This window comes from Quercus robur, chromosome 10, assembly GCF_932294415.1.
Source record: "Quercus robur chromosome 10, dhQueRobu3.1, whole genome shotgun sequence".
NCBI lineage: Eukaryota > Viridiplantae > Streptophyta > Magnoliopsida > Fagales > Fagaceae > Quercus > Quercus robur.
The window spans coordinates 41,392,084-41,464,172 of record NC_065543.1 but is presented as its reverse complement, the minus strand read 5'-3'; the positions used below and the strand labels follow the sequence as shown (position 1 = coordinate 41,464,172).

The following is a 72,089-nucleotide window of genomic DNA, read 5'->3' as shown; positions in this document are numbered from 1 at the left end:
TACGTCATTGCCCACTCGAAAATAAGGAAAATATTTTTCTTGAGGATGTTTTAAGTCGTGCTAAACATAGCTTTGAAATTTGTGATTTTAAAGAAATATGATTTCAACTAATAAATTTTGTTATGGGTCAAAAGTTTGACAATAACATGGGACAATACAAGAGCCACCTTTTCTTTACTTTGTTATTAATTCTTTTCAACGTAAACTCAAATTTAAAGTACGTATTCTTTTCTAACGAAAATGATTAAACTTGAAAGTTGTTTATATGAAATCTCTCTCTCTCTCTCTCTCTCTTCAAGTAATAGCTATGTACTCAACTGATGCATTAAATATAGGAAATAAGATTAATTTTACATATAAACCCTGGATTCTTCATATTGAAAGAACCAGCCAATCCCCATCCCCCACTTGTTTTTTTTTTTTTTAAACCTTAATTTTATATAAGGTTTTACTAATATAGACCATTAAAAATTTTTTATGAAAAAATGAAAAAGTTACTGACTTTTTTGATAACTTTTTTATATATATATATATATATATATATATATATATATATATTTCTAAGTATTACATTGGCTCACAACCAAACTTACTTGATATGGTTGTTACCAAGCAAGGAAAAGAAAATTTTACATAAATAAAGCACTTTAAGTTCAACACGGTCCCTATATATTTTGCTGAACATTAAATGTGAATACAGTCAAGAGCTTAATAGCCGAGAAAGCTACAGAAACACCCACAACAGAGTTAGAAAATCAAGGCAGGGTGTGTATGTCAACAAGGCACGCTAGTTGCACGTGCCCTTGCTGTGACTAGGGATTGGGACCAGACGGAGTGACAGCAGGACCCCGTTGAATAGACTGAATCAAAAGGCTTTCTTTCTTCAACCTTCCTTCTTTTTTTATTTTTATTTTTTTTACATGTAACTAAGGGTCATCAAATAGCCCATGACCCATGGGCTGGCCCAGTAGCCCGCTAGCCCACCAGGCTAATGGGTAGCCCAGCCTGGTAATATTGAAGCCCGTGGGCAGCCCAATTGCCCAATGGGACAGGCTATGGGTTGGTTTCTTTACCCATGGGCGTTCGGTGGGCCGGCCCGTTAGCCCAACCCAATAGCCCGACCTGTTAGCCTGACTCATTGTCCAAAATTTATAACAAAATAATTTGGGGGTTGGGTGGTTGAGGGATTGAACTTTAGACATTATAAAAACTTTAAGACCACACACTTAACCACTAAATACTTGGAATGATTGTGATACAATATGCATAATAAATATATATTTTGGTATTAGTCTAGTAATTTTGATTTTTAAAACAAAGTTACTAAGATAACTGTTGCCCTACCTCTGTGCCTCTAGAAAGAAAGTCATTCTTTCCTTTGATAAATTCCAATTCTTTCCTTACAAGTTACAATTATAGAAGAAATTCCTTTAAAAAAAGAAAAAAAAAAAGCTTACCATTGGTTGGAAGAAATTCTTTCCTTAATGAGTTGATATTTGATTCTTCATATATTTCCTTTAAGAATTGATATTTTATTTTTCAAATATTTCCTTTAAGAGTTGATATTTAATTCAATGTACTTATTTATTCTTATCAATAAAAGTTAATTAATCTTATTTTAGTACCTTTTTAAGAGGTATGGCTTAGTATTTTTTTTAATAGAATATTTTTAGTAGATTTAATTGTTCAATTTGATAGTTTGTAATAATATATAATTATAATTTTTTTGGTTAAATTTTTATAACCCCATTGAAGACCTGTTAAAAATGCCCATGTGTAGCCCATTAAACCCACCTCACTAGCCCAGCCCGCTAAAGCCTAAATGGGCATTGCCCATGGGTAGGGCCATGGGCTAGGGTTTTTCCATCCAGCCCGACCCGACCCAGCCCATTGACTAGTCAACAGCCCGTTAAGCCCAGCCCATTAAACCCATGGGCCAAGTAAAAATGGGTCGGGCCGGCCCGGCCCATTGACGAGGCCTACATGTAACCAACATTTCACCAACGTATATAGCGAGTAGATGATGGACCTATCAAAAAGCCTTTGAAAATACAGATAAGGATCAACATGCAAGACTCATATTTTGTTCACGGTTTGCAAATTTTTTTTACCATTTAACAATAAGACGTATACTAAGATCCAAAACTAATTTAGTACATGAATTAATCCAAACTAGCAGAGATTTTGTGTGTGTAAAGATAAGACATAAAAATAAATGTTTCTTAATAAATTTCTACTCATCTTAAATCCCAAAATACATTTACGATTGATTTTATACATTTAGGAACAAAATCTGCTTAGAAGCTCTACCAAAAATCCGCTTATAAGCTCTAATTAGATGGATCAATGCGTCAAATTGATATGACATCAATCTTCAAAGTTGTACCAAATTTACAAGAATTAAGAAGAAAAAAAACTAAAAAATTATTATCATAATAAAAAAGAAGTATGTGCAAGAAATATGAAGTTTGTCATTCTCCTAATTATGAATGAGTTACTGCAAAGCCTATTAAGCCAATTAATTAAGGCTCCATTTGTTTCAGCATAAAATATATTTCTTGATAATTTTTTGGTTTGACCAAGATTTTACATTGTTGCCCGCTCAAAAACAAGGAAAATATTTGTCTTGAGGATGTTTTACGTCATGCCAAACAGCCTTGAAATTTGTGATTTTAAGAAAGCATTTCAACTGAAAAATTTTGTTGTGGGTAGTTTGACAATAACATGGGACAATACAAGCCACCTTTTCTTTGCTTTGTTATTATTAATTAATTCATTTCAACGTGAAGTATGTATTCTTTTCTAACGAAAATTATTAAACTTGCTAGTTATTTACATAAAATCTCTTTCTCTCTCTCTTTCTCTCTCTCTCTTTCTCCAAAGTAATGGTTATGTATTCAACTGATGCATAAAATATTGGAAATAGAATAATTTTATATATATGAACCGATTCTTCATATTTGAAGAACTAGGCAATCCCCATCCCCCACTTGTTCAAAAAAAAAAAAAAAAAAACCTTAATTATAAAATAAAATAATGAATCAATATTATTCAAAGTATTGTGAAGTTACATGGGGGTTCACAACCAAACTTACTTGATATGGTTGTTCCCCAAGCAATGAAAAGGAAAATTTACATAAATAAATTAATTAAGCGAAGGCCACATGAACTTTAAGTTCACCATGGTTATCTCCTATATATTTTGCTGAACATTAAATGTGAATATAGTCATGAACTCCAATCTTGGTCAAGAGTTTTGATGGCAGAGAAAGCCGCTAGTGGCAAATGCCCTCGTTCCGACCAGGGATGTTAGTGCATGGATCGGGACCAGAGGGAGTGACAGGAGCCCGTTGCAAAGACTGAAGCAAAAGGCTTTCTTTCTTCAACCATTGTTCTCCTTCCAATGGCCTCGTTGCACCAAGTTGTGGAGAAGCAAATAAAATGGTAACAATAAGCAGAACTGTCAAAAAAATTTTCCAGACGTGAGAGAAACCCATCTTTGTAAAAACAGCAACAACAACAACAACAACAACAACAACAACAACAACAAAATATTATGAAGGAAAGTGTGTCTATATTCTTTGTTTTGAGCTAATTAAGGTACTTTGGAAAGAGATAAGTTTTTTAAGATGGTTTCAGAAAGGTGGAGGAGAGCTACATATATATATAGTTTGTCTCTTTATGTTTTTCCTTTGGGTAAACATTGACTATAATGGCCACAACGGTTTACTATGGTTTCCTTTATTTGACTGAGCCATGGTTTGAAGGTTGAACTGAGTTGGAATGGATCAAATTCAGTAAATGCCCTCTTTCGTAGGTTTCCTTTCGTATTTCTACGTATACGTGTTGAAATTAAACCCCTCGCATACGATTAGCAAAAATAAGAAAAAGAAATTGACTGATAATTGAGTTCGGCTAAAGTATTTGCGAAGCCAAATAATATCCCACATTTACAGCAATTTGGCTATCAGAAAAGATAAAACTTAACTCTAATAAGAAATAGAAAATGTGAGACATAGCCATGATATTATGATAATATTTATGGAAAAATATAAAGAAAAATAAATAAATAAAGAAGGAGCAGAGAAAAAGAGAATAAGTCAAAACACAAGAAATTAGACTTACATCTAATGAAAATCTTTTGATGGCTACAACTTCATTATTAGCATTTTTTAAAATATTACAATAAACCCTTTAAATGGTATATAAATAATTCGCTAAATCATTGACTATCAATAAATAAACCAATGTTACAATATTTGGAATAGAAATCTTTTGTCTTGCTTTTTGTGTTCAACTTTTAATACAAATTTTTTATTCTATTTTTTTATGTACGACTTTATACTTTATCAATTACAATATGTTATATGTTTATTTTGTATTTCAATATTTGAACTACAAGTAGGATTACAATTTCTCTAAGTAATATTAGATACAAAGACTCTTGACTAGAGTTATATTACAGACTTTGATCTTGATTCCTGACTAGCTAGTATTTGAGCCTTGATACAATCATAAATGTATTTTGGGATTTAAGCTGAGTAGAAATGAATTAATTAAGTTTGGGATTTATTTTTTTGTCTTATCTTTTATATATAATATTGTTAATACTAAATATATGCTAGTTCCAATTTACATGTATTAACTTAATTTTTAATCTTGGCATATGTCTTACTTTTAAATAGTGAAATTGGTTATCATACATCTGACACCCCCAACATAAAAGCCGGATTCCAACGCTACAAGAATCAAAGATAAAATCACATCATGCATCCAACAACAAATGAAATGTTAAAGTATCTTCACATGGGAAGAACTAGGCAATCTCTATCCCCCACTTGTACGTTCAAAATTTTAAATAATAATAATAATAATAATACTAATAATTCAATAAACATTAATTGTATATAAAATCATGAATCAATATATTTCAAATTATTTAGAAGTTTACATTAGTTACATTGGTTGACAACCAAACTTACTTGATACGGTTGTTCCCCAAGCAATAAAAAGAAAAATTTACATAAATAACGCAAAGGCCACAAGAACTTTAGTCTTTAAATTTATCATGGTCTCCTATATATTTTGCTAAACATTAAATTTGAATACAGTCATGAGCTCTAATCTTGGTAAGTGCTTTAATAGCAGAGAAAGCCACAGCAACACCCACAACAGAGTTAAGAGTGTGCATGGAAACATGGCTTGCTAGTTGCTAGTGGCAAATGCCCTTGCTCCGACCAGGGATGTAAGTGCATGGATTGGGGCCTGAGGGAGTGACAGGACCCCGTTGAACAGACTGAAGCAAAAAGCTTTCTTTCTTCACCCATTGTTCTCCTTCCAATGGCCTGACCTCATTGCACCAACTTGAGAAGAAGCAAATAAAATGGTAACAAAAAGCAGCACTATCAAAACATTTTTCCGGATGTGAGAGAAACCCATCTTTAATTGTACAAACAAACAAAAAAATGAAGGAAATTGTGCTTATATTCTGCGTTTTGTTTTGTGAGTTTTAAGCTGAGTTACTTTGGAGAGAAATCAGTTTTTTAAGATGGTTTCAAAGAGTGGAAGAGAGCTAGTTATATAGTTTGAGTCTCAATGTTTTTTCTTTGTGTAAACGTTTTGATTGTTGCCTACAACGGTTTACTCCGATTCCCTTGCTTGACTGAGCCATGGTTTGAAGGTTGAACTGATTCGGAAAGGATTAAATTCAGTTAAACGTCTCCTTTCGTGGGTTTACTTCTAAATTTCTTAGGGTGGAATCCCCTGGCCCTGACATACGTTTAGCCAGAAAAGAAAAAGAAAATGACTATTTGTAGTTTTGAAATTTTGTGGCTAAACAATCATTATACGGGAAATCTAACATAATAATTAGAACTTTAATAGGCCTTGGAAATTGACTGATAACTGAGTTCGGCTATAGTAGTTGTAACGCTAAATAATATCCTACATTTACAACAAATCAGCTATTAGAAAAGAGTAATGCTATAGTCATAAACTATTTTATAATATTTTTACAAACTATTGATGTGACAATTTATTGTTAATTCTAATATGGGTTCATCACTAACATCACATTTATATTTATCAAAAATTATTTGAAAATTACTAAAACCACATTAACAATTTGTAAAAATGTTGTAAAATAATTTGTGTTTGTAGCATTACTTATTAGAAAATATATAACATAACTCTAATAATAAGAAAAAATGTGAGACATAACTATGATATTATGATAATATATATGGAAAAATATAAGGAAGAAGAAAAGAAAGACAAGGATAGAAAAAGAGAATGAGTCAAAACATAAGAAATTAGACCTACAATGGAAATCACAACGGGAATCTTTTGATATTAACAACAGCCTTAATATTAAGCTTTTTTAATAAAAAAAAAATTTAGAATAAACCCATTAAATGGTATATTTAGTGAGCTAAATCATTGATGGACAATAAACAAACCAATGTTATAATATTTGGAATAGAAATCCTTTGTCTCACTTTTTATGTTCTAGCTTATAAATACAAATTCTCAATTCCCATTTTTTATGTACCATTTTTATATATGCTCTACCACTCATGATGTGCCCTGTATCTGATTTGTATTCCAATATTTAAACTACAAGTAGATTGAGTAGAAATGTATTAATTAAGAAACATTTATATTTATGTCCTATCTTTTATATATATATATATATAGTTAATACTAAATATATGCTAGTTTGAATTCTCATGTATTAATACATATACCAATTGGTATATGTATTATACATACACCAATTGGTATATGTATTATTTTTAAATGGTGAAATAAGTTTTCCATACTTTGACCACCCCAAGATGAAATCTTGATTCACCCTACAAGAACCATAGATACAATCACATCATGCATCCAACAACAAATGAGATGAGATGAGAAAGTATGTCTTAAATCCGCTCCAAGGAATGAAGATCTCATGCTTTCGGGGTCCATAAATTTATGAGAGTTCTGCCTCAATCACAAGATTCACAACTTAAGGTAATGAAAAGGTTGTGAAAAAAAAGAAGTTATGTTTCAACATTACTCAAATTGCAAAACTTGTGATAGGATTATATAAGGGAAAAATATACTTTAGATGGAACGATGCTTCAGATTGATTCGACATCAAGCGTTAAAGCTCTACAAAAATTAAAAGAGTCAACAAAAGAAAAAATAATAATTATGTACTCTCTCTATCTCAAAAGTAACAATGTACGCAACGCATAAAATATTAATTGGAAAAATTAATTTTATAAATGAACCTGGATTCTTCATTAATTTGGGAAGAGCTAGGAATTCTCCATCCTCCACTTGTTCAAAAAAGATAAAAATAAAAAATAACCTTAATGATATAATAATAATAATAATAATGAATCAATATATTTTTAAGTATTTTGAAGCTTACATCAGCTACATTGGTTCACAACCAAACTTACTTGATACAGTTGTCCCCAAGCAAGAAAAAGAAAATTTTAGATAAAGTAAAGGCCACATGAACTTTAAGTTGATCAACATGGTCTCCTATATATTTTGCTGAACATTAATTAAATGTGAACACAGTCATGATCGTGCTCTAATCTTGGTCAGAAGCTTTAATGGCAGAGGAAGCCACAGCAACAGAGTTAGGAAATTATGTAGGTTGTGCATGGCTACATGGCACACTAGTCGCACGTGCCCTTGCTGTGACCAGGGATGTAAGTGCATGGATTTGGACCAACCCCGGCCCGTTGAACAGACTTACGTAAAAGACTTTCTTTCTTCAGCCATTGATCTCCTTCCAATGGTCTCATTGCACCAACTTCTGAAGAAGCAAATAAAATGGTACTACGATTCGCTTGCTTGACTGAGCCATGGTTTGAAGGTTCAAGGTTGAACTGAGTTGGAAAGGATCAAATTCAGTAAAACGTCTCCTTTTGTAGGTTTACTTCTAAATTTCAAAGGGTGGAATCCCCTGGCATACGATTAGCCAACAAAGAAAAAATGAAAATGACTAGCTCGCCATCCGTAGTTTTGAGGCCAATTTTGTAACTAAAACGATGAATATACAAGAAATCCGAACATGTAGAAATTTAGAATGAACCCATGAAATCATTGACTAACAATAAATAAACTAATGTTACAATATATACTTGAACTACGTATAGAACTAAAATTACTTTGCTTGTACGTTAAGTAGAATTAGATTCAATGACCTGGACTAGAGTTATATAACAAATTTTGGTCTTGATTGGGATTGAGCCTTGATACAATCATAATTCATAAATGTATTTTGGAATTTAGGCTGAGTAGAAATTTATTAACATTTATTTTTAAGTCCTATCTTTTATATGTATTTTGTTAATATTAAATATATATATATATATATATATATGCTAGTTTGAATTTTCACTATTTATTTAGTTTTTAATACTAGCATCTTTTTTTTTTTTTTTAATGGTGAAATTTGTTTTTCATTCTCTGAGGCCAAAAAGATGAAATCCTAATTCCAACCTTGCAAAAATTATAGATAGTATCTCCTAAACTCAATCCACAAAATGAAGGTCTCATGCCTATGGGGTCCATAAACTTGTGAGATGTCCACTTCAATCACAACTTAAATAATTAAAAAAGTTATGTTTCAATATTATTCATATATAGTCATTTTGCTAGAAAAATAGAAATAGGATTACATAAAGACAAAAATCTACTTGGAAGGAATGATGCTTCAAATTGATATGAAGCATCAAAGCTCTACAAAAGTTAAAAGAATCAAGAACAGAAAAGAAATTCTTGTTATTATAATATAAAAAAAAAGTAAAAAGTCCAAGAAATTTAACGCATGTTAATCTCTTAATTATGAATGAGTAACCTATATTAAGACTTCATTTGTTTCAGCATAAAATATTTTGTTTGAACATTTTTATAGAATATAAACTACTTAAAATATTTTTTAGTATTTAGTTGCGTTCTTAGAAATGCTTTAAAAATATTTTCTAGCTTTTGAGTTAATAAAAAAAAAACTACTAATTTTCTTATCAATCATACTACATGTAATAAGTTGTCAATAATACAACAAACCAACATCAAATTCCAAATAACGTTTAAAAAAATCAAACAAATATCACCTATTTCATATAAAATAATAAAATCCAACAAATATTTCACATTCACGCACATTGTCTATGCATTTCTACCCTATTTGAAATAAAATTCTACCAAATATTTCAAAGAACTGTAAAAGTAGAGAAAGGCAGATGGGTTGGCAGATCAATGGTCAAGGGCATCACCACCATGGTTGGAGACACTTGACCACATAGTGTGGGTGGCTCGACCACAATGCGATTGAGGTGGGTGCATGGGCAGGCGAAGGGTGAGGAATCTGAGACTGTATTGGAAAATGGTTTACGTCCAACCTTAAGGGTAAAACATTTTACGCTTTTCACAAGGGGATTTTCCTGATCAACCAAAAATATTTTCTAGTTTTACCAAGATATTACGTTGTTGCACACTCAAAAACGAGGAAAACATTTTCATGAAGATGTTATGTGATGATGCCGGAAATAATACCACCAGTGAGTCACACGTTCCTCGTACGATTTGCAAATGGCACCTGCACAACGAAAAGGAATAACCTAGCGGGGAGTACCGGTGTGGTACCGGCCAAACACCCTCCGAAGGTTAAGTTAGAATTATTCTCACTGCTCTAGAGTGCTAGAGAAGGTAAATTATGCGTACCTTGGTTTGTGAGGGTGCTTGGGTTTTTATAGTAGCGAGGGTTGCTCCCCTTTTCCTTGGAGTAGAAGTCTTTTCCTTATAGGAGTCTTCTTGGGCGTATTTTACGGGATTCTTTCCATATAGGAGTCCTTAGGTTTCATGAAATGTGGGGAGCAAGTTATATATTTATACACGTAAACGTGCAGAGCAAACATTCCATAGACTGACGCCGTCAGTTTATGTTATCCCGTCAGTCTATGTTTATCCCGTCAACTTCAGGATGTTCAGCTTTATGTGTTCTCTTGCTTCAAGTCCCCGTCAGCCTTGAAGTAAAGCTGACGGCCAAAACATCTCATCACCCTTGTCAAGTTTGTACCGTCAGCTTTGTCAAGTATGTACCGTCAGCTTTGTCAAGTCTGATTTTATCCTCATCACTTGCCCCCTACTCCATACCTCCGTCAGACTATGTACTGACGGGTTATGGAGTTTGTTTTCAAAAGAGGCAGGGATATTGTTTGCGTGGATCTGTGCATTTAATACCTTGGACAGGTGGCTCGTTCTTATTGGCTTTGCTTCTGACGAGACGTCGCTTCGTCTTCCGCGCCATTTTTTTCCATATATAAACAGCACTTTCCAGTCATTTTTCACTATTCCAACCTTGCTGATCTTGGAGAGAAAGACCGTCGTCTACCTTTCGTCAGCTTCACTTCCGTCAGTTTATTCGTTGCTGCCTTTAGAGCCATCCAGAAGGCCTCCGTACTGGTAAGTTTTCATCTCCTCTCTCCTTCCTTCTTTTTCTTTTTTATTTTTGCCTCATTAGTGAGGCCGTCAGCCTAGGTACTTAGTTTGAGCCCGTCATTTGTAGGTAGTCAGATGTCGAGTGACGCGTCTTGTGACGAGTCGTCAGTCCGCGAAGGAGCGGGCTACGACGAAACCTTTGGTTCTGGAAACGAGTCAGACTTCTCCCTCCCGTCAGAGAGAGAGTCGTCAGCCCAATCTCCTGATGGCGATGAGAGTTTTGCTGAGGGAGATGAGGATGAGGGAAGAGGGGATGAAAACGACGGGGATGGAATGGATGTTGACGGAGAGGATAGTGACGGGGATGAGAGATCCAGTTAAGGAACCTCGGAGGGTCCTGGAGATAACCGTCCCTTCATTCTTCCTGAGGATTGGGCCATCAACAAATTTTTGCCTGGGATGAGTGGTAAAGTTTTTAGGGAGTTGCGGGTTCGTTACCAAATCCCAGACCACATCCCCATCCGTCTCCCTAGAGAGGGTGAGAGGTGTTACTCCGGGAGGACAGCTGACGTCGGCATGTATGATGCCATGTTTGCTGCGGGCCTGAGGTTACCGTTGACGGCTCTACACCGTCAACTTGCTGACTTTCTTGGAATATCCGTCACCCAGGTTGCCCCAAATTCCTGGAGGACTTTTATAGGATCTGAAATCCTATGGGGCAGTCTTAGTGGAGGACACCGTCAGCTTTCATTAGGAGAATTCTTTTATTGTTATAGGCCTCACCACATCGCCTCGTCTAAGGGGACATATCACTTTAATGCCCGGGAGAAAGGGCTACGGCTAGTGTCAGATATGCCAGACTCAAATAGGAACTTGAAGAGTAGGTATTTTTATGTTGAAGGGACGGATTGGGTTTGCCGTCAGGAGGAGTGGGCGACGATGCCCCGCGGTTATTTTGACAACACCTGGGCCTTTGTCAGGGATTCAGGTTAATCCCGTCAACTATGAGGCTCGTGTGTTTTTTGAGGCGACGGTACTAACACTTCTTATTTCTTTCAGCTTATACCCGTCTGCACATAACTGACGAGCAGGAGGGCTTCATCCAACGGGTTCTAGAAATCCCTTTGGAAGATCGCAAGTGCAGGGATTTGATCACCCTTGACACCCTCCATTTATACTGTGGGGGTCCAGATCCGTCAGCGGAAGCTCATAGGTTGGAAGAGTTTGCGCGCCGACGTGAGTAGACTTTTATTTTCCCGTCAGTTTTATTTTTTCTGTCCCTTTCCCCAATTGTCTTCCTTGTGTTGTAGAGATGGAATCCGCGAAGCAAAGGATATGGGCCGCCGCAGCTCGTCAGAAGGAAGAGAGGAAGGCTAAGGAGGCAGGAGGGGAAGCCTCGTCAACCCCCAATGCCGTCGCCATAGTGGCGAAGAGGAAACCTGAAGGGAGTGACGGCCGTCCATCAAAAAAGACTGCCGTCACTCCTGCAGACGAACCATTGAAGGAAAAGTCTCCTCCGAAGTCTAGCCATGGCGTGGGAAAGGGGGTGATGATTTCCACTGGTCCCGTCAACGAGGGTCCGTGCCGTCTCCTAACCCACAAGGAATATGCCGTCGGGGAGGTTGAATCTCTGATAAAGCCGACGGACATGGAGCCCTGTGACCAAGTGGGGACGGAGGATTTAGGGGCGTCGGCCCTCTTTGATCCCTCCAGGGTAGGTTTCTCACATTTTTGGGTTGAACATGCCGTATCTTGTTTTGGTGTACTTTTTAACTGACGGATGCGTTCTTTTAGGCCTTGGTTCGTGTCAAGGCCCTTCGTGACCGTTGTGTGGCGAAGGAGGGGGTCGTCAGCCGAGTTCGTAGCCACAACAGGAACCTGTTGAATCAGCAGGCTCAGTACAAGGAAGTCGTCCGTCTCCTTAACCAGGAGCTGCAGGAGGTTAAGGAAAAACTGACGGCGGTCAGTGGCCAGAACGACAAGCTCCAAGGAGAAGTGACGGTTCTGGAGGAGAAGTTACAGACGGCGGGGACTGACGCGATTAGAGACTTCAAAGCGTCGCAGTCTTTTATCGACTCATGTGGTCAGTATTACGGCACTGGGTTCGATGATTGCCTTCGACAGGTCGCGTCAGCCTTCCCGGAGCTGGACTTGTCTGGGATTACAATGGATGATGGAGACGACGGCTCTCCTCAGCCTGGCCCTACTCCGGAGCATGACGGCAGTGTAGTCCTGGCACAGCCTGCCGCTAACCCTACAACTTCTGATTCTCCAGCCGTGATCGTGGATGTTGAAGATCATCAGGCTGACGGCAACCCTGCTGACGTTCCTGCTGCTTAATTGTAGCTATGTATAAAACTGTTGCTTTTTAATTTTTTTGGAAAACAGTTGTAATTTTTAAACAGTTGTAGTTTTAAACCATGTTTAAGTGCCTTTGTCGTTTTATGTACAGTTGCACATGTATTTTATTTCGGTAGCTTTTATCCCTTTAAAAATTCCCGTCTGCTTGGAATACGTCAGTTCTTTCAACTGTTGAAAACCCCGTCAGCTTTATGATCGTCGGTTTACAGCTCTTGGTTGGAATACGTCAGTTTTTTTTTTTTTTTTTTTTTAGTTTTAGCCTTTTCGGACCGTCATTTTCTCGGCCTTGGCTTTGATGTCTTGACACCTTTTTGATCCGTCAGTTTTTAGTCGATGTCTTTTGACGTCTTTGTCGGTCCGTCAGTTTTGAGGACCTTGTCCACATGATGGTTGCCCCATCTTATTGGACCGTCAGCCTTTTAGCTCTTAGCTTTTTCGGACCGTCAGCTTCTTGGCTTCGGCCTTGATGTCTTTTGACACCTTTTTAGTCCGTCAGTTTTAAGGCGATGTCTTTTGACATCTTTGTCGGTCCGTCAGTTTTGAGGACCTTGTCCATATGATGGTTGCACCATCTTATTGGACCGTCAGCCTTTTAGCTCTTAGCTTTTTCCGACCGTCAGCTTCTTGGCTTCGGCCTTGATGTCTTTTGACACCTTTTTAGTCCGTCAGTTTTAAGGCGATGTCTTTTGACATCTTTGTCGGTCCGTCAGTTTTGAGGACCTTGTCCACATGATGGTTGCGCCATCTTATTGGACCGTCAGCCTTTTAGCTTTTAGCTTTTTCGGACCGTCAGCTTCTTGGCTTCGGCCTTGATGTCTTTTGACACCTTTTTAGTCCGTCAGTTTTAAGGCGATGTCTTTTGACATCTTTGTCGGTCCGTCAGTTTTGAGGACCTTGTCCACATGATGGTTGCGCCATCTTATTGGACCGTCAGCCTTTTAGCTTTTAGCTTTTTCGGACCGTCAGCTTCTTGGCTTCGGCCTTGATGTCTTTTGACACCTTTTTAGTCCGTCAGTTTTAAGGCGATGTCTTTTGACATCTTTGTCGGTCCGTCAGTTTTGAGGACCTTGTCCACATGATGGTTGCGCCATCTTATTGGACCGTCAGCCTTTTAGCTTTTAGCTTTTTCGGACCGTCAGCTTCTTGGCCTTGGCCTTGATGTCTTTTGACACCTTTTTGGTCTGTCAGTTTTTAGGACCTTGTTTTATGGACTTAGTCGTCCTAGGATGTGAAATTAGTGGACCGTAGAAAGAATAAATACTCCAGCAATTTCTGAATAAACTCCTCTTGTACGGCATCGAGACCCTAGGCTCACACAGGCCCTGGGCCCTGTCCCATACAGGCCCTGGGCCCAATCCCACACAGGCCCTGGGCCGAGTCCCATACCAGCCTTGGGCAAAGGTCCAGCAGAAAGGTCCAGTTGTCCTGCGCCTTTCTTGGAGCTTCCTTCATGTGCGAACAAGCGTAGGGTATTGAATTCCGAGAGGTGATCAGACAAACGTTCCCGGTCAAATATACGAACTGTTCCCGGGAAATTGTGATATTCCCAGGGAGCTGAGTTGCCGAACATAGTCGGTCAAAATGGAGCCAAGTTCCAAGATCATAAATGCTGCACTGCCCTTTCACCTAAACATCCACTTCAATCAGATAATATTGGACCTCCAGTAGCACTAACGGTGGCTGTAATCATAATCTCCCCACTAACCTTAGCTATAAATAGAAGAAAGTTGGGAGAAAAAGGGGTTCAGAAAAATTGAGAGAAAACAGTCAAGGAGAGAGTATCAATTGAGTGTTACTTTGAGTCTCTCTGCCGAGAACGACCCACTGTAGGAAATCCTTAAGCCCACTACAAATAAATTGTGAGCCCAAGTGACCTAAGGCCCAGAAGTCTTGTGCTTGGTTCTTACACCTCTTATTGGCATGCATTTAAATAAAAGTAATTAAAACCGAATCCTGCCCTTCGGGCTAAAAAGTGTTTGTTGCAAAACAAAGAAAAAACTAAAGTAAATGATAAATCCGAGGAGTAAAACTAAAGTTTGCTGGAATAATAAAAAAAGATAGGTCGGTCTTCATGCTGTCGCTCCTATTGGTAATACTTCCGTAGGTGTTCGGCGTTCCATGGGTGTGGTAGCTTCTGTCCTTCGAATGTCTCTAGGTGGTAAGTACCTTTTCTCTGCCACGAAGTAACTCGGTAAGGTCCTTCCCAATTGGGGCCGAGTTTCCCTTGAGTAGGGTCCCTAGCGGCACCCATGACCTTTCTAAGAACAAGGTCTCCAACTTGGAAGTCTCTATGTCGGACTCGAGAGTTGTAGTGTTTGGCCATGCGGTCCTGGTACCTGGCGAGCCTTTGTTCTGCTGCTGCTCTGATCTCGTCCACTAGGTCGAGCTGTAGTCGCATAGCCTCGTCGTTTTTGTTCTCATCATGGTTGTGCACCCTGTAGCTTGTGAGTCCAACTTCGGCTGGGATAACTGCTTCGCCCCCGTACGTCAGGCGGAACGGTGTCTCTCCCGTGGGTGTTCTTGCCGTCGTCCTGTATGCCCATAGTATGCTTGGCAATTCTTCGGGCCATATACCCTTTGCCCCCTCGAGCCGAGTCTTGATAATCTTGAGCAAGGATCGGTTTGTAACTTCGACCTGTCCATTAGCTTGAGGGTGGGCGGGGGAGGAGTAGTGGTTCTTTATTCCTAACTGTGAGCAAAAATCCCGGAAGGGGTCGTTGTCGAATTGTCTCCCGTTGTCCGAGACAAAGACTCTAGGAATGCCAAACCTACATATGATACATCTCCAAACAAAGCTCCGCACGTTCTTTTCTGTAATTGTTGCCAAAGCTTCAGCTTCCACCCATTTTGTGAAATAGTCGATGCCTACTACCAGGAATTTTAGCTGTCGTACGGCTGTAGGGAATGGTCCCATAATATCTAATCCCCACTGTGCGAACGGCCATGGGGCTGTCATCGGGGTCAGCTCTTTGGTTGGTTGTCTAATAATATTGCTGAACCTTTGGCATTTATCGCAGGCCCTGACATAGGCTTCGGCGTCCTTCTGCATGGTGGGCCAATAATACCCTGCTCGCACAAGCTTGTGTACCAACGATCTAGACCCTGAGTGGTTTCCGCAGATTCCTTCATGTACCTCTCTCATGACATAGTCTGCCTCTTCCGTACCCAAGCATCTCAGATATGGTCGGGAGAAACCTCTTTTATACAGGACGTCTTTTATCAGGACGAACCTCGCCGCCTGGACTTTAAGTTTCCTTGCGGCTTCCTTCTCGTCTGGTAAGATCCCGTTTTTTAGGTACGAAACTAACGGCGCCGTCCAGCTACTGTCGGAGCATATTTCCTGCATGTTGCTGAGATCTATTAGCGGGGAAAGCTGTACGAAAGAGAGTACATTACCAGGGATGACAATTTGTTCAGCTGAAGCGGCCTTCGCGAGACGGTCGGCTCTCTCGTTTTCTTCTTTGGGAATCTGGATGACTTTTGCTTCGAGGTCACCCACCCTTGTCCTTACTTCATCAAGGTACCTTTTCATCTTTTCGCCCTTGCAATCGTAGTCTCCGTTTATTTGGTTAGTGATGACCTGTGAATCGCAATATATGACTACCCTCGCGGCTCCTGCTGCTTTGGCAAGGTCAAGCCCCGCTATCAGAGCCTCATACTCCGATTCATTGTTGGTGGCAGGGAAGTCGAGACGGATCATACATTCGATGGTGTCTCCTTCTGGCGATAGTAGCATAATGCCGGCCCCTGCGGCTTGCCTGTTGGACGATCCGTCCGTATATATGCTCCATTGAGGGGACTCTGTTGCCCCCTTGTCCTCTTCCTGAGTGAACTCAGCTATGAAGTCGGCGACGATCTGTCCCTTGATGGCGGTCCGCGGGCGATACTGAATGTCAAATTCGCTCAGCTCTATAGCCCATAGCGCCAATCGTCTTGCGGCCTCGGGGCTGCTCATTGCCCGTCGTAAGGGCTTGTCAGTCAGGACGTTTATAGTATGAGCTTGGAAGTATGGTTTGAGTTTACGGGCTGCCGTAACTAATGCGAAGGCAAGTTTCTCCATGGGCGGGTATCTTTCTTCGGCACCGTGAAGCGCTCGGCTTGCGTAGTACACGGGTTTTTGTACTTTCTCTTCTTCTCTGACCAAGGCCGCGCTAACGGCTGCGGGGGAAACGGCTAGATAGAGGAAAAGTTCTTCTCCTGGCTGCGACGGGCTTAGCAGTGGTGGGGAGGAGAGGTAAGCCTTCAGTTCTTCAAAGGCTTGCTGGCATTCGTCAGTCCATTCGAAGGATTTCTTTAATGTACGGAAGAAGGGCAAGCATTTGTCCGTCGCCCTTGACACGAACCTATTCAGCGCCGCTATCTTTCCATTGAGGCTTTGCACCTCCTTCACATTTCTTGGTGGTGCCATATCCATAATGGCCCGGATCTTGTCCGGGTTTGCCTCGATTCCCCTTTGAGATACCATGAAACCCAAGAATTTTCCTGCTGTCACTCCAAAGGCACATTTCCCCGGATTGAGCTTCATGTTGTAGGAGCGAAGTGTGTCGAATGTTTCTTTGAGATCTCCTAGATGATCTTCCTCCCTTCGGCTTTTGACTAGCATGTCGTCGACGTAGACCTGGACATTCCTCCCAATCTGTTGCGCGAACATTTTGTTCATGAGCCTTTGGTACGTTGCGCTTGCGTTCTTCAGGCCGAAGGGCATTACCTTGTAACAGAAGAGGCCTTGGCTAGTCACGAATGACGTTTTCTCCTGGTCGGCTTCGTGCATTCGGATTTGGTTGTACTCCGAGAAAGCGTCCATGAAGCTCAGCAACTGGTGTCGGGCTGTAGAGTCTACTTGGACATCAACCCTCGGGAGGGGGTAGCTATCCTTGGGGCAGGCCTTGTTAAGATCGGTGAAGTCCACACACATTCGCCATTTCCCACTCGCCTTTTTGACCATTACTACATTTGCCAACCAGTCGGGATAGTATACTTCCCTAATGAAGCTCGCTTCCTGTAGCTTTCTGACTTCCTCTGCTATGGCTCGGTCTCGCTCGGGGGCAAACACCCTTTTCTTCTGTCTGATAGGTGGAAAGGCGGGCGACACATTTAACCTGTGCACCATGACTGAAGGGTCTATTCCCGGCATATCTTCATGACCCCATGCGAATACGTCTTGATTGTGTCTGAGGAAGGTTATGAGCTCCTGACGTACCGTGGGGTTAGCGAGCGTTCCAACTTTGGTTGTCCGGCCAGGATCGGAACTGTCAAGGGATATCTCTTTTAACTTCTCAACCGGCTCCGTTACCGTCCGGTGCTCTTCTATGCTTAAAGCCTGAACCTGATCCTCCATTTCCATCATAGCTATGTAGCATTCGCGTGCGGCCATCTGACTCCCGCGCAGCTCCCTTACTCCGTAGTCAGTTGGGAACTTTATCATCAGGTGGTAGGTGGAGGTTACCGCCTTCCACGAGTTGAACGTGGGTCTCCCGAGGATAGCGTTGTAGGCCGACGAGCAATCAACTACCAAGAATGTCACGTCCCTGGCTATCTGTTGAGGGTAATCACCTACAAGTACGGATAATGTGACCGCGCCCAATGGGAATACTTGGCTCCCGCCGAAGCCAACAAGCGGGGCATTTGTTGGGATCAGTCGTTCCTTGTTGATCCTCATCTGCTGGAATGCTGTGTAGTACAAGATATCTGCTGAGCTGCCATTGTCGATCAGCACCCGGTGCATATTGTAATCTCCTACACGCAAGCTGACGACGAGTGCGTCGTCATGTGGATGGTGAAGGCGTCGCGCGTCTTCTTCCGAGAATCCGATTATGGGACCCTTTCTCCGTGCTATCTTCGGTACGACTCCCGTCAACTGAACATTTTGTACCATTCGAAGGTAGGTCTTGCGGGCCTTCTTGGATGACCCGGCGGCAGCCATTCCCCCTATAATCATCCTTATATCTCCGATCGGGGGTCTCGGACGCTTATTGTCCCGTCGGGGACGTTGGTCTTGTTCGGGGGGATCCGTTTTCTCCTTGCTAACGAATCTCTGCAGCTTTCCTTGTCTGATAAGGGCTTCAATCTGCTGCTTGAGGTCATAGCAGTCAGCTGTGTCGTGGCCGTGGTCGCGGTGGAATCAGCAATACTTATCCCGGGAGCGTTTGTTGGGGTCGCTTTTCAGTTTTCCCAGGAACGTCAGAGCCTCTTTATCTTTGATTTGCATAAGGACTTGATCTATCGGGGCTGTTAGCGGAGTGAAGCTTGTGAACCTTCCCCCTAGGGGCTTAGGGCGCCTTTCGTCCCTTCGGTCTCCTGTTCTTGCCTTCTTTCGGCCTTGGTCCTGCCGATTGTCTTCCTGCCTTTCTCTTTTCCTGGGCCTTTCTTCCCGAGCTAACAGTGCATCTTCAGCGTTCATATACTTTGTATAGGGAAAACAAAAACTTACCCTTCTTCAAGCCATTCGTGAATGCTGCAACAAGTATCTTATCGTCGGCTTCGTCGATCGAGAGTGCCTCTTTGTTGAAGCGGGAGATGTAGGCTCTTAAAGTTTCATCTTCTCGCTGCTTCATACTCATCAAGCAAGCCGTAGACTTCTTGTATCGATGGCCTCCAATGAAGTGTGCGGTAAACTAAGCGCTGAGCTCTTTGAAGGTGCTGATGGAGTTTGGCGTCAGTCGGCTGAACCAAATTCTCGCTGCGTCCTTCAGCGTTGTAGGGAAGGCCCTACACATGATGGCATCCGCAACTCCTTGAAGGTGCATTAGGGTCTTGAAGGTCTCCAGGTGGTCCAGTGGGTCCTTCACCCCGTCATAACTGTCTATCTGTGGCATGCAGAACTTACTTGGTAAAGGGTAGGTGTTGACGGTGGCGGTGAACGGCGAGTCAGTTCGGTTGACAAGGTCGTCAAGGTCGCTTGATACTCGTCCCTTGAGAGCATTCATCATAACCTCCATTTGTTCCTTCATGGCTTGCATCTCTTCGATAACAAGCGGCGGAGTGGTTTCTGCGAGGGAGGGGATGCTTGTGTTTTGTTGTTCTGGTTTGCTCGGGGCGTTGCTGGCCTGGGGGCCTTCCTGGTTTCTTCTGTCGGCGCTGGTTCCTTCTTGATCTGCTCCATGGTTGTTGGGAACCGCATTTTTTTGTCTCAGTTGCTCTTCTAGGTCGTGGTTTTGTTTGGTGAGGCGCTCCACGGCGGCGGCGAGTGTCCTCACCTGTCTTTCAAGCGCGGTCGTAGGGGCTTCTTCTTCTTGAACGTCGTTGGTGGTCGCCATTGAGCGAGTGAATACCATGTAACTCTTCTGTCCGGGAAGCGAAAATGTGCTAAAACGATTCCCACAGACGGCGCCAACTGATGATGCCGGAAATAATACCACCAGTGAGTCACACGTTCCTCGTACGATTTGCAAATGGCACCTGCACAATGAAAAGGAATAACCTAGCGGGGAGTACCGGTGTGGTACCGGCCAAACACCCTCCGAAGGTTAAGTTAGAATTATTCTCACTGCTCTAGAGTGCTAGAGAAGGTAAATTATGCGTACCTTGGTTTGTGAGGGTGCTTGGGTTTTTATAGTAGCGAGGGCTGCCCCCGTTTTCCTTGGAGTAGAAGTCTTTTCCTTATAGGAGTCTTCTTGGGCGTATTTTACGGGATTCTTTCCATATAGGAGTCCTTAGGTTTCATGAAACGTGGGGAGCAAGTTATATATTTATACACGTAAACGTGCAGAGCAAACATTCCATAGACTGACGCCGTCAGTTTATGTTATCCCGTCAGTCTATGTTTATCCCGTCAACTTCAGGATGTTCAGCTTTATGTGTTCTCTTGCTTCAAGTCCCCGTCAGCCTTGAAGTAAAGCTGACGGCCAAAACATCTCATCACCCTTGTCAAGTTTGTACCGTCAGCTTTGTCAAGTATATACCGTCAGTTTTGTCAAGTCTGATTTTATCCTCATCATTATGAGTCGTGCCAAATGTGGCCTTTAAATTAGTGATATGAAAGAAAACAAATCAACTAATAAAATTGTGTTGTGGGTCATAAGTTGACAATAACAGAGAAGCCAATACAATCCATCTTTTCAATGTGCTGTAACGAAAATTGTCAAACTTGGAAGTTGTTTACATAAATAAAATCTCTCTCTCGCTCTCTCTCTCTCTCTCAAGTAATAGGTGCATAAAATATTGGAAACAGCTTAATTAATTATATATGAGCCTGGATTTTTCATATGGGAAAAAGTAGGCAAATCCCAATCCCTCATTTGTTCAGAAAAGGAAGGAAAACAAAAACTTCATTATACATAAAAATAAATGAATCAATAGATTTCAAAATATTATGAGGTTTATATTATTTACGTGGCTTCACAACCAAACTTACTTGATATGGTTGTTCCCAAGCAAGAAAAAAAAATTACATAAATAAAGAAAAAGGCCACAAGAACTTTAAGTTCACCATGGTTATCTCCTATATATTTTGCTGAATATTAAATGTGAATATAGTCATGAACTCTAATCTTGTTCAAGAGTTTTGATGGCAGAGAAAGCCGCTAGTGGCAATTGCCCTTGTTCCGACCAGGGATGTAAGTGCATGGATTGGGACCTGAGCCAGTGACAGGACCCCGTTGAACAGACTGAAGCAAAAGGCTTTCTTTCTTCAACCATTGTGCTCCTTATAATGGCCTAATTGCACCAACTTGTGAAGAAGCAAATATAATGGTAACAAAAAGCAGAACTGTCAAAACATTTTTCCAGATGTGAGAGAACCCCATCTTTATACAAACAAATAAAAAAAATGAAGGAAATGGTGTTTATATTCTGTGTTTTGATTTGTGAGTTTTGAGCTAACTTTGAAAGGAAATCAGTTTATAAAGATGGCTTCAGAAAGGTGGAAGAGAGATAGTTACATAGTTCGATTCTCAAAGCTGTTTCTTTGGATAAACGTTTTGACTGGTGCCAACAACGGTTTACTACGATTCCCTTGCTTGACTGTGCCATGGTTTGAAGGTTGAATTAAGTTGGAAAAGATCAAATTTAGTTAAACTTCTCATTTTGTAGGTCTACTTCTAAATTTCTAAGGGTGGAATTGTCACACTCCAAACCTAAAAGGATCTAAAGCATGAGAAATACATCCCAAGGGTACATGTGGATTTTTCCTTTTTGGCAAATCAAATTATAAGAGATCTTTATTTTCCTTTCTTTTCCACAAGATAAGAATATATAACCATACTAAAATCTCCATATTACAAGTTAGAGTTTTATAACACATTTACGAATAATAACTAAAAATCATGCGCCTCCACAATATATATGAATATATTAGAAAACTATGATTAAATTACATAAAGTTAAAATCTTATCAGGAATAAGGACCTTAACATCGAGTCTAGGCCTACCACACCAAAGGCTAACAAACCTCAAGCGACCCATCTCCAATAGAATTAATTAAGGTCTCGTTGAACATAGTAAGATTGAGTCACCAACCATTTATAGCAAAAGTCTCTAAATTTAACATAGCACTCTAATCATCACCAAAGAAGTAACTTCATACTCAAGGTATAGCTAATAAATCTAAAAAGCTGTTAGAGGGTGGGATGAACTAATGCCCAGTAAGTAGCATAATTAATAGGGGTGGGGGAAATACAAGTTTCATTCAATAATGATAATATGCTATGACAAGAATGATTTAATAATGAAACAACAAGTTTCTCAAAGTGAATACCTTGAAACTATGTACTATAATCTGTGAGTAATAACAATATAATTTTCAAAGCCATAATATCTAACATAAGGTAAATTATCACAAATATACTACACTACCACATAAACCGATCAGGGGATCCACCCATTCAAAATTGGCATGATATTGTCCTCTCTGGTATACAGACTCTTGACCCTATAGATAGCAGCCTCACCCATACCCTCAAGGTTTTTTTCTCCTCCCATGGGCAGCAGAGAGAGCGCATCAAATAAGACCTCTCTTGCACGTGGTCTCTTGGCCCTATGGGCAGTAGCCTTACTCACACACAATCAAGGAACCTCTTTCCCCCATGAGCAGTAGGGAAGAACACGTCATCCAAAGTAAAAGGGCACTGACTTGGATTTGATTCCATTATCACAAAGATTACGGAAACCAAATTGGGTGATCACCGGAAAATCACACATGGCATGATGTTAAAACCACATAAGCTCACAAGTTACATTACTTTGAAACACATAGTTCATATCCAAGTAGTTTCAGAAAAACCTTAAATAATCTAACTTCTACAAAGTTTGTAAAGTTTTCAACTTCATTCTTGTCAAAAAATTTTCTATTAATTTCCCAAATAATATAAGAGAAAATAAGCATCTTTAAAATTTTTCAATATACAATAAAATCAATGATTTTCTTATCAAAGATTAAATAAAAGATGCTCATTTTTCCATATCAACAATTCATGCATTTTCCCAAATGCAATACCAAATATGATGCATTTTCATATAAATATATATATATATATATATATATATATATATATATATATATATATTACGACACAATAGTTTTTAGGAAAATATAGTTTCCATAAGTAGTTTCCAAAGGCATGTCTAACTCAACAACAACATTTATGTAACATGGTTATTTTTCAAAAATCCCACTAAAAAGCTACTTACCTCGCAACTTGCCAAAAGCTTAATTCTCCAAGTTTTAAAGGAGATTAGCTAGAACCTAAATAATATAAGGCAACCCTATCACAATAAGTATAGAACTTGAAATTGTATCTAGCTACAATTTAGGAATTGTCAAATAAGCACTTAATTAGGTAAGCCTAGTATTTAACCTCATTAATAATAATATATTCTACTTCCAAAGTTTCTCAACAAATTGATTCACAAGGCATAAACTCCAATTTATAAAGTTAACCCATTTAATATCATTTCCAACATTATGACTAGTTTCCATAAAATTTACACTAAATCATTAAGAGACCTATAAGAGAAAAATCAAAATATCCTCTAAGATAAGAAATTTAGAACTTCAACTAACTCCAAATAAACCTAATAGCAATGGAAAAATTTAATTTACCAACCATCATATGTTATAACTCAAAACCCCTAAATTTTCCATCATACATAAACCTTAGATAGTCATCATTAACATAAACTATGATCCCACTCATCAAATAATTCCACCAATACAAAACCCATAAATATAAATACATAAATATCACTTCCAATGCTCATAAATTACATGAGTATCATTATAAAAACTTAGATAAAAATAACCTCAAACAAAAGTGTAAAATCCACTAAAAAATATTATAAATTTTTACCTCAAAGAAAAGGATGTGAAGGGGTTTCTAGGTTGTCAAGGATTTTCCGGTGACATTGCCGGAAAAATGATGGTGGAAATGGTGGCATAGAGGAACCGGTGGGAGAGTATGAGAGTGATAGAGAGGAGTTTGTAGAAATGAAAAGAAAAGAAAAAGAAACAAATGAGAGACAAGAGATGGCCGGCCAAAGAGAGTAGAGATATTTGTGAGATAAGTGGTGGGGGTAAAATGGGGTAGGTGGGCACATGTGGTCCAAATAAAATTTGACCATTACCCCTTCTCTTCTTCTTCTTCTTCTTCTTTTTTTTTTTTTTTTTTGACTGGGACGTTACAGGAATTCCCTGGCATTCGATTAGCCAAAGAAGAAAGAATGAAAATGACTAGCATCCGTAGTCATTTTGGCTGCAACTCTGCAGTTAAACGATCAACAATTCAACATACAGGAAATCCAAACATGTAGAAATTTAGCATTGTTTATATAAAACATAATTCTAATTAACATATATAAAATGAGAGACATTGCTATAATATTATGATAATATATATGGAAGATATGACATAGCTATAATATTATGATAATAATTATGGAAGATATAAAGAAGATGAATAGAGAAAAAGAAAATGAGTCAAGTATGATTTGATACAATTAATGACCTAGACTAGAGTTATATAATAGACTTTATGATAATATATGTATGAGAAAATATCAAGAAGGCAAAGGGAGAAAAAGAGAATGAGTCCACCATGGGAATCTTAATTTTGAAGACTACAGTTTCACTATCAAGCATTTTTTAAAAATGAAATAAAATTAGAATAAACTCATTAAATGGTATTTACGGCTAAATCATTTACTAACAATAAACAAACCAATGTTGCAATACTTTAACCCCAAATAGGATTAGATACAATGACACCCTGAACTAGAGTCATATTACAAAGTTTGGTCTTGATTAGGATTAAGCTTTGATTAATCCCAAATGTATTTTTGGATTTAAGTTGAACTAGAGTTATATTACAGACTTTGGTCTTGATTAGGATTGTGCTTTGATTAATCCTAAATGTATTTTAGGATTTAGGTTGAGTAAAAATGTATTAATTAAGAAACATTTTATTTGTATGCCCTATATTATATATATATATATATATATTGGTAATACTAAATATATGCAATTTTGGATTTTCATGTTAATTTTATTTTGGATCTTAGTATATGTCTTACTTTTAGATGGTGAATTTTTATTTTTATTATTATTTTTATTATTTTTTTAATACTTTGATCCCTCCAAGATGAAATCCTGATTCCAACTAGGCAAAAATCATAGATAAAATCACTTCTTGCATCCAAAAACTGAAGAAATGAGAAATAAGCATCTTCTAAACCCACTCCACAGAATTAAGGTCCCATGCTTGTGGAGTCTACAAACTTGTGAGAGGTCCACTTCAATCAAAATTTAAGTTATCAAAAAATTTGTGTTTCAATTCATTATTCATAAATAACCAGTGCTAAAGAAATAAAGATAGTATTACATAAGGATAAAAATTTGCTGGGATGGAACAATGCATTAAATTGAGATGTGCAAGAATCAAGAAAAGAAAAACGAATTCTTGTCATCATAAAAAGAAGAGAGATGCTACGTTTACAACATTTTTATAACAAATCACGAGTGGTTAGTTGTTATTGGTTCAAATTTCAAACTAACGCTAAGATTACTTTTTTGCCCAACAATAACAACTAATAACAACTTGCCATTTATGATTTGTTGTAAAAATGTTATAGACATATCATTTCTCTAAAAAGAAAAAAAAAGTATGTGCAATAAATTTGAGGTTTGTTATTCTCTTAATAATGAATGATTTACCTATTAAAACTTCATTTGTTTCAGTGTAATTTTTTTTTTTTTTTTTATATATAACTTTTCTTTAGTTACATTCTTGGAAATTCTCTTTTAAAAAAAATTCTTACCCTTGACTTATATGAAAACAACTGATTTTCTTACCAATCATAGTACAACAAAAAGGTCATCAATACCACATCGAAACAAAATAAAACCCCAAAGAACCTTTAACAAAAAATCAAACATACATATCACTTATTTCATATATATAAAATCCAACAAATATTTCAAGTATTTCACATTCATACACATTATCCACTCATTTCTTGCCTATTTGAAATAAAATTCTACCAAATATTTCAAAAGAAAATCAAATATGAAGTTTGTCATTCTCCTAATTATGAATGAGTTACTGCAAAGCCTATTAAGCCAATTAAGGCTCCATTTGTTTCAGCATAAAATATATTGCTTGATAATTTTTTGGTTTGACCAAGATTTTACATTGTTGTCCGCTCAAAAGCAAGGAAAATATTTGTCTTGAGGATGTTTTACGTCTTGCCAAACAGCCTTGAAATTTGTGGTTTTAAAGAAAGCATTTCAACTGATAAATTTTGTTGTGGGTCAAAAGTTTGACAATAACATGGGACAATACAAGCCACCTTTTCTTTACATTGTTATTGTTTATTAATTCTTTTCAACGTAAAGAATGTACTCTTTTCTAACGAAAATTATTAAACTTGCAAGTTGTTTACATAAAATCTCTCTCTCTCTCTCTCTCTCTCTCTCTCCAAAGTAATAGTTATGTATTCAACTGATGTATAAAGTATTGGAAACAGAATAATTTTATATAAATGAACCCCGGATTCTTCATATTTGAAGAACTAGGCAATCCCCATCCCCCACTTGTTCAACCAAAAAAAAAAAAAAAAAAAAACCTTAATTATAAAATAAAATAATGAATCAATATTATTCAATGTATTGTGAAGTTTACATTAGTTACATGGGGGTTCATAACCAAACTTACTTGATATGGTTGTTCCCCAAGCAATAAAAAGGAAATTTTACATAAATAAATTAAGGAGCCACATGAACTTTAAGTTCACCATGGTTATCTCCTATATGTTTTTCTGAACATTAAATGTGAATATAGTCATGAACTCTAATCTTGGTCAAGAGTTTTGATGGCAGAGAAAGCCACTAGTGGCAAATGCCCTTGTTCCGACCAGGGATGTTAGTGCATGGATTGGGACCAGAGGGAGTGACAGGACCCCGTTGAAAAGACTGAAGCAAAAGGCTTTCTTTCTTCAACCATTGTTCTCCTTCCAATGGCCTTGTTGCACCAACTTGTGGAGAAGCAAATAAAATGGTAACAATAAGCAGAACTGTCAAAACAATTTTCCAGACGTGAGAGAAACCCATCTTTGTAAAAACAGCAACAACAACAAAAAAATATTATGAAGGAAAGTGTGTCTATATTCTTTGTTTTGAGCTAATTAAGGTACTTTGGAAAGAGATAAGTTTTTTAAGATGGTTTCAGAAAGGTGGAGAAGAGCTACTTATATATATAGTTTGTCTCTCTATGTTTTTCCTTTGGGTAAACATTGACTATAATGGCCACAACGGTTTACTATGGTTTCCTTTGTTTGACTGACCCGTGGTTTGAAGGTTGAACTGAGTTGGAATGGATCAAATTAATTCAGTAAATGCCTTCTTTCGTAGGTTTACTTTCATATTTTTATGTATACGTGTAACGTGTTGAAAGTAAACCCCTCGCATACGATTAGCAAAAATAAGAAAAAGAAATTGACAGTCTGTACTTTCGAAACCCATTTTGTGGCTAAACGATTAGTATACAGGAAATCCAACAAAATCAGAACATCAATAGGCCTTGGAAATTGACTGATAACTGAGTTCGGCTAAAGTATTTGTAAAGCCAAATAAGATCCTACATTTACAGCAATTTAGCTATTAGAAAAGATAAAACATAACTATGATATTGAAAATGTGAGAGATGGCTATGATATTATGATAATTTATATGAAAAAATATAAAGAAAAAAAATAAAGAAGGGGCAGAGAAAAAAGAATGAGTCAAAACACAAACTTATATCAAATGAAAATCTTTTGATGGCTACAGCTTCATTATTAAGCATTTAAAAAAAATATTACAATAAACCCATTAAATGGTATCTTAATAATAAGCTAAATCATTGACTATCATTAAAAAAAATCAAAGGTTACAATATTTTTAATAGAAATCCTTTATCTTATTTTTTGTGTTCCACTTTGAATATAAATTCTCTGTTTCAATATTTTGTGTACCACTCTATATTCCACTAATTGTAGTATGTTGTGTGATGTGAACCCCGTCAAGAATAACGAGACCCAACAACGAAAGGGAACTCAAGATCGTTCTATGGATAGATTCAAATGAGAGACCTTGACCCGTTGTTTATGACAAACAAGAACCTTGGTATAAGGAAGACGCCACAAACGGTGGTGGAAACTCCGTTTGATAAGTCGAGATGAACGCCACGGGAATTCCCGATAAGTTCGAGTAGTTCTTCAAAGAACCAAAGAGAATAAATCTCACAAGTTTTATCAATAAAAATATCTGAAAAACGTTTACAGACTTAAATGACTATTTAAGGGCTTCTTAAAACTTGACAGACAAGAAAATATATTCTAAAATAACTCCTAATTGATACCTAACCATATTAGGAATAAAATTTGACCTAAAAGCATTAAATGCACCTAAAAACAAGGAAATAAATCACCTAAACCTAAAATAACGTTTTTTTACATAAAAATACCAAAAATAATAAATTACAATAATTAAATAGTAAATTGTGTCCTACATCAGACCCCTCCTCTTGAAACAAACTCGTCCTTGAGTTCATCTTTGAAATCTGAAATCTTCCGCTCCAAATAAACAAATACTTCGAATGCTTTAATAACTTGATCCGGTTCTGAAACTTGAATCCTTCATAAAGTGTAGCATAAAATTTCTTCTCATCTACTTTCAATTTACTTGCAACATCAATCAACAAAGGGTTGATAATAAAATTAAAATTTTCTACTCCAAGAAAATCAACATATTGTATAGTCATCTTCAACAAATCAACTGAGACTTGAGGATTGTGAGTTGTGGACTCATCCTCATATTTGACCTCAATTGAATCTTCCACAATGTTCTCAATAATTACCATCTTTTTTTTTTTTTTTTTTTTTTTTTTTGGGAGCTTGGTGCACGAAACAAGATAGGATGATAGCAGGAAACAAAAGATAAAAGGGATAGAAAACTGATTTTAGAACCTGTGCTCTGATACCAAATGATGTGAACCCCGTCAAGAATAACGAGACCCAACAACGAAAGGGAACCCAAGATCGTTCTATGGATAGATTCAAATGGGAGACCTTGACCCGTTGTTTATGACAAACAAGAACCTTGATATAAGGAAGACGCCACAAACGGTGGTGGAAACTCCATTTGATAAGTCGAGATGAACGCTACGGGAATTCCCGATAAGTTCGAGTAGTTCTTCAAAGAACCAAAGAGAATAAACCTCACAAGTTTTATCAATAAAAATATCTGAAAAACGTTTACAGACTTAGATAACTATTTAAGGGCTCCTTAAAACTTGACAGACAAGAAAATATATTCTAAAATAACTCCTAATTAATACCTAACCATATTAGGAATAAAGTTTGACCTAAAAGTATTAAATGCACCTAAAAACAAGGAAATAAATCACCTAAACCTAAAATAACGTTTTTTTACATAAAAATACCAAAAATAATAAATTACAATAGTAAATAATAAATTCTCTGTTTCAATATTTTGTGTACCACTTTATATTCCACTAATTGTAGTATGTTGTGTATATAATTTGTATTCTTATATTTAAACTACAAGTAGGATTATAATCATTTTGCTTGTACTCTAAGTAGGATTAGTTATATTAGAGACTTTGATTTTGAATCTCGACTAGTATTGAGCCTTGATACAATCATAAATGTATTAATTAAGAAACATTTATTTTTACGTCCTATATTCTATATATAATATTGTTAATACTAAATATATGCTAGTTTGAATTTTCATGTATTAACTTAATTTTCAATCTTGGTATATGTCTTATTTGCAAATGGTGAAATTTGTTTTTTCATACTTGGATCCCGCAAGATGAAATCCTAATTTCAATCCTTCAAGAATCATATATAGGTAAAATCATATCATGCATCCAACAACAAATGAAATGAGAAATCATCTCCTAAATCCGCTTGCTTGTGGTGTCCACAATCGCTTCAATCACAACTTACGCTATCAAAAAGGTTGTGAAAAAAAGTTATATATGTTTCAATATTACTAAAAAATAATCAGTGTTGAAGAAATTGCGATAAGATTACATAAGGAAAAATTCTACTTGGATGGAACGATGCTTCAAATTGATACAACATAATGTGTCAAAGCTCTACAAAAGTTAGTAAAATCAAGAAAAGAAAATAACCATGTATGCAAACAAACTCTCTCTCTCTCTCTCCAAAGTAACAACCATGTGCGCAATGCATAAAATATTGGAAACAATTAATTTTATAAATGAACACGGATTCTTCACATGGAAAGAACTAGGCAATCAATCTCCATTCCCTACTTGTTCAAAATTCAAAAAAAGAAAAGAAAAAAAAAAGTAAAAGTAAATAAACGTTAATTATATTCATTAAATAATGATCAATATATTTCAGAGTATTTTGAAGTTTACATTAGTTACATTGGTTCACAACCAAACTTACTTGACATGGTTGTTCCCAATCAAGAAAAAGAAAATTTTACATAAATAAAGCAAAGGCCACAAGAACTTTAAGTTCATCATGGTCTCCTATATATTTTGCTAAACATTAATTGTGAAAAGAGTCATGAGCGCCTCTAATCTTGGTCAAGAACTTCAATAGCATAGAAAGCCACAGCAACACCCACAACAGAGTCAAGAGTGTGCATGGCAACATGGCTTGCTAGTGGCAAATGCCCTTGCTCCGACCAGGGATGTAAGTGCATGGATTGGGACCAGAGGCTGTAACAGGACCCCGTTGAACAGACTGAAGCAAAAGGCTTTCTTTCTTCAACCATTGTTCTCCTCCCAATGAGCTCATTGCACCAACTTGTGAATAAGCAAATAAAATGGTAACGAAAAGCAGCACTATCAAAACATTTTTCCAGATGTGAGAGAAGCCCATCTTTAATTGTACAAACAAACAAAAAAAAATGAAGGAAATTGTGCTTATATTCTGTGTTTTGTTTTGTGAGTTTTGAGCTAAGTTACTTTGGAGAGAAATCAGCTTTTTAAGATAGTTTCAAAGAGTGGAAGAGAGCTAGTTATGTAGTTTGAGTCTCAATGTTTTTTCTTTATGTAAACGTTTTGATTGTTGCCTACAACGGTTTACTACGATTCCGTTGCTTGACTGAGCCATGGTTTGAAGGTTGAACTGAGTTGGAAAGGATTAAATTCAGTTAAACGTCTCCTTTCGTGGGTTTACTTCTAAATGGAATCGCTCATACGATTAGCCAGAAAAAGGAAAAAAAGAAAAAGAACAAAGAAAATAACTGTTTGTAGTTTTGAAACTTTGTGGCTAAACAATCAGTATACAGGAAATCTAACATAATAATCAGATCTTTAATAGGCCTTGGAAATTGACTGATAACTGAGTTCGGCTAAAGTAGTTGTAACGCTAAATAATATCCTACATTTACAGCAATTCAGCTATGAGAAAATATACTATATAACTCTAATAGTAAGAAAAAAATGTGAGACAAACGTCCTCCTCTTGTAGGTTTACTTCTAAATTTCTGAGCGTGGAATCCCCTGGCATACGATTAGCCAGAACAGAAAAAAGAAAAAGAAAATGACTATTTGTAGTTTTGAAACTTTGTGGCTAAACAATCATTATACAGGAAATCTAACATAATAATCAAAACTTTAATAAGCCTTGGAAATTGACTGATAACTGAGTTCGGCTAAAGTAGTTGTAACGCTAAATAATATCCTACATTTACAGCAATTCAGCTATTAGAAAATATACAACATAACTCTAATAATAAGAAAAAAATGTGAGACATAGCTATGATATTATGATAATATATATGAAAAAATATAAGGAAGAAAATAAAGAAAGACAACGATAGAAAAAGAGAATGAGTCTATTAGGTTCTAAAGTTTAGGATTTTATGTATTTAGAACTCTAATTTGTATTGTTGGCAAACCATGATCAAAATAATGTGTTTAGAAGTGTTTAAAGCTAGCTCAAAGTTGTGCGTCAATGTAAAGTTGGAATCGAGTTAAAGCAGGAAAGGATTGTGCCTTTCAGCTTGGCTCGATCGATCGAAAGACAGGCTCGATCGATCGAAGCTCGTGCAGAATGCTTTTCTGCAGATTCGTCCAACTTAGCCCTAGTTGTTTTAAAACGTTTTTAGGGTTTCTTATTTGTCCTAAGTATAAAAGGCAAACCCTAGCCACGTTTTAGTGTTGCTCATATTTGCGGTTTGTGTAAATCTCTTGTGAGATATAGAGGAGTTTTCCTTTACACAAACTTAGGGTTTTCAAGGAGAAGATTTATATACGCCTTGATGATCAATTCAGTTGCTACCATTGAAGTTTAAAGAAAACACAAGCGGGTGTGCTTGTATCTGGTGGTGAATCCAAGAAAGAAGGAGTCCGTGGATTCGGAACTTGCACGTGGTCGTGTCAGTAAGTTCTACTGGTTGGTAGTAATAAGAAGTCGAGCGTGGGGGCTTGTAAGTCTTATTGTATGAACTTCGATTCTTTCAAGATAGTGGATTCAAATTTACCTTGAGGATAGCTAGGTCAAATTCTCCCCAGGTTTTTACCGGTTTGGTTTCTCGGGTGATCATATCTTGTGTTATTTATTTTCCGCTGCTTTGCATGATTTGATCTTTTATATTGTGATAACCTACACTTGTTTAATTGGACTAAGTAAAAACTTGGCTAATTACCTAGATTTAATCAATTGTTTAAGGGGTCTAAAAACTATCAAGTGGTATCAGAGCGGGTAGCTCTTTTGTTGTTGATCCTTTGATCACTGAGCTGATCCTTGACCCCTGTTGTCATGGAACACGGACACTCTCTAGTTATTCCTCCTTACTTTGATGGGAATAATTATGCTTACTGGAAAGTAAGGATGAAAGCATTCCTGAAATCCATTAATGAGAGGGTGTGGAATTCTGTTGAATACGGATGGGAGAAGCCCACTACTCCTGTTAGTGAGTGGGAAACTTCTCAAAAAGAAGCAGCTTCGTTTAATAGCAAGGCTATGAATGCGATCTTTAACACTGTTTCTATGGAGGAATTTAAGAGAATCTCTAATGTTGAGATCGCTCATACTGTTTGGAATATCCTCCAGACTGTGCATGAAGGCACAAAGGCTGTCAAAATAAATAAATTTCAGCAATTGACTTCTAAATTTGAAAGCATTAGGATGTCTGATGATGAATTTTTAGATGAATTCTATGCTAAATTGAATGATATTGTTAATTTTGCTTTTAACTTGGGTGAAATCTATGATCAACCTAAAATTGTTAGGAAGATTCTTCGATCTTTGACTGAAAACTTTAGACCCAAGGTGACTGCCATTACTAAAAGCAAGGTTGTGGACTCCATCCCTGTTGATGAACTTGTAGGATCTCTTCAATCCTATGAGTTGGATCTACCCAAAACTACCAAATTCAAATAAATGGCTCTTAAGTCAGTTGATGATGTTGAAAGTGGTGAATTTGATGATGAGCTCTCTGCTACAGAGATTCCCTACCTTGCCAAGAACTTTAGAAACTTTCTCAGGAATAGTAATAGAAAGGCAAGAGACACAAACACTGCTGAACCTAGAAATTTTAGGAGGCATGATCCCACTAAGGTTAACAACAATGATAAACCTAGAGAAAGAGTAGGTCAATCTTCAAATAATTCTTTGGGCTCTCAGTGTTTTGGATGTCAAGGGTATAAACACATGAAATCTGAATGTCCAACCTATTTGAAGTCTAAGGGTAAGGCTATGGTTGTAACCCTTAGTGATGGTGAAGTTTCTGATAATGAGTCTGATTGTGATGAGGATGGAAACTTCATTACTTTCACCGCTACTGCTGTAGTTGATGAGAGCATATCTATTGAAGAGAACCCTTCTGATGAGGAACTCTCTGAAGATGCAAATCTTCAAGAGGCCTATAATAAACTTTGCAAAGTTGCTGCAAAGGATGCTATGAATGTTAAACTTGGCCTGAAGAAAATTGAATCTCTTGAGCTTGAAAAGAAAATTTTGCTTGTTAAACTGTTTGATGCTAATGATCTTTTGAACAATGTGAAAATTGAAAATATGCTTTTGCTTGATAAAGTTAAATCTTTGGAACTTGATTTATCTGTTGCTAGATCTGCTAGTTCTAAACTTGATCAAATGCTGAGTGTTCAAAAGTCTTTTTCTGACAAAACTGGATTAGGTTATGTTGATAGCATCTCTGTATCCGCTCCCCATTCCACAAAGTTTGTTCCTTCATCTTCTTCTTCTGAACCTTCAGTGAGTGAGATAGTGAGTGAAACTGTCAAACCCCCTATGAGTGAGGTTGTTAAACCTTTAGAAGGTTTATCATCTAGGAAGATTAGGGTTGATCTGAAAGAGTCTAAGCCTAAGAAGCCTACCCTATCTAAGGACAAGATACATGATAAGCCTGCATGGGTTTGTCACTTTTGTGGAAAGTCTGGACACATTCGTCCAAATTGCTACAAGTTGCAAGCTGCTAAGAGAGCAAACAACCCAAAAGTACTTGTGCCTTAAGCACTTGATCCTATGGTACTTATTGGTGATTTGGTAAAGGCTTTAAACCTTTATTCCAATCTTGGAGTTGGTAATCATTCTCATGTGAATAAGAACTCCAATGCTCGTGGTGCATCTAAAAGATTTTGGATGCAAAAGACTCGACCTAACTGAGTCTTTCTGTCATGGTCTTTGTGCTTCATTGCTCTACCCTTTGTGACCATTGTTCTTTGGTTTTGTTTTGTTTTTTTGTTTTTTTGTTTTTTTTGTTTTTTTTGTTTTTTTTTTTTTTTTTTTTTTTTTTTTGTTTTTTCTAGGATTTGCATAGCATAACATTCATGCATTTCATTCTAGGTGTTTTTTATTTTATTATAAAAAAAAAATAAAAAATAAAAAAAGGGAAGAAAAAGGAAGCACATTTTGTTTTGTACTATTCTTCTTGGTTTATGTGAACAAGGTTGGTCAATTTATTTTCACATAACATGTCTTTTGTACCTTGTTTAGCTTTGATGAGCTTATTTATTGCACTTTACTAGTTGAAATTTTGTAGTGCATGTTGTGTGGGAAAGATGTTTATGGCTTTTGATTACTATGTCTTAATCTTGAAGTCACATGTTTTTAAATGTTTTACTTGAACTTTTAGAGAAAGACATAAATAATCATTTCACCACTGTTCACTAGCCAATCATGAACACCTTAGTGCATATCATAAGATTTTGTGCTCGAGAAAGTGTAGCACATGTATAAAAAGAACATAAGGTGAAGCCTCAGGTTAAATTGGTAAATTCTTAAAATCAAAATTGGTGTGTACTATTAGGCTTGATGCCAAACTCACATAACTTAAAATTGGAATGTATATTATGAGGCATAAATACAAGAAACTTATATGATTGCAAGCTTATGATCTAGGAGATGTGGGAGTTATATGATGTAACTCTTTAGGTGATAGTCTCTTTTAAATTCTTTGTGATGAATTTTGTAGACTTTGTGATTGATTGCTATTTACATATCACCTCACATGTATCTCAAGTTTTTGCTAGTTGCACACACTACACGAGTTACTCTTTGCTAAACATTGTACATGTTATTGTGTGTGTTTATGGTTTGACCAACCAAGTTTTGCAAATACTTTGAATTTTGTGCAAAATTAATTTGTTGCTTGAAAATTTGTGGAGAATGCAAGAAATTTTGTTTTTGGGAATTTGGGCTTAAAATCCTTGTTTTGAAAATCATATCATCCTATATTCATGCATTTTTGTTCTTGAATTTCAATGCTTTGAGTTAAATCAAATTGTTTTTCAAAAATTGTGTTTTTCCTCAAAAATATGGTGAGCCTCTGCCTAATTCGATCGATCTATTCTGTTTTTCGATCGATCGAAAATTTTTTAAATTTGCAAGAGAGAGTCTCTGTCTGTTTCGATTGATCAAGGCTGATTTTCGATCGATTGAAACTCGTGAATCAGGTTTTTAAAAAAAGTCAGATGGGACTTTTTCAAAGTCACTTTTTCAAATAGTTTTCAACTTTTCTCTCTCTCCGCGTTGGCTCTAGGCTCCACCATCAAATTTTTGTTGTTTTCCTTCAAGATTTTTGCAAGGTTTTTGTCCTTGGAGGCCGGTAAGTCCCTTTTGCCATTCCTTTTCAATTTTATTTCTTGATTTCATGCATTTTTCATGCATTATCATGGGTATTTTCGGCACTTTCAATTTATTGGGGTTTTTGATGATTCAAACCTGTTTTTGTGAAATTGGTCAATGGGTTTTTGTCCTAGGATGCTATAATTATGATTCTTATAGTTTAATTTGATCAATTTTGTGGTTTTTGAGAAATTGGAAATTCTAGGGTTTGAAATTATTCCGAATTGGGGATTTTTGTCTAATTGGGTTAAATTGATGAAATTGGCTTATCAAATTGGTGTAGTTGGTCATTATTTTTGTTATTCTATCATGTGTAATGATCAGTTCGTCAATATTTTTTAAATTGATCAAGTGGTTTTCCAAATTTTGGGATTTTTGTGTTAAAACCTTAATGTTCAAGCCAATTTTGTAAATTTGAACCTTTTGGACTTAATTCACTGCATTAGAACATACATCATGTCATTTAACTTGTTCATGCATCATATAGATTTTTTTTCTATATTCTGTTTTTGTGCTAACTTGCAGTCTGCCCTTGGTTTTGGTTTTGTGTTTTTGTTCTTGTGCTCTGTGTTTTGGTCCTTATCTTAGCACCATGCCTAGGAAAACTAGAGCCAATAGGACCCCTTCCACTTCTTCTGTGTCTCCTTCTAGGGTTGAGGAGTTTAGGAATGAGAAGTGTTGTGAGGCCTATGAGACTTTGAATCGTAAGCGTAAGATTTGGGTTGAGCGAGCTGTGGTCTTAGATGAGCTTGATCCGACCATTAGGGCCAATTTTGAGTCTAGAGGTTGGTTGCCTCTCTTAGAGATAGATCATCCACCCCCGACCGCCCTGATTAGAGAGTTCTTCTCGAACCTCTCTTGCCACATCTATGATTCCAACACCCTTGTTAGAAGTTGGATACGAGGTGTAGAGTTCACCATTATCCCTCGGGTAGTGGCTGAGGCTCTTGGGGTGCCGGTTGTTCGGGATGCTGACTATCCCTATGATGAGTCACCCTCATTAGATGTTGTCATGTCTTACATCACTAGGTCATCTATCCAGTGGGGTTCTGATCCTCGGATCACGTTCGCTGAGCTTACCGAGACGGCCTATCTCTTCTTTAGGATAGTGTGTCATTCCTTGTGGCCTATCTCTCACTTCCACACTATCCCTTTAGAGCGATGTGTGTTTTTGTATGCCTTTGTTTCTGGAGCATCTATCAGTTTTCCTCACTTGTTCCTTCGTTCTTTGAACGAGGTTCATAGGAGTTCTGCCGTAGGGTATGCACTGATTCATCCTATTTTCATTCATAGGATTTTGCTCTTCTTAGATCTAGATGGTTTTCCGTTTGGTGAGCCTGTTCATGTGATTGCTCCCATAGGTGCCACCTTTCTTCGTTAGAGGGCTGCTCAGTTAAAAGTTGCTCCTTCTCGTCCTAGAGGTGCGTCATCTTGTGGTGTTCCCCCTCCTCCCTCTTCTACAGGTACAGCTGTTGTTGAGACGTCAGGTGCTGCTGCTGATGCTGATGTTCCTCCACCGACTGCTTCGGATGATTCAGAGATTCGTCGCACGTTGGATCATGTCTTGACCGTTCAGGCGGCTTAAGGACAGATTTTGGTGGACGTACTTGATGAGATCCGTGCCTTGCGTGCGGAGTTGGCGCAGTTTAGACCATCTCCCTTTTGATGATGGATATCTTGTTTGCCCTTTGGCATTCCGTCACAAAAAGGGGGAGTACTTTGTAGAGTTTTTGCTTTTAGGGGGAGTTTATTTGTTTTTGGTTGGAGCTTGTGGAGTTTAGATTGTATCTAGGTGCTTCACTTTGTACTTAACATTTTTAGCTCTTATCTTGTTTTTGATGGGATATTTATGTTAGGGGGAGTTTTATGTTTTTGTTGGTACTTTATTTGTTTCTTGTTTCAAACTGCTTATTGATTTATATTTATGAGTTATTCATTGATATATGTCTTTATTTGTGTGTTGTTTGAAATCAAGAAATTATTTTGTTTACTTGTATTGTTTTCACACGTGCGGTTATGCATTTTGTTTAATGTTTCAGGAAATATACAGGTTGATTCAATTGAGCTGCTGTCTACACTTGCAACTGATGGATAGTAGTTAGGATTGAATTTGTTTTATGAGCATTATTTTGTAAAGGGCTTTTTATTTTGTAAACTTCGAGCTTCTAGTTGTGTTTTGTCACAAATTGTCAAAGGGGGAGTTTGTTAGGTTCTAAAGTTTAGGATTTTATGTATTTAGAACTCTAATTTGAATTGTTGGCAAACCATGATCAAAATAATGTGTTTAGAAGTGTTTAAAGCTAGCTCAAAGTTGTGCGTCAATGTAAAGTTGGAATCGAGTTAAAGCAGGAAAGGATTATGCCTTTCAACCTGGCTCGATCGATCGAAAGACAGGCTCGATCGATCGAAGCTCGGGCAGAATGCTTTTCTGCAGATTCGTCCAACTCAGCCCTAGTTGTTTTAAAACGTTTTTAGGGTTTCTTATTTGTCTTAAGTATAAAAGGCAAACCCTAGCCACGTTTTAGTGTTGTTCATATTTGCAGTTGTGTAAATCTCTTGTGAGATCTAGAGGAGCTTTCCTTTACACAAACTTAGGGTTTTCAAGGAGAAGATTTATCTACGCCTTGATGATCAATTCAGTTGCTGCCATTGAAGCTTAAAGAAAACACAAGCGGGTGTGCTTGTATCTGGTGGTGAATCCAAGAAAGAAGGAGTCTGTGGATTCGGAGCTTGCACGTGGTCGTGTCAGTAAGTTCTACTGGTTGGTAGCAATAAGAAGTCGAGCGTGGGGGCTTGTAAGTCTTATTGTATGAACTTCGATTCTTTCAAGATAGTGAATTCAAGTTTACCTTGAGGATAGTTAGGTCAAATCCTCCCCAGGTTTTTACCGGTTTGGTTTCCTAGGTGATCATATCTTGTGTTATTTATTTTCCGCTGCTTTGCATGATTTGATCTTTTATATTGTGATAACCTAGACTTGTTTAATTGGACTAAGTAACAACTTGGCTAATTACTTAGGTTTAATAAATTGTTTAAGGGGTCTAAAACCTATCAGAGTCAAAACATAATAAATTAGACCTACAATGGAAATCACAATGGAAATCTTTTGATAACGACTAGGGCTGTAAATAAACCAAACCGTTCATGAACAACTCGAGTTTGGCTATTTAAAAAGCTCGTTCATGTTCATTTGTTTATAAATAAACCAAACTTGAGTTTTAGTTTTAGGGTTGTTTGAGAAACAAGCCGAGCTCAAGTAAAAACAATTTGTTCGTGAACAAGCTCGTGAACAATAGGGCTTGATACAAAACAAGCCGAGTTTAGGCTCGTTTATAGCTTGATAAAAGGCTTGATATATATTTACTAAATAAACTCATTATTATGAAATTACACATATCTTAATAATAACATAGTTCACATGAAACCACTTACCACTACCCATTAATTTTTCTTCTTTCCTCTAATTTTTTTAACACTCCCTCTAAGTTGTACATGGAACACTTTTAGACTTAAGTGGCATATTTTTTTAATCCAAGTGGGCCTTGTGGGCACAAGTGCGGGGCCTTCCTCCTTGGAGGAAGAAGGGAGTAGGCCTTGGCCAAGTAGACTATGGCGGAGAAAAGATTTGGAGTCGTCACGTAGTTTTATGGTCTAGAAACCATGTATATAGTAGCATCCTTACGTGGAAAGACTGATCTTACTACCGAAGTATGGTTTCGGAGTTTAGGTACGGCTTGGGAAGATGTTAGGCACCCAAGACTGTCTGATCCATGGGTCGGTTTCCACTCATTGTGTCTTACATCTTAATCTCATTAAAGGCATATTCAATATTGTTATTCTAAACTCACATGCACACACACATATCATTCCAAAACCTTAACATACATCTATCATGGCAGCTCATATCAAACTTGGCATACATCTATCATGCATATCATATTATCTCATCCAAGGCAGCAAAACAAATCATGGCAGAATAAAGGGGTAGAAACATAGACATGGCAGCAAAGTATTAACATCAAATATAATCCAAACGTCTAAGCATAACATCCAAGCATCAAACAAACATATTCATCATAAAATGCATGTTCATGCGAATGCATAACTTACCTCACTTACCTTACTACATTTCAGCACCTATGCATCAATGGATGGCCATGTGAATGCATGTTCATGGCATTAAAGCAAGAAGTAAAAAGAAACCCTAATCTAGCATGTTAAAGGAAAATTAGTAATTAAACAGAGGAACAGAGACCTAAAAGGCATAAAAATGAACCAAATAGAGGCATATGATGTAAAAGAAACAAAGAAATAGAAAAAGAAGACTCGGATTAGGGTTTTTGGTATGCATGCGCATACATAGGCCTGCGTACGCAGGGTAGTTGTATGTGTACGCATACTACAAGTTTGCATGAGCATATAGAATCATGCGTACGCAAACACGCCTGATGAACCCTAACCCAGAAACTCATGAACACATAAAACAGAGTAGGACTTAAAATAATAAAACTAACAATCTAACATGCTCTAAAACATATAAACTACATGAAACTAAACTAAACAAACATATTAATACATAAACAAAGCAAGGAAACAAGATTAAAGTAGAAATGAAAGAAAAGATTTTAGAACTCAATACCTCCAAACAAAAGTTCCTAGGCTTGATTTTGACTATTCGTCTTAGTCAAATCTATTCACAATCAAACAAAGAAGTGGTTAGTAATCTTAAAACTCAAAGATCAAGGCCACAAAAGGCCCTAATCATAAAATATTGATTTGAGGATGTTTTATGAAAATCTCCCTCTTTGATTCACTATTTCTAGTGAATTTTATGTTTCCCCTTAAGATTTTCTATATATTTTTGAAATATACCATGTAAGGCTTTATATAGTTGAAAAATTGGGGTTTGGAATGGCTTCCAGACGATGTAAGATTCAGTCTAATCTCAGCTTTAATGCAAAGAACTTGTCTTTCATAGCTCTCTAGAACCCTAGTTGCAGGTCCGTGCCTGCGTACGCATGCATCAGTCCTGTGTACACATACGTGTGTATGCGTACGTTGATCGAGGGTTTCCTTGGCCTTTATTTTCCAAAAATAGATTTATTTGCTCATAAAAAGTTAAATTTTCCATTTTAACATTTCTCAAGTGAATTTAGAATCTAATTGTGGGAGTTTGATATGTAGTTTAGAATGGGGCTGTTCTTTTCTTTTCTTTTCTTTTCTTGAGGTACAAAGTTCTCTGTGGTTAGCTATGTGTTTTTGGATATTAAATTTGATTTCTTATTTATTCATATATGTTTTAGAATGTTAATTTATTTAAATTTGTGAAGATTATAGTTACACAGATGACAAATGTGGATGTAAAAATTGTATTTTGAACAATTTATCAAGTTATAGACAATGAATGATGAATGGATGGATTTAATAATGTAAAGTTGTAATTTGAACAATTTCTAATCACATGTGGAATTAGAAACATGATAAAATGAGTATATATATATATATTTTGTTTACTTGATTTTTGGAGATATAAGCATTTGATAATGAAAATATTTTGGATCCCAAGCTAAAAAGCTTGACTTGAGCTCGAGTTTGAGCTTGATATTAAGTTTGAGCTTGGCTTGAGCCAACCTCAAACTTTTTGGCATTCTCACGAACTCGAGTTCAAACATTGTTTCGAGCTCGAGCCAAGTTTGAGCATTTGATTTTTACTGACGAACCAAACTCAAACACGTACTACTTGGCAAAACTTGGCTCTTTTACAGCCCTAAACGATAGCCTTACTATTAAGCTTTTTTAATTAAAAAAATTAGAATAAACCCATTAAATGGTATATTTAGTAAGCTAAATCGTTGACGGATAATAAACAAACCAATGTTACAATATTTGGAATAAAAATCCTTTGTCCCACCTTTTATGTTTCACCTTATGAATACAAATTCCTAGTCCCCATTTTTTATGTACCATTTTTATATGTGCTCTACCGCTTATGGTGTGCCTTGTGTTTGATTTGTATTACAATATTTGAACTACAAGTAGGTTGAGTAGAAATGTATTAATTAAGAAACATTTATATTTATGTCCTATCTTTTATATATATTTTGTTAATACTAAATATATGCTAGTTTGAATTCTCATGTATTAATACATATACCAATTGGTATATGTGTTATTTTTAAATGGTGAAAAAAAGTTTTCCATACTTTAACCACCCCAAGATGAAATTTTAATTCACCCTACAAGAATCATAGATACAATCACATCATGCATATCCAACAACAAATGAGATGAGATGAGAAAGTATCTCCTAAATCTGCTCCAAAGAATGAAGATCTCGTGCTTGTGGAGCCCATAAACTTGTGAGAGTTCTGCTTCAATCACAACTTAAAGTATTGAAAAGTTTGTGAAAAAAAAGAGAAGAAGTTATGTTTCAATGTTACTCGTATTGCAAAATTTGTGATAGGATTACATAAGGGAAAAATCTACTTTAGATGGAACGATGCTTCAAATTGATACGACATCAAGCGTTAAAGCTCTACGAAAATTAAAAGAGTCAACAAAAGAAAAAATAATAATTATGTATTTTCTCTCTCTCTCTCTCTCAAAAGTAATAATGTACGCAATGCATAAAATATTAATTGGAAAAATTAATTTTATAAAAGAACCCGGATTCTTCATATGGGAAGAGCTAGTCAATCTCCATACCCCACTTGTTCAAAAAAAAAAAAAAAAAAAAAAAAAAAACCCTAATGATATATATATATATATATATATATAAAATAATGAATTAATATATTTTTAAATATTTTGAAACTTACATCAGCTACATTGGTTCACAACCAAACTTGATACGGTTGTTCCCGCAAGCAAGAAAAAGAAAATTTAATTTACATAAAGTAAAGGCCACATGAACTTTAAGTTCAACATGGTCTCCTATATATATATATTTTGCTGAACATTAAATGTGAATACAGTCATGAGCTTTGATCTTGGTCAAGAGCTTTTTAATGGCAGAGAAAGCCACAGCAACAGAGTTAGGAAATTAAGTAGGTTGTGCACGGCTACATATGGCACACTAGTCGCACGTGCCCTTGCTGCGACCAGGGATGTAAGTGCATGGATTTGGACCAACCCCGTTGAAAAGACTGACGCAGAAGACTTTCTTTCTTCAACCATTGCTCTCCTTCCAATGGTCTCATTGCACCAACTTCTGAAGAAGCAAATAAAATGGTACTACGATTCTCCTGCTTGACTGAGCCATGGTTTGAAGGTTGAACTGAGTTGGAAAGGATCAAATTCAATTAAACGTCTCCTTTTGTAAGTTTACTTCTGAATTTCTAAGGGTGGAATCCCCTGGCATACGATTAGCCAACAAATAAAAAATGAAAATGACTAGCCATCCGTAGTTTTGAGGCCAACTTTGTAGCTAAAGGATCAATATACATGAAATCCAAACATGTGGAAATTTAGCTATTGTTTATATAAAATAATATATAAGAGCACTAATAATAATGAAGTTAAATAGCTATATTGTTATTTTAGCTTCACCAAAATACAAAAATTGCTTTACATTAGTGAAGGCATAGTTAAAAATTTTAGCTTCAGAACTACAGTATGCAACTATTTTTGGCTGCATACTGTAGCTTGAAGCTAAAAAAGAAGTATTTTTTTTTTTATTCCCACTAGTATTAAAATAATATTTATTCTCTTTCTTTATTTAATTCTTTTTCTATTTCTTTTCTTTCTTTCGTTTATCATATGAGTCTTAGCCCTCTTTCTTCCTTCTCTATCTCTTCGCTATCTTTTCTCTCTTCTTTTCGTGTGATTGGTGATGCTATCGGTGGGTTTCGTGGATGTGGGTCAGTGGGTTAAGATCGACGATGGTGTAGTCAGTTTCGTGGTGGGTCGGTTTTGTGTGATTGGTGATGGCGTGGGTCGGTGGGTTTCGTGGATGTGGTGATTTCCGATGGTAAGTACAGTGGTGGCTGGTCTGGTTCGACAGTGGTCTGGGTTTGATGTGTGACAGTTGTCTGGGTTTGATGGTGGGGTGTTGGCTCAATAGTTTTATTCTGAAAATCAAGCTCAAATCTGTTGGGTTTTGAGGGTGGATCCAAGGCACCATAATCTGGAGGTTGTATTTGTTTTGGTTGGTTATGGTGGATGTTTTTATTATTATTTTAATGAGTTATTTGTATTATGATAGTTTTTAGACCCCTTAAAACACAATTGGATTAACCTAGGTAATTAGCCAAGTTGTTACTTAGTCCAAATTCCAAATCTAGGTTATCACAATCAAACAATCATATTATGCAAAGCAGCGAAAAAATAAATAACACAACGATATGATAACCCAGGAAAACCAAACCGGTAAAAAACCTGGGGATGATTTAACCTAACTATCCTCAAGGTAAAAAACAAATCCACTAGAAAGAATCGAAGTTCATATAATAAGACTTACAAGCCCCCACGCTCGACTTCTTATTGCTACCCACCAGTAGAACTTACTGACACGACCACGTGCAAACTCCGAATCCACGGACTCCTTCTTTCTTGGATTCACCACCAGATACAAGCACATCCGCTTGTGTTTTCTTTAAGCTTCAATGACAGCAACTAAATTGATCATCAAGGTGTAGATAAATCTTCTCATTGAAAACCCTAAGTTTGTGTAAAGGAAAGCTCCTCTAGATCTCACAAGAAATTTACACAAACCGCAATTATGAGCCACACTAAAACGTGGTTAGGGTTTGCCTTTTATACTTAGGACAAATAAGAAATCCTAAAAACGTTTTAAAACACTTAGGGCTGAGTTGGACGAATCTGCAGGAAAAACATTCTGCCCGAGCTTCGATTGATCGAGCCTGTCTTTCGATCGATCGAGCCAGGCCGAAAGGCATAATGCTTCCTGCTTTAACTCGATTCCAACTTTATATAAAATCACAACTTTGAGCTAGACTAAAAACACTTCTAAAACATTGTTTTGATCATGGTTTGCCAACAATACAAATTAGAGTTCTAAATACATAAAATCCTAAGACTTTAGAACCTAACATATTATTTTAATCAAATAGCTAAAAATATAGATCCATTGATGTTGAGTATGAAGAGGTAAAATAGATAAAGTGACTTTTGTAGGTGACAAATATCTAAATTTTTAGCTCCACTACTGTGGATGCTCTAAAATGCGAGACATAGCTATGACATTATAATAATATATATGGAAAATATAAAGAAGGCAAAGAGAGAAAAAGAGAATGAGTCAAAACACAATATATTAATGTGGTACATATGGCTTAAACTTCTTCTACTTTTTTTTTTTTTTTTTTTTTGGTTTTTTAATTAGAATGAACCCATGAAATCATTGACTAACAATAAATAAACAAATGTTACAATATACTTGAACTACATATAGAACTAGAATTACTTTGCTTGTACTTTAAGTAGAATTAGATTCAATGACCTGGACTAAAGTTATATAACAAACTTTGGTCTTGATTGCATGGGATTGAGCCTTGATACAATCATAATTCATAAATGTATTTTGGAATTTTGGTTGAATGGAAATGTATTAAGAAACATTTATTTTTATGTCCTATCTTTTATATGTTTTCTGTTAATATTAAATATATACTAGTTTGAATTTTCACTATTTATTTAGTTTTTAATATTAGCATCTTTTTTTCTTTTTTCTTTTTTAAATGGTGAAATTTGTTTTTCATTCTTTGAGCCCCACCAGAAAGATGAAATCCTAATTCCAACCTTGCAAAAATTATAGATAGTATCTCCAAAACCCACTCCACAAAATGAAGGTCTCATGCCTATGGTGTCCATAAACTTGTGAGATGTCTACTTCAATCAAAACTTAAGTAATTAAAAAAGTTGTGAAAAAAGTTGTGTTTCAACATTATTTATATATAGTCATTTTGCTGGAAAAAAAAAATAGAAATAGGATTACATAAAGACAAAAATCTTCTTGGAAGGAATGATGCTTCAAATTAAGCATCAAAGCTCTACAAAAGTTAAAAGAATCAAGAACAGAAAAGAAATTCTTGTTATCATAATAAAAAAGTAAAATGTCCAAGAAATTTAACGTATGTTAATCTCTTAATTTTGAATGAGTAACCTATATTAAGACTTTATTTGTTTCGGCGTAAAATATTTCATTTGAACATTTTTTGAGAATATAAACTACTTAAAATATCTTTTAGTATTTAGTTGCATTTTTGGAAATGATTTTAAAAATATTTTCTAGCTTTTGAGTTAATAAAAAAAGTACTAATTTTCTTATCAATCATACTACATCTAATAAGTTGTCAATAATACAACAAACCAAAATCAAATTCCAAATAACCTTAAAAAAAAAAATCAAACAAATATCACCTATTTCATATAAAATAATAAAATCCAGCAAATTAAATATTTCACATTCATACACATTGTCTATGCATTCCTAGCCTATTTGAAATAAAATTTTACCGAATATTTCAAAGAACTGTAATAGTAGAGAAAGGCAGATGGGTTGGTGGATCAGTGGCCTACGGCATCACCAAACACGAGGTGGGTGCATGGGCAGGTGAAGGGAGAGGAATCTGAGACTGTTTTGGAAAATGGTTTACGTCCGACCTTAAGGGTAAAACATTTTACCCTTTTCACAAAGGGATTTTCCCGATCAACCAAAAATATTTTCTAATTTTACCAAGATATCACTTTGTTGCACACTCAAAAACGAGGAAAACATCTTCATGAAGATGTTATGAGTCGTGCCAAATGTGGCCTTAAATTTTGTGATATGAAAGAAAGCAAATGAACTAATAAAATTTTGTTGTGGTTCATAAGTTTGACAATAACAGAGAAGACAATACAAGCCATTTTTTTAATGTGCTGTAATGAAAATTGTCAAACTTGGAAGTTGTTTACATAAATAAAATCTCTCTCTCTCTCTCTCTCTCTCTCTCTCTAAAGTAACAGGTGGATAAAATATTGGAAACAGCTTAATTATATATGAACCAGGATTTTTCATATGGGAAAAAGTAGGCAAATCCCCATCCCTCATTTGTTCAGAAAACGAAGGAAAACAAAAACTTCATTATACATAAAAATAAATGAGTCAATAGATTTCAAAATATTATGAGGTTTACATCATTTAAATGGCTTCACAACGAAACTTACTTGATATAGTTGTTCCCAAAAAAGAAAAAAAAAATTACATAAATAAAGCAAGAGGCCACAAGAACTTTAAGTTCACCATTATTATCTCCTATATATTTTGCTGCTGAATATTAAATGTGAATATATAGTCATGAACTCTAATCTTGTTCAAGATTTTTGATGGCAGAGAAAGCCGCTAGGGGCAATTGCCCTTGTTCCGACCAGGGATGTAAGTGCATGGATTGGGACCTGAGCCAGTGACAGGACCCCGTTGAACAGACTGAAGCAAAAAGCTTTCTTTCTTCAACCATTGTGCTCCTTCTAATGGCCTCATTGCACCAACTTGTGAAGAAGCAAATATAATGGTAACAAAAAGCAGCACTGTCAAAACATTTTTCCAGATGTGAGAGAAGCCCATCTTTATACAAATAAATTTAAAAAAAAAATGAAAGAAATGGTGTTTTTATTCTGTGTTTTGATTTGTGAGTTTTGAGCTAAGTAACTTTGAAAGGAAATCAGTTTATAAAGATGGCTTCAGAAAGGTGGAAGAGAGCTAGTTATATAGTTCGATTCTCAATGCTGTTTCTTTCGATAAACGTTTTGACTAGTGCCAACAACAGTTTACAACGATTCCCTTGCTTGACTGAGCAATGGTTTGAAGGTTGAACTGAGTTGGAAAGGATCAAATTAAACGTCTCCTTTTGTAGGTTTACTTCTAAATTTCTAAGGGTGGAATTCCCTGGCATTCGATTAGCCAAAGAAGAAAGAATGAAAATGAAATTGACTAGCTGAAGATGATAAAATATTGGGCATGATGGGCTTACCTTAATGGGCCTGACGGATTGGGTCTCTTGGGCCTGCGTAAGTATGGTCCCAGCTTTGAAGGCCCATCACTGCTGACGCAGCGAGGGCCCATGATCCGGAAATGGGAATCCTTGCTCACCACGTTTGGAAGAATTGGGAATAGAGTCCCACATTGAAAAGATGTGGAAACCAAAAAGGGAAAGTCAACCCCTTATCACTATAAAAAGGCGTAATAACCACAGAAACCGAGGTATGCTTTTATGAACCCTCTCTAACACACTAAGTAAAACAAAGGAATTCTAACTTGACCGTCGGAGAGCCTTCGGCCGGCACCACACCGGTGCTTCTCTGAAGGATTCTTTTGTTTGTTTCGTCGTGCAGGTTCGATTCGAGTCGCGAGTACGGTGTGACCCATTGGTGACGGTTTTCGACGTCATCAGTTGGCGCCGTCTGTGGGAAAGAACGACCGGGTACGGTAACATTTCCTAGATAAAGGAGTTACATGGTGCTCACGCGCTCGATGGCAACCACAAATGACGTCCAAGAAGAAGCTCCTACGACTGCCCTTGAGAGACAGGTCAAGACGCTCGCCGCAGCCGTGGAGCGCCTCACCAAACAAAACCACGACCTGACGGAACAGCTGAATCAAAAGAGTGCAGCCGTGAATAGCCAAGGAGAAGATCAAGAAGGGAACAGTGAGGAAAGGAGAAATAATGACGGACCACAGGAGAGTAACGCCCCGAGCAAACAAGTGCGACGGGACGCTAGCATCCCCTCAGTGACGGACACAGCTCCACAACCCATCATCGCGGAGATGCAGGCGATGAAGGAACAGATGGAAGTCCTGATGAACGCTCTCAAGGGGCGAGTGTCCAGCGATCTTGACGACCTTGTCAACCGGACTGACTCGCCATTTACGGCATCCGTCAACTCCTTCCCCCTGCCGAGTAAGTTCCGCATGCCGAGCATGGACAGTTATGACGGAGTCAAGGACCCCCTCGATCACCTAGAGACCTTCAAGACCCTGATGCACCTTCAGGGAGTGGCGGACGCAATTATGTGTAGGGCATTCCCTACAACCTTGAAGGGCGCGGCAACGATTTGGTTCAGCCAGCTGACACCAAACTCCATCGGCACCTTCAGGGAGCTGAGCGCTCAGTTCACTACGCACTTCATCGGAGGACATCGGTATAAGAAGTCCACGGCTTGTTTAATGAATATCAAGCAGAGAGAGGAGGAGACGTTACGGGCCTACATATCACGCTTCAATAAAGAAGCGCTCACGATCGACGAAGCCGACGACAAGATATTGGTGGCAGCATTCACGAACGGGCTGAAGGGGGGTAAGTTTTTGTTCTCCCTATACAAAAACGACCCAAAGACCATGTCAGAGGTGCTTTACAGGGCCACCAAGTACATGAACACTGAAGACGCATTGTTAGCCCGAGAAGACAGACCCAAGAAAAGGGACAGACAAGAGGACCCCCGACAGGACCAGGGGCGAAAGAGAGGACGGATGGGAGATCGAAGGGAGGAGAGACGCCCAAAACCAATGGGCGGAAGGTTCACAAGTTTCACTCCGTTGACCGCCTCGATAGACCAAGTCCTAATGCAGATTAAGGACGAAGGATCCTTGACGTTTCCGGGAAAGCTGAAGAGTGATCCCAACAAAAGGTCCAGAGACAAATACTGCCGCTTCCACCGTGACCATGGTCACGACACGGCCGACTGCTATGATTTGAAGCAACAAATCGAAACCCTTATCCGACAAGGGAAATTGAAGAAGTTCGTCAGTAAGGAGAGAACGGATCAACCCCCACAAGAACAACACCCCCGCCGAGAGAACGAGCGACCAAGGCCCCCATTGGGGGACATAAGGATGATAATTGGAGGAACAGGTGCGGCCGGATCGTCAAAAAAGGCTCGCAAAACATATCTTCGGATGGTACAGAATGTCCAATTAGCAGGCACAGTGCCAAAGATGGCAAGAAGGGAAGGCCCTATTATCGGGTTCTCGGAAGAGGATGCAAGGCGCCTACACCATCCACACGACGATGCCCTCGTCGTCACCTTGCGGGCAGGTGATTACAACATCCATCGAGTGTTGGTCGACAACGGTAGTTCGGCCGACATCTTGTATTATCCGGCGTTCCAACAAATGAGGATTGATAGGGAGCTGCTGATACCAACAAACGCCCCGCTCGTTGGTTTCGGAGGGAGTAGAATCTTCCCTTTGGGCGCAGTTACGTTATCGGTGACGGTAGGAGATTACCCACAACAAATCACCAAGGACGTAACATTCTTGGTGGTCGATTGCTCGTCAGCCTACAATGCTATTATTGGGCGACCCACGCTCAACTCGTGGAAGGCGGCAACATCAACTTACCACCTGATGATCAAGTTCCCAACAGAGTATGGGGTAGGAGAGCTACGCGGAAGTCAAATTGCCGCACGAGAATGCTACGTAGCTATGATGGAGGTGGAAGACCAGATCCAGGCTTTGAACATAGAAGAGCACCGAACGACGACAGAACCTACAGAGAAGCTAGAGGAGATAACTCTCGACGGTTCCAATCCAGACCGAACCACCAGGATCGGAACGCTTGCAAAACCCGCAATCCGTCAAGAGCTCGTGGCTTTCTTGAGAAGCAATAAGGATGTGTTCGCCTGGAGCCATGACGATATGCCAGGAATCGATTCCTCGGTCATGGTACATAAGTTGAACGTGTTGCCCTCGTTTCCACCCGTCCGACAAAAGAAGAGAGTATTCGCCCCGGAACGAGACCAAGCAATAGCGGAAGAGGTCCGCAAACTCCAAGATGCAAGCTTCATCAGGGAAGTCTACTACCCCGATTGGCTGGCGAATGTGGTAATGGTGAAGAAAACGAGTGGCAAATGGCGGATGTGCGTGGACTTCACCGATCTTAACAAAGCATGCCCCAAAGATAGCTATCCCCTTCCAAGGGTCGACATCCTAGTGGACTCGACGGCTCAACACCAATTGCTAAGCTTCATGGATGCTTTCTCGGGTTATAACCAGATCCGCATGCACGAGGACGACCAGGAGAAGACTTCGTTTGTAACCAGTCAAGGTCTCTTCTGTTACAAAGTAATGCCATTCGGTCTGAAGAATGCAGGGGCAACATACCAGAGACTAATGAACAAGATGTTCGCACAGCAAATCGGGAGGAACGTCCAAGTTTATGTTGACGACATGCTGGTGAAGAGCCGGAAGGAGGAAGACCATTTGGAAGATCTCAAGGAAACATTCGGCACACTCCGATCCTACAACATGAAGCTCAATCCAGGAAAGTGCGCGTTTGGTGTAACGGCAGGAAAATTCCTAGGATTCATGGTATCTCAAAGGGGGATTGAAGCTAACCCGGACAAAATCCGAGCCATAATGGAGATTGCCCCCCCGAGAAACGTGAAGGAAGTACAGAGCCTTAACGGCAAGGTAGCGGCATTGAATAGATTCGTGTCGAGAGCGACAGACAAATGTTTACCTTTCTTCCGAACATTGAAAAAGTCATTCGAGTGGACGGACGAGTGTCAACGAGCATTCGAGGAGTTAAAAACCTATCTATCTTCACCACCTCTACTGAGCCCCTCGCAACCAGGTGAAGAGCTCTTCCTCTATTTGGCCGTCTCCACTGTGGCCGTCAGCGCGGCCTTAATCAGAGAGGAGGACAGGGCACAGAAGCCCGTGTACTACGCCAGCCGGGCGCTCCGCGGTGCCGAGGAAAGATACCAACCTATGGAGAAACTCGCTTTTGCGTTGGTCACGGCGGCTCGCAAGCTCAAGCCCTACTTTCAAGCCCATACCGTGAACGTAATGACCGACAAGCCCTTGCGAAGGGCACTAAGTAATCCTGAGGCCGCAGGTCGACTGACGCTGTGGGCAATAGAATTGAGTGAGTTTGACATCAAATACCGTCCACGTGTGGCCATTAAAGGACAAGCTGTAGCCGACTTCATAGCAGAGTTTACGCATGACGCGGACAAGGGGGCAGAAGAACCCCCCCAGTGGAACATCTACACCGACGGATCATCCAATAAGCGAGTTGGAGGAGCCGACATAATATTGCTGTCACCTGAAGGAGACGAGATTGAATCTATGGTCCGTCTCGACTTCCCCATTACCAACAACGAAGCAGAATACGAAGCGGTAGCAGCAGGACTCGACCTAGTCAAAGCCGCCGGAGCTGAAAGTGTGGTCGTGCATTGCGACTCTCAAGTCGTGACCAATCAAGTAAACGGAGATTATGAATGCAAAGGGGAAAGGTTGAAGAGATATCTTGATCAAGTGAGGGCTAGAGTCGACGGGCTAAAAGCAATATTCGTCCAGATCCCCAGGGGAGACAATGAGCCCGCTGATCGGCTAGCCAAAGCCGCTTCAGCAGAACATATGATAACACCGGGTAATGTGCTTTCCTTTGTTCAAATCTTTCCGCTAATAGACCCCGACAACATGCAGGAGATACGCTCCGAAAGAAACTGGACTACGCAGATAACTTCATACCTAAAGGACGGGATATTGCCTGAAGAGAAGGAGGCAGCGAGAAAGTTAAAAGTCCGAGCGGCAAGGTTCGTCTTGATAAAAGACATTCTTTACAAGAGAGGTTTCTCCCATCCTTACCTAAGATGTCTCGGGGTTGAAGAGGCAGACTACGTGATGAGGGAAGTACACGAAGGAATATGCGGGAATCATTCTGGATCGCGGTCGTTGGTGCACAAACTGCTACGAGCTGGGTATTACTGGCCGACCATGCAAAAGGATGCTGAGTCCTACGTTAAAAGATGCGACAAATGCCAGAGGTTCAGCAATTTTATCGGACAGCCAGCTGTAGAGCTAACCCCCATAACGGCTCCATGGCCGTTCGCTCAGTGGGGACTGGACATCATGGGACCTTTCCCAACGGCGATAAGGCAGTTAAAGTTCTTGGTAGTGGGTATTGACTACTTCACGAAATGGGTAGAAGCAGAAGCCTTGGCCACCATTACAGAAAAGAACATTAGAAGTTTTGTCTGGCGGAACATAGTATGTAGGTTTGGTATTCCTAGAGTCCTTGTCTCAGATAACGGGAGGCAGTTCGATAACGGCCCCTTCCGTGATTTCTGCACACAGCTAGGAATAAAAAACCACTACTCATCACCCGCCCATCCTCAGGCTAACGGTCAGGTTGAGGTCACAAACCGATCCCTGCTAAAGATTATCAAGACTCGGCTCGAGGGGGCAAAGGGCATATGGCCAGAAGAATTGCCAAGCATACTGTGGGCGTATAGGACAACGGCGAGGACTCCGACAGGAGAGACACCGTTTCGACTGACATACGGGAGCGAGGCAGTCATCCCAGCAGAAGTTGGGCTCACAAGCTACAGGGTTCACAACCACGACGAGGGCAGGAATGACGAATCCACGAGGCTACAGCTGGACCTTATAGATGAGGTCAGGTCGGCTGCAGAGCAGAGGATCGCTAGATACCAGGATCGCATGTCCAGGCATTTCAACTCCCGGGTCCGACAAAGAAGCTTCCAAGTAGGAGACCTCGTACTCAGGAGGGTCATGGGTGCAACAAGAGACCCTACACAGGGAAAACTCGACCCCAACTGGGAAGGACCTTACAGAGTTGCGTCGTGGAAAAGGAAGGGAACATACCACCTGGAGACAGTAGACGGAGAAAAGCTGCCGCATCCGTGGAATGCTGAGCACTTGAGGAAATACTACCAGTGATAACGACACGACAACCAGTTTTTCCTTTAAGACTTTTTGGCATTATTAACTTTTCCATCAACTGTTTAACTATTTTTGCTACAATCTTGTCGTGCCTTTTTAAGCCCGGGGGGGCAGGCACTTTTCCTTTACACATTTCTATCAACTTTGATTTTCTACTTGAATGCCGTTACAATTGCCCACAAAGTAACTGAGTTCCACCAAATGTGCGGATGCGAAATAAAGTCCATAAGATGGACGGATCCTTCAAAAGGATGATCACTTGAGGTCCACAAGATGGACGGATACCGAATCAAATCCGCATGATGGACGGGTAAGCCTACGAGGATTATCACTTCCACAAAGTGGACGGATCACTAAGGTGATGAAACGTAAGTCCACAAAGTGGACGGATCACTAAGGTGATGAAACGTAAGTCCACGAAGTGGACGGATCACTAAGGTGATGAAACGTAAGTCCACGAAGTGGACGGATCACTAAGGTGATGAGCACTAAGGTGATGAAACGTAAGTCCACGAAGTGGACGGATCACTAAGGTGATGAAACGTAAGTCCACAAAGTGGACGGATCACTAAGGTGATGAAACGTAAGTCCACGAAGTGGACGGATCACTAAGGTGATGAAGTATAAGTCTACAAAGTGGACGGATCACTAAGGTGATGAAGTATAAGTCCACAAAGTGGACGGATCACTAAGGTGATGAAATAAGTCCACAAAGTGGACGGATCACTAAGGTGATGAAATAAGTCCACAAAGCGGACGGATCACTAAGGTGATGAAATAAGTCCACAAAGCGGACGGATCACTAAGGTGATGAAATAAGTCCACAAAGCGGACGGATCACTAAGGGGATGAAATATAAGTCCACAAAGTGGACGGATCATGAAATAAGTCCACAAAGCGGACGGATCACTAAGGGGATGAAATATAAGTCCACAAAGTGGACGGATCACTAAGGTGATGAAATATAAGTCCACAAAGCGGACGGATCACTAAGTGATGAAATAAGTCCACAAAGTGGACGGATCACTAAGGTAATGAAATATATGTCCACAAAGTGGACGGACCACTAAGGTGATGAAAAATGTCCACAAAGTGGACGGATCACTAAGTTGAACATAATTCCACACAGTGGACGGATCATTAAGGTGATTAAACATACACTATGGACGGATCACCAAGGTGATTACACACAAGTCCACAGTGGACGGATCACTAAGGTGAACATAATTCCACACAGTGGACGGACTATCCCACAGGGATAATAAAAGAGCATGTACGCAAGGTGGACGGACCACTAGCAACGTTAATTTTTATAAGTCCGTTCAAAAGTGTCATACAACACCACAGAATGAACGGATCCTCAATTGTAAGTGCTCAATAAAAAAAAAATAAGTCCTCAATACGGACGGACAAACAAAATATTCTCACACAAGCCCTTCCTCAGGAAAGAGGACGGATCTTTAAACAAAATACCAAGCAATTATAGAAAGGATATATGAATATTAAGCCAAAAGCCCAAAAGGTAAGTGTTTAATACAATTAAAGAAGACGGACAGTTCTGAAATGTAAATAAAATGAATAAAAAAGAGGGACGGATTGTTCACAAAATAAAGTACATAGGCATCAATCTTTCTTTTCTTCAGCAACTGGGACATCCTTCGACGGGGCGGACTCTCCGTCTCCTTGAGCAGCACCGTCGCCAAAAAGGTCCTCCGTGTTTTCGGAGGCGACGGGGAGGGCAGAAGTCTGGGCTTGGTCCTCAAGTTTGACCATTGTCAAGTCCAGCTCTGGATAAGCCTTCTTGACTTGACAGAGGGAATCATCGAAGCCTTGGAGGATGGAGTCCGACAGCTCGCTCAAACAGGACTCCGAGCATCGGTATTCCTCGGCGGCTGCCACTTTAGCCTGACGGAGATCTTCTTTGAGTTGTTTGATCTCAGCCTCTTTATTCTCTATGACCGTCAGCGAAGTGGCCGTCTTCTCCTCCAGCTCCTTCCTCGCCTGCTCAGAAAGCTCCAGCTTCTTCTCCATCTTGGACCTCCATCTCTGAAGTTGTCCGAGCTCTTCCTCCGTCTGCTGCGCCTTCGCGCGCACCCGGTCCAAGGTACTCTCACGGTTGAGACACCGGTCAAGTAGTCCCTTCATCATGACCAAGGACTGCAAACAGACAAGAGACCGTCACATAATGTAGGTAACAAGAAGAAAGAAAAATAAAAACTTATTTGACAAACATAACCAACCTGAGCGACGGAGAAGAGGCCCGTCTCCCCCATGGCCTCCGTCGAATGGTTTCCCAGGTCTTCATAGTCTTCTGCCGTGATGATGGACGACAGCTTCTCCAATGCATACTTGGAGTCATCACGGAGAAGGGAAGGAGGTCTTTCTTGCTTACCCTCTGGGGCCGTCATCAGTCCTTTACCCGTCCCCTTCTTAGCTGGGGTGACGGTCTTGACACCCTCTGCCATCAAACCAACCACGGGCTCAAGTGAGACTTTTGGTTGCTTAAACGGACGGTCAGATTTTGATGTTGGTTTCCTCTTAGGTGCTGAAGCCGACACCTTAGGAACCACCTCGCCGGATTCCCTCTTCTTGACGGCTTGGGATTTGATCAAAGCTCTCCTTTTTGCGTCATCCATCTCTGCAAATAATGACGGATGAAATTAAAACTACGTAAGGTCAGTTAGATGACAAAGTAAAGTTGACGGGTTTACGTTTATGAACTCGTTCGTCGTATCTAATTGCTTCTTGGGTGGGCTCAGGACCGTCACAGTACCAATGTATGGTCCTTGGGTTCACCAACTTAGCCCAAGTCCTTTCCTCCGGCGCAGTTTTCCTGCAAATCTTTTCAAGGAAACTAAACTCCTCAAGGCTGACTTGTGGGCGCCGTCTACCTGCAGAGAAAGGTGATCAAGATATAGACATAAAAATGGACGGATATGAATAGCAGTATAAAATTAAGACGGATGCATACGTGTCTGATTTATTACTGCCCAAGTTGTGTCGACGGGCATGTACTCCGTCTCCCCTGGATGGTTCATCCATCTGTCACCCTCCAGGAAGAAGTACCGACTCTTCCAGTCTCTATTTGAGTCTGGGGTCTCAAAAATCACCTTCAACAAGGAGCTCCGACTAGCAAAACTGTACATCCCCCTTGATCCGGAAATCTCGTCTGGACGGTAACAGTGAAGAAATTCACGGACCGTCAATTTCCTTTCCCCGTTCGACATTGCACCGTAAAGAATCTCCATGGCTATGAAGACCCTCCAGGCGTTAGGGGATATCTGGGTGACGGACAACCCCAGATACTGTAAGAGTTCCCTATGAAGTGTAGAAAGCGGGAATCGAAGTCCAGCCTTCAACGCCTGCTCGTACACTCCGACACCGTCTACCCCCTCATAGTAACACTTCTCCGACACGTAAGGTAGATGGATGGAAACATAGTCAGGGATTTGAAAGTTGGTTCTGAAGGTTCTGAAATGTTTCTCTCTGATGACGGATGTAAACCTATGCACCGTCCACTCTGGTAACATAATGAACTGCCTTAGTCCATCAGCACCTACAACAGACTCCAGTGCTCGATCCCCGTCATCGTCGGAACCATCTACTTCAACTATCTCCACATCCTCATCTGTTGAGGATGAAGAGGAGGCAGACGGACTCCTACTTTCGCCGGGGCTCTCTTGGTCTTTATGACCGGACGGGTATACATCCTCGTATTCCGTCCCATCACGAACCACCGACTGGTTACTTGACGCACTAGACATTTCCTACAATTGACAATAAAACCTAAGACTGACGGGTTTGAAAGTGTTGACGGGTATGGAAAGCCTAACAACAATGCATGGACGAAAATGTAACTTGACTATAGTAAATTAGAAGCACTTACCGAACTTAGCAGAGGATAGGTGACGGTTGGTGTAATCAGCAAATATTCGTCCTCGACGGATTTCTCTGACAAGGTTGACGGCTTCGCTCTGACAAATGTTTTCTGAGTGAAAATTGAAAAATGAAAGAGTGAGGCGCCTTATATATATAGGAAGTGCACGGAAGACGAAGCGACGCTTCGATCCTATACAACGACCATTCAGAGAGTGACACGTGGCATGCTTAATAAATGCTGACAACCTGTCAGTACGTACCAACAGATTTGTACCCGTCATGTAACCGTCAACTTGATGATTCTTCCTTTGACGAGTTGATCCATCTGGGACCGTCATCCTATTCTGCATGAATCCGTCATAGCCATACATAAGGACCGTCACCCCATTGATCCTTTGTCCTTAAAGATGACGGATCATTGGGGTGAAGGGGGCAACTGAAGATGATAAAATATTGGGCATGATGGGCTTACCTTAATGGGCCTGACGGATTGGGTCTCTTGGGCCTGCGTAAGTATGGTCCCAGCTTTGAAGGCCCATCACTGCTGACGCAGCGAGGGCCCATGATCCGGAAATGGGAATCCTTGCTCACCACGTTTGGAAGAATTGGGAATAGAGTCCCACATTGAAAAGATGTGGAAACCAAAAAGGGAAAGTCAACCCCTTATCACTATAAAAAGGCGTAATAACCACAGAAACCGAGGTATGCTTTTATGAACCCTCTCTAACACACTAAGTAAAACAAAGGAATTCTAACTTGACCGTCGGAGAGCCTTCGGCCGGCACCACACCGGTGCTTCTCTGAAGGATTCTTTTGTTTGTTTCGTCGTGCAGGTTCGATTCGAGTCGCGAGTACGGTGTGACCCATTGGTGACGGTTTTCGACGTCATCACTAGCCATCCGTAGTCATTTTGGCTACAACTTTGCAGTTAAACGATCAACAATTCAACTTGCAGGAAATTCAAACATGTAGAAATTTAGCTATTGTTTATATAAAACATAATTCTAATTAACATATATAAAATGCGAGACATTGCTATAATATTATTATGATAATATATATGGAAGATATGACATAGTTATAATATTATGATAATAAATATGGAAGATATAAAGAAGATGAATAGAGAAAAAGAAAATGAGTCAAGGTTTGACTACCTTAGGAGCCTATGTCCATATTCGAAATCTTTAGGTGTGGCTTATCTCTAATACTTTTTTAATTAGAATTTCCTTTTGTTTTAATGAGAGACTACCATATCACCTACTAACTAAATAAAAGGTGGAGATTAAAATCTACTACCTCTTGCCATTATATATTTAAAACAAAATAACATGTTCAGTTAAAAAAGTACTGAAGGTAGGCAAAACCCGAAATCTTTTGATGACTACAGCTTTACCATTAAATTAATATATATATATATATATATATATATATATATATATATATATTAGAATGAACCCATTGAATTATTGACTAACAATAAATAAACCAATATTACAATACTTGAAATACAGGTAGAACTAGAACTAATTACTTAGCTTGCACTCTAAGTTTGATGTGATACAATTAATGACCTAGACTAGAGTTATATAACAGACTTTATGAAAATATGTATGAGAAAATATCAAGAAGTCAAAGGGAGAAAAAGAGAATGAGTCAAAACACAAGAAATTAGGCCTTTATCCACCATGGGAATCTTAATTTTGAAGACTACAGTTTCATTATCAAGCATTTTTAAAAAATAAAATAAAATGAGAATAAACTCATTAAATGGTATTTACGGCTAAATCATTTACTAACAATAAACAAACCAATGTTGCCATACTTTAACCACAAATAGGATTAGATACAATGACACCCTGAACTAGAGTTATATTACAAACTTTGGTCTTGATTAGGATTAAGCTTTGAATAATCCTAAATGTATTTTTGGATTTAGGTTGAACTAGAGTTATATTACAGACTTTGGTCTTGATTAGGATTTTGCTTTGATTAATCCTAAATATATTTCAGGATTTAGGTTGAGTAGAAATGTATTAATGAAGAAACATTTTTTTTGTATGCCTTATATACATATATATTGGTAATACTAAATATATGCAATTTTGGATTTTCATGTTAATTTTATTTTGGATCTTAGTATATGTCTTACTTTTAGATGGTGATTTATAAAAAAAAAAAAAAAAAAAAATACTTTGACCCCTCCAAGATGAAATCCTGATTCCAACTAGGCAAAAATCATAGATAAAATCACTCCTTGCATCCAACAACTGAAGAAATGAGAAATAAGCATCTTCTAAACCCACACCACAGAATTAAGGTCCCATGCTTGTGGGGACTGCGAACTTGTGAGAGATCCACTTCAATCAAAATTTAAGTTATTGAAAAATTTGTGTTTCAATTCATTATTCATAAATAATCAGTGCTAAAGAAATAAAGATAGTATTACATAAGGATAAAAATTTGCTGGGATGGAACAATGCATTAAATTGAGATGTGCAAGAATCAAGAAAAGAAAAATGAATTCTTGTCATCATAAAAAGAAAAAAAAAATATTTGCAATAAATTTGAGGTTTGTATTCTCTTAATAATGAATGATTTACTTATTAAAACTTCCTTTGTTTTAACGTAATTTTTTTATGGGTTTGTCTTTATCTCCAGTACTTTTATAACCGGAGGTCTCTTTTTGTTTTAAATATACAATGACAAGTGATAGTGAGTTTTAATTTTCAGTTCTCCACCTATTATTTAGTTAGCGAGTGATGTGACAGTTTCTCATTAAAATAAAAAAAAAATTCTAATTAAAAAAGTTTTGAAAGTAAGTCAAACTCCTTTTTTTTATATATAACTTTTCTGGAAAAACTAACTGCTTATATTTTAGTCAATTTAGTTACATTCTTGGAAATTCTCTTTTAAAAAAAAAAATTCTTACCTTTGACTTATATGAAAAAAAAAAACTGATTTTCCTACCAATCACACTACAACAAAAAGGTCATCAATACCACAACAAACCAAAATAAAATCCCAAATAATCTTTAACAAAAAATCAAACATACATATCACTTATTTCATATAAAATCCAACAAATATCTCAAGTATTTCACATTCATACACATTATCCACTCATTTCTTGCCTATTTGAAATAAAATACTACCAAATATTTCAAAAGAAAATCAAATGCCTCACCGAAAAAGTAGAGATCGGCTAATGGGTTGCTGGGCAAAAATGGTGTGAGACGCTCGACCACAACGTAGTGTGGGTGGCTCGACCACAACACTGAGGTGGGTGGATAAGGGGTTAGCGAAGGGAGAGAGGTCCGAGCCTGTTTTGGAAAATGGTTTAAGTCCAACCTTGAGCGTAAAACATTTTCCACTTGTAAGAAGTGGATTTTCCCAGTTAACCAAAAATATTTTGGCTTTATCAAGATTTTACGTTGTTACACAATTTAAAATGAGATATACATTTTTGTGAAGCTTTGAAATTTGTGATTTGAAAGAAAAGCAAATCAACGGATAAAACTTTGCTGTGGGTCAAAAGTTTGACAATAATATAGGACAATACAATAGGACAATACAAGCCATCCTTTTAGCGTAAAAGTATGTATTCTTCTGTAACGAAAATTATTGACCTTGGAAATTGTTTACATAAAATAAAATCTCTCTCTCTCTCTCTCTCTCCAAAGTAGTAGCTAGTATAAATAAATGAATCAATATATTTCAAAATATTATGAAGTTTACATCATTTACATAGCTTCACAACCAAATTAACTTCCTTGATATGGTTGTTCCCAAGCAAGAAAGATAAAAAAGTTGCATAAAAAAGGCAAAAGGCCACAAGAACTTTAAGTTCACCATGGTTTCCTATATGAATATATAAATAGTCATGAACTCTAATCTTGGTCAAAAGTTTTGATGGTAGAGAGAGCCGCTAGTGGCAAATGCCCTTGCTCCGACCAGGGATGTAAGTGCATGGATTGGTACCAGAGCCAGTGACAGGACCCCTTTGAACAGACTGAAGCAAAAGGCTTTCTTTCTTCAACCATTGTTCTCCTTCTAATGGCCTCATTGCACCAACTTGTGAAGAAGCAAATAACATGGTAACAAAAAGTAGCACTGTCAAAACTTTTTTGCAGATGTGAGAGAAACCCATCTTTGTGTATAAATAAAACAAAAAAAATGAAGGAAATGTTTGTTTGTATTCTGTGTTTTGATTTGTGAGTTTTGGAGCTGAGTTACTTTGAAGTTTGAATGGAAATCAGTTTATAAAGATGGCTTTAGAAAGGTCGAAGAGAGCTAGTTTATATAGCTCTTGTTTCTCTATGTTAAACGTTGACTGGTCCCTACAATGTTAACAACAGTTTACGGTGGTTTCCTTGTTTGACTGTGATACGGTTTGAAAGGTTGAACTGAGCTGGAATGGATCAAACGGTGTAGCTTGATCGCCTAACATTCATAAAAATGTGGCGGAACGTGGAAGAGTTATGTTTATATTAGTGCATTTAGTTAGTCAAAAACAAAGAAAACTGTTAAAGAGAAAATTAGTATGTGAATGACAGCAGAGTATGATTGGTTGAATATTCAGACCAAGCCCCCCCAAATTATCTAAATTAAGCACCAACGTTTACTTTTTCGTTTATCTTATTGATAAACACGTTTACTTTTCCTCGTTAAGCAAGTAATGGTACAAGAGCTGAGAAAAAGCAGAAAAGAAGAAGTCAAATATTTATATTTGTGTTCCCTTTGACAAAGTATAGGAAAACCGACGGTCAAATCATTTTACAAAACATGCATATCAAATACACGTTGAAGCGTGCCCTTTCTTTTTTGATTGATCAACACGTTCTTCTTGACTTGTATATGTCGAGGCCTTGGGGAACATGTTCAAGACAGACTTTTTGCATATTTTTGTGTAGTGAACAAGGTCTTTAATCTTTTTATTTTTTTTTGTTAACTGGAAATATTATTAAACAACTAAGCTAAAATGGCTAAATTAGAGGCAGCAAGCCTACATACAGTTTCCCCAATAGTATCAGAATACACAAAAGCTGAAATTACATCAGATGGGGGATTATCCCAAAAAATAAAATGGTCTTGCATCACACAACTTAACTTAGCCATAGCATTAGCAACTCTATTCGCTTCCCTGAATGCGCGCTGCACTCTGTAGTGCTGAAACCTGCCCAGAAGTGACCTACAATCAGCCAACAAGGAGGAATAAAAAGCATTAGAGGGAGAGTAAGACTGCACCAGCTCAACAACCACCTAAGCATCTAATTCAATCACAAGATTCTGCACCCCAATCTGAACAGCCTGCAACAAACCGTCCCTTAAAGCCCAAAACTTTGCTGTAATGCTGGTTGTGAAGCCGATAGACCGAGCAAAGCCTCTCAACCATCTACCCTCACTATCTCTTATAACCCCCCCTCCTCCTGCCCTTCTCGGATTACCAAAGGAAGCCCCATCGGTATTTAATTTCCACCATCCTAAGGGACGTTTTTCCCACCTAATATTACAAACCACCTTATTCTTTTGACTCCTAATCTTACCCACACAGTAGTAATATTCCAAAGCTTGACTTTTACTAACACTATGTAAGCTTCCATTCACGATATTATTATTAAACACCATGCTATTTCTATGTTTCCACAAATTCCAAATTGCAAAAGAAAAAACATATGACCATGGCACAAAAGAATAATGTAACGTCTTACTTTGGCAATTAACTTTCAGCCAGTCAAGCAAATCCATTTCAGCAAAGGAACTAACCATTTCATGGGGAATCTTAAGTTTAAACCAGAAATCTTTTGCTACCACACACTCTTTCAACAAATGATTAATAGTTTCTGAAGAATTGTTACACAAAGGGCAGCAGCTCTCCCGTGTTATACCCCTCATAGCCAAAACAGATCTAACAGGCAAACTGTAATGCATACACAACCAAAGAAAATTAATAATTTTTGGCAATATGTCTATCTTCCATATCCACTGCCCTTAGAATTTAACTTCCTCTTGCTGAGATCCATTTAGCCAAGCATAGGCAGAATTTGTAGTGAACTCTCCATCCTTAGAATGCTTCCACATAATCACATCTTCTCCTCTTCCAACCAGCTGCCTTGGAATCGCTTTAATCCTATCTTTAATACTAACCGGCAACTCAAAGGATAAAGCTTCCCACTTCCACCCTTGCTCCGAATCAAGAAATAACTCTAACAACTTCATAGCAATCTCCCTTTGAGTCAAAGGGCCTTCAATCAATTCTCTCAATGAGCATCCCCTTATCCAACTATCCGACCAAAGATTAATTCTTTCTCCATTCCCAAGCCCCAAACAAATACCATCAGCAAAGGTCTAAAACCTAGCCTTTATAGCTCTCCAATTTGGAGAACATGGCAACTTATCCGGGTCTCTAGCTCTCCTTCTATCCGTTGAACAATACTTCTCTAGCTCTCCTATTCTTTTTCCTGATTCAGCCTCCAATTTAGCTTTGCTAATAATGCCAAGTTCTTAAATTTAGCAGCTTGAATTCCAGGGCCTCCCTTTTCCTTTGGCCTAATAATCTTACTCCACCCAACCAAATGAAGTCTTCTCTTTTCACTTGTTGAACCCCACAAGAAGTCCCTATTAATTTTATCCAATTTATCACAAAGGTGAGTAGGAAGGGCAGCGGCTTGCATTACATAATTCGGAATAGTAGACATGACAGATTTCACTAATACCGATCTACCTGCAAAGGAAAGAAATCTAGTCTTCCAACCAGCCAGCTTGCTCATAACTCTCTCAACTATAAAGTTCATTCTATTTCTTGGAACCCCTTTATGTTTGATTGGGAAGCCGAGATAATTCCCAATATTCTCCGTGGCTTGAATTCCCAACCTTGAGCAAACTCCACTCTTAATTTCAGCTTGCACATTAGGGGAAAAGTAAATTATTGACTTCTCCATACTCACCTTTTGACCCGACTCCTCATCTACTTTAGCAAAAAGAATTAAATCATCCGCAAAAAAGAGATGGGATATACCTATATTCTCTCTCGAGGCTTTCAAAGGCTTCCACACTCCCTCCATACATTTCTTCTTAATTAAGTGGCCTAAGTACTCCATGCACAGAATAAAAATATACGGCGATAATGGATCTCCTTGTCGAAAACCTCTTGAAGGATTAAAAGCCTCCAACTTCCCTCCATTAAACAAAATAGACACCTTGGTGGAAGTGACACAACTCATTATCACCCTAATAAGATTCTGAGGAAAATGGAAAGCATGAAGAACTTTGTGTATAAAACACCATTCCATTCTATCTTATACTTTCTCCAAATCAACATTTTTGGCCATATACCCCTCCTTGCCTTTTTTCTTATCCAAAGCATAGAAAAGCTCTTGAGCAACTAAAACATTATCTAATCCTTTCCTTCCCGGCACAATGGCTGTTTGGACAGGAGATACTAGCTTACTAAGATAAGGTTTGATCCTCTCCACTAGAATCTTAGAAACAATTTTATAAACCGAATTGCAAAGACTAATCGGTCTATAATTATTCAGAGACTCAGGGCTTTTACATTTCAGAATTAATGTCACCAGCGTATCATTGAGATGGTCCGGAACTATACCATCCTTGAAAATATTCTTCATCTCCTCACAAACTGAGTTCCCCACCTCATGCCAAAAATGCTGATAAAAGCCAGCATGGAGACCATCTAGCCCTGGGGCTTTAAAAGGCTTCAAAGCCCATAAACCACTCCTCACATCTTCATCAGACACTTCCCTTCCCATCCAATTCCTATCTGCTTCAGAGAGAAAACTACCTGAGAATTCAGAAATAGCGAAAGACCTGTAGGACATCTCCAAACCCGTAGAATAAAGCTTCATAAACCCATTTAAAATATGCTCCTTCACTGCCTCTTCCTCAACTATCCATTCGCCCATACCATCCTTCAAACACCTTATTTTATTCCTTTGCCTCCTCACCACCGTATTCATATGAAAATAAGAGGTGTTCTGGTCCCCAAAGGCAGCAACATTAATCCTAGACTAAAGACCCCAAAACTCCTCTTCTTGAAGCAAAATAGAGGAGTACTCTTCAATAAGTTGATTCTTAAGCCTCATAAGAGATTCAGAAGGATTGTCAGCCAACGCCTTTTGAGTACCATTCAACCTGGCTAGCACCCTCTTCTTCTTCGCAAAAAGATTACCAAAAACCTCATAATTCCATTTCTTGGCCTTCCTAGTAAAATCTGTAGTGGCCACTTTTAAATTAGCACCTTCAGGCCAAGCTTCTCTAACGATCCTATAGAAATCCGGATGAAGAAGCCACATAGTCTGAAAGCGGAAAGGCTGCTCCAAACCATTCGCATTAGGTTTCTATAATTCAATCAAAACAGGATGGTGATCAGAGAAGGTTCTAGGAAGATGAGTAACAACCGCCTCAGGGTACAAAATTCTCCAGATTGGATTGGCAAAGCATCTATCCAATCTTTCCAAAATCAAATCCGAAATCTGCCTTTTATTAGTCCAAGTGTATTTAGGGCCTGCAAACCCGAGATCCACAAAATTGCACGAATCCAGACATTCTTTAAACTCAAGGGCCCTGTTTAAATTAATTTGGTTCCCCCTAAATTTATCCTCCCCACCAACTATTTCATTGAAATCCCCAATCATCAACCAAGGAAGATTATGCAATTGCCCAACCTTTTCTATATTAGACCACAGGATTCTCCGCTCAGCTAAACGAGGACTAGCATATATTGCTGTAAATAACCAAGAAAGGTTTGAAGCACATACCTTAACCGTCGCATGTATTTCCTGTTCTGTTGCTGATAACAGATTAACTTCCGCATCTTCTCTTCTCCATAAAATCCATAATCCACCCGCATACCCAATAGTATCCGTGGTGATGAAGCCATCAAATGGAAGCGCATCAATGATCTTCTCAGCTCTGCTACCCTTCACTCTAGTCTCTGTTATAACTATTATCGACGGACGGTGGTTCACAGCCATTTCAAACACCCTCCTCTTAAAATCCAAATTCAACGCACCTCTGCAATTCCACAATAGAATGTTCATCTTCACAAATTGACCCATTGGAACCTCAACACGACTAGGATTCATAGCTGCAGCTTCCACCATACTCCATCCCAGCCTCCTCAACAAGTCCTTCGAGTGCTTCCACTCTGGTTTCCATATCATCATGTACTTCAATATTCCCATCACATCTTCCTTGCAACTTATCAACACATCGCACTTCTCCACAGGAATGAGAATCTGAATTAGTATCAGCATTGGGTGGTTCCCCATTAGTGCCATCACCATACTCCTCTGGTCCACTAACTTCCTTCCCTGAATCAACCATCCGGATTCGTCGAAGTGAGGCACCACCGATGGCTTCCTCTACTTGCTCAAGGCTTCAGACTCCTCCCAAGAAATTAAAGGCACGTCCGTTATGAAGTTCCACCAAGGATTGGCCGTTAGACCCCGTGCCGGATGATTCAACGGAATTTTCCCTGTTCTGCAGCTCTCCAGAGTGATTGGAAAGATATTCTTCCACAGCGGACCCCACTCCCCTTCGCACCACTCCAAGTCCTTCGTCGGAGACACCCTTATCTGAAGAATGACTTCATCTAGAATCTCCACTGTTGGTTTTTAGACCCCTTAAAACACAATTGGATTAACCTAGTTAATTAGCTAAGTTGTTACTTAGTCCAAATTCCAAGTCTAGGTTATCACAATCAAACAATCATATCATGCATAGCAGCGGAAAAATAAATAACACAACGATATGATAACCCAAGAAAACCAAACCGGTAAAAAACCTGGGGGGATTTAACCTAGCTATCCTCAAGGTAAAAAGCAAATCCACTAGAAAGAATCGAAGTTCGTACAATAAGACTTACAAGCCCCCACGCTCAACTTCTTATTGCTACCCACCAGTAGAACTTACTGACACGACCACGTGCAATCTTCGAATCCACGGACTCCTTCTTTCTTTGGCCTTTGCAAAGACAAACACCCCCATTTGTGACTTTGAGATCCCACTCAAAAGTTTAGCAACACAAATTCTCTTGTTTATGACTCCAAGACCACCCTTGAAGATTTAGATCATCAACACTTTTGATGACAAGAGAAGGCAGCAACTTCTACAATACCAGATCTTGAGATTCAACAAAGAATAACACCGGTAGAAGACAAAAGAGAGCTTTTGGGTACAAAACCCTAGATCTACAAAAGAGGCACAAGATGCACTCTAATCTCTCTAAAAAAAAACTCTCAAAACCCCACCTAGGGTTAGCTTATAATATCCTTTAAATACTGGAAAAAACGGCTCGCGATTTGGGCTTCAAACGAATAAGTTTCGGCCTTTTTACGTTTTGCTGATTTTGCTGATATGCAATTTTCGATCAATCGAAAATCCCTAGCATCAATCGAGTATCAATCGAACCAACCAGCTTGTAACTCATTTGTTTTTATCTCGAACTTGAGTTTTTTGTCTTGGGCTTCAATGTAGACCATTCTAAACTAATGAGACTTAGTTTTTGTCATGTTTTGTCATGGTTTGCCAACATTACAAACTCAAAACCTAACATCCACTAGCCTACTCCGGTGCCAAATCGCCCAGCCACTCCTTTTCGGACTGCAACTCGAACTGCTTCGACCCACACAGAGCCCCTCCATTCTCTCTTTTCTGCAGATTTTTGGAAGAACCAGCTCTCTGTGAAGACGCAGAAGAAGATGGGTACTGTCTCTTCAAAGACTTATATAGGGCCCTTCCCTCCATTAATTTTATTGGTTCTTGTACCTGAGCCTGAGAAACCCATCTAAAGCTTCCCATCAGTCCGTGTCACCCCATCTCCTTGTTTCGGACTTGACGCACTGAACCTAATCTCCAGATTTCCCAAACCTTCATTCGGCGCTATCCCTTGGACAGAATCGTTCCTCACAGCACGTGTGTGATCAGACTGAGTGGACAACACTCTTTCTTTAATGGGTCTGGCTGAACTACCCTCTAAGTTTTCACCTCTTTGGACGTTCATGCCCTTTGGACTGACATCATGCTTTAAATCACTCCCAAAGGGAGATTTGGACCGTCCATTTCTAACCAAACTCCTTTTCCTTGTAACCAACATCCACGGACCAAAGTTAGGATCTGATTTTTCCTCCTCACTAACTTGGTTCGGGCTTTTTTCTACTACACTATCATCTGGCTTATCTTTTTCCCGTAACTGATTCAGACTCTTCTCAGCTGCACGCCCATTTTTTTCTTTTTCCTTAACCTGATAACAGCAGTTCTCCTGCTTGTGCCCAAGCCTCCCACAGCAAAAGTAGAGAGAAGAAATACCTTCATATTTTACTTGTTGCACCAACCTACCTATCTTGATGGAATTAATTAAGGGCTTATCCAGGTCTATTTGTATACAGAGCCTTGCATAGCTTCCATGTGATCCAATGGCCGTGTATGAATCAATACGAAGCATTGGGCCAATAGCACTACCTATCTTTATAACTGATAATATTCTGAGGTGGGTTAAACTGCTTAGCTCCACTGCTTTCTTTGAATTTTTAACACTGCGTCCCAACTCATCTTCTTCCTCACTTGATCTTGGTGGTTCATTGCAGTACTCAGCTTCCATTCTCTTTTGTCAGGTAGATACTCCTTCCTTTCTTTGCATAATAAAATAACTACAGGTCTTTAATCTTTATCCACCTTGTAAGACGATTCAAAGAGGAAGATATTGATAGATGAAAACACTTACAGCCATCCAATAATCTTGTTAAAATATTTTTGTAAAATTGTATAAAAAAATAAAGATCAATTATGGTCCATTTTGGATTGAGGGGAGAGAGAGAATGAAAGGAGTAGTGTAGAGTTGACTAAAAATTATATGATTAAAAAAAGAAGAAGATATTCATAGATGAAAACACAGCCATTCAAAAATCCTGTTGAAATATTTTTATAAAATTAGATGTATAAAAAAATAAAGATCAATTATGATTTGTTCAAATTGGGGGGAGGGAGAGTGGAGAGGAGTAGAGTAGAATTGGTCAAAAATTAGGATAATTTTCGCCAACTTTACCCTACTCCCTTTCCCTCCCTCCTAATGCAAACAGACCATTAATATCTTGAATTAATGAGAACGAACAATCATTATAGAAGTAAAATGGATGTTATATGCTCAAATCTTATTAGATTTATTAAGGAACACAAATGACTAAGCATCGGTTCATATTCGGTATTGATAAATTATAAGGGGTTTTTCCCCCTGTGGGTGGGTGTCTTAAACTCTTCAAATGGCTGACTAAAAATATGGATCACATGTCGCCAAGTATGTTTATTGTATTGCACATGAAAGGATGGGGAACTTCCTGTAATCTTTTACTAATGAGAGTAAATTAGTCTATCGTTTTACCTTAAAAAATACAAATAGACGGTGACAAATAGACTTTGACATAAAATATTCTAACACATATTATGTTCTAACAAATATATACGTAATGGGTCCAAACACAAATAGACTTTGACGTGAAATTTTCTAACACATATTATATTCTAACAAATTCAAGTCCTTGCAAGGCATTAGACCTGGCCTCTTGTGGCATTGATAAAAACACCTGCCAGTATGGTTATTCATATGGAGACCAATCATTTGCTAATGGTGATCTTGGTGTTAAAACCTTAACCATTGGCTCAACTACTAGCCATCAACAATACCAAAGATTGTGTTTGGGTGTGGGCACAATAATGATGGTACATTTGGTGAGGCAAGATCAGGCATAATTGGCCTAGGAGGTGGCCCTCTTTCTCTGGTCTCTCAACTAAACAAGTCTATCGGTGGAAAATTTTCTTATTGTTTAGTTCTCACAAAGAATTCAAATGTTACAAGCAAGATTAATTTTGGTAGCAATGGCTTGGTTTCAACTATCCATCTCTTTATATTAGGTAGCAATGGCTTGGTTTCTGTTACAAGCTCAAAGAGCATGCTGTGACAAAGCGATACATCACAGTTCATATTTTTAACTACTACTTTGTGCCCGTTTGTTTCCACATTTTGAGCCCAAAAAGCGCTTTTTGAAAAAAGTCAGGTCTAAAATTGCGTTTGGTTAAGCCAAAACGCAACTTTTTGATAAAAGTTGCGTTTTGGGCATAGGCCAAAAACGCGGACAGAACGTGGAAATTTTATGGACCTCTGAGGGTCCATAAATGAAAACGCGCACTGCGTGTTTTGATGGTTACCGTTGCTAATGATGAAATTACAAAAATGCCCATGAACAAACACAGAACAAACACTACAAATCATAACAATAAACAATCTTTCTCTCAAACATCTCTAAACTCAAGCATAATCAGATTACCAAAATACAAACTCAAAAACACAGTTTTAAAATTAATCAAATCATAACAATAAAAGCAAAGCAAAAAAAAAAAAAAAAAAAAAAAAGACAAAGGACAGAAGCCAGCTGACCCATCTGGACTGGGTTGGGGACGAAGATGAGCAACAGCACGAAGATGAGAGCTCCCTGGAATGTTCTTGAATTAGGGAGAAAAGGAAAATTTTCTTATCACAGAGAGAGTTTTGGAATCAAGTAAAAAAAAAAGAGAGAGAGAGGGAGCTGGAGAAAGAAGGAGCTCCTGGAACGTTCTGATGAATGAGGGAGAATAAGGGAGAAAAGGAGAGTAAAAAGAGGGGTAGAGATAGTGGAGAACGTGTGGAGGAGAAAAAAAAAATAAAAAAAAATAAAAAGAAATAAAACTAAAACGTATGGTTGAAAGTGAAATGGAAAAATAAAAAATAATATAAAAAATAAAAAATCCTAATTGAGAAATGCTACTGTAATATTTTCACAATAAATTTTAAGTAACAGATTGTTATTAGTTAATATTGGTTAGTAAAAAAATAATTTCAGTTGTGGGTTCAAATTAGAACTAGTAACAACTTTCCACATAAATTTTGTTGTGAAAATATTGCGAAAAATGTTGTGAACGTAACACTTCTCATAATAAATTTTACACAGTAATTTGTTATTGGTTCTCATTTGAACTTACTAATGACATTATTATTTTTCTTATCTACCATTAACAACTTGTCATATAGACTTTATTGTGAAATTTTTGTAAAAATGTTGTGTCCATAATTTGCATTAAGAGAGATAATTAAAAC

At 38.3% G+C, this 72,089-nt stretch overlaps 1 protein-coding gene and 1 long non-coding RNA gene across 3 annotated transcripts; both read right to left on the bottom strand.

Annotated features, from left to right (window-relative positions):
• Positions 1-21,057: 21,057 nt before the first annotated feature.
• On the bottom strand, positions 21,058-24,269 carry LOC126702037 (uncharacterized). 2 transcript variants are annotated; one of them, XR_007647636.1, is made up of 2 exons: positions 24,093-24,269; positions 21,058-21,475 (listed from the first exon to the last, which is right to left on the bottom strand). It is a non-coding gene; the product is annotated as an uncharacterized LOC126702037 (long non-coding RNA). The 2 variants fall into 2 exon arrangements; XR_007647637.1 differs by having other exon boundaries at positions 21,058-21,462.
• Positions 24,270-47,719: 23,450 nt separating this feature from the next.
• On the bottom strand, positions 47,720-58,588 carry LOC126704168 (uncharacterized). Its single transcript, XM_050403192.1, has 5 exons — positions 57,951-58,588; positions 56,776-56,955; positions 56,305-56,702; positions 55,835-56,221; positions 47,720-47,941 (listed from the first exon to the last, which is right to left on the bottom strand). Exons 1-5 carry the CDS (start codon positions 58,312-58,314, stop codon positions 47,720-47,722), a joined length of 1,551 nt encoding a protein of 516 aa, XP_050259149.1. The 5' UTR covers positions 58,315-58,588.
• Positions 58,589-72,089: the final 13,501 nt, after the last annotated feature.

Bases quoted from the DNA above. Each gene is read 5' to 3' on its own strand.
- LOC126704168 (XM_050403192.1), bottom strand. From the start codon at position 58,314: ATGTATGGCTATGACGGATTCATGCAGAATAGGATGACGGTCCCAGAT. The intron at 56,956-57,950 runs GTAAGTGCTTCT...CTTTCTCTGCAG, and splicing joins CCTATCCTCTGCTAAGTTCG to GTAGACGGCGCCCACAAGTC. The intron at 47,942-55,834 runs GTCAAACTTGAG...ATTTGTATAAAG, and splicing joins CAGAGCTGGACTTGACAATG to ATGGGCTTCTCTCACATCTG.